We start from the raw sequence: 72,089 nt of genomic DNA, 5'->3' as shown, positions 1-72,089 counted from the left end.
GTGATCGTGTGGATAACATATATTTGGTTAATAACGGCACTATGAGAGTCGTGATAGTTAATTGCGCTCATTGAATTTCATAGAATTAATTACCCATTTTTAGAGTGGTTGTTATATATATCCTAGGAAGTCTTGGATCCAGGCTCCGTGTGGCAAGAAATACCCCAATATAGACAGTTCATGAAGGAACCAATACAAGTTGCCTATGAGGGACATGACAATGTTCAAACGAAGTGGAAATCCCACTGAAAGCTCCACTCCTTGGATGATCATCGAGAGCATATATGACGAGGGGTCCTATATATGCATAACATCCCCAACTGTTAGCTCCCAAGGAGAAAAAAAAGGGATAAATGATCATCTTACTTATGCCCCCTCTAAATATTGACTTCCACTGTTACACAACACTTCACTAAAATAGACAAACTTCCAAAAAAAAGGCACATGTCCTATTCCAAGTCTTCCATTCACCATCAAAACCAACTATCCTTAACATATGATCTAGAAATTACGAGCTAATTGAATTTTAGGCTTTCTCGAAATACACTTTTAAAATAAAACACTTATGCTTCGATAAACTAACAAGATTAACCACATTATTTAGAGCCATCATCCCATTACCCAACCCTCTACTCCTAATAAAAACAGATTGCTCTGAAGCAACTAACTTCCATATCTCCTTTGTCAACATAGCAGCTAAAACTTTAACAACCAATAGAGATCCTAAGATGGAGATATGTTTGAACTCACCCATCTCTAAAGGGGACTCGGCCTTCGAGATGAGAGCTGCAAAGAAGGATGAGGAACTCTTATGAAGAATCTTATCATCAAAGAACTAATTAAACATAACATACACATCTCCTTTAATAAGCTCCTAGAACTTATAAAACTCAAAATTAAAAACCATGTGGACCAGAGCTCTTACTCCCGTCCATCTACATCAAAAGGATCAAACCTAGCAGACATGAAACTAACTTCCTCTTCCAAGATACCTATAAAATAGACCAATTCAAGATAAGGTCTAAAATCATCCCTCTAATGAAATTGCTCTTTGAAATACTTGGTAACCTTTGACCTAATCTCATCCACCTTCTGAAGCCAATCTCCCCCTCCTTAAAAGCCAACAAACTATTTCTCCAGATCCTTTATTTAACACATAAGTGAAAGAAATTCATTAGAATCCCCTATATGAGCCAAGCTATCCTCAATCGTTGATATAGAAGCGAGAAATAACATATAAGAAGTTCTCCCAACTCTAGAGAAACTTGTTGTGTCTCTTCCAGCTCCACCAAGAACAAAACTTCAACCTCTGCTCTAAGATCCCAACTCCCAATCTTTATCAACACACCTCTTAATCTTAAAATTCGGGTTATCGTACTCCTCTATATTCTACACTTTAATCCAAATTTTAAGGGCTTTAAGCTTAGCCCGAAGAGTCTAGCGTCACAATACATCCATTCAGAGTACTAGATAATAAGATAAAGAAAATTATATATTAGACTCATGTGTGTGTGTGTGTGTATATATATATATATATATATATATATATATATATATATATATATATATATATATCACTAGTGCAGAAAATACTTTTTACATCGGGCGAAAAGTATTTTTTACGTCGGGTCTGGGCCCGATGTAAAGCCAGACGATGTAATAAGTCGGATACATTTTACATCGGGTCAAGGCCCGATGTGAAAAATTAACATACCACATCGGTTGAATTCAGACGTCTGATGTGAAAAATAATGCAATTTTTTAATAAAAAAATATATACGCCATATTTTACATCGGTTTTCCTGTCCGCCCGATGTAATAGACATTTTTTACATCGGTTTTCCAAATTACCCGATGTAATAGATATGTTCTTACATCGGTTTTCATTTTTGTCCGATGTAATATGTTTTCTACTTTTAAGCATATAATAGTTATTTTTCCTATTTTAACCTTAAATTTTTTTGTACCTAATTTTCCATATAACTTTCAAATACCACACATACCAAAGTTAGGTCGCTATTTTGCACATTTCCCCACAGCATACAGACCACATTTTGGTCACTATTTTCATATTTTTCTAACCAATGAAAGATATAATATCATTACACCAAATAGCTAAGATTCATATATATATATATATATATATATATATATATATATATATATATATATATATATATATATATATATATATATATTCTTCAAAATTTACAAAAGTATTAATCTAGGATACACAAGTGTACAAAATTATAAGAAGGTTTACACACGGTGTACTACTACAAAATAACAAAACAATAAATATCCAACCATTTAAGTTATTTCATGCACTTGAACTACCAACATGCATCCCCGAGAAAATGAGTTGTAGCTTCTGATCACACCAAAATTACATTTGCTGAGAATAAATAATAACACAACACCAAAGTCAAGAAACTAGCTCGAATCAGAAATATAGACAATTCCATTTAACTCACTAGATAAAGCTTAATCATACAAATCATCTTGTGTTAATTATGTAGGATCACCAAATACCTACAATACGTAAATAACAATATAGAGTTATTCTTTGAAAATTCACATTAAGTTGTAAAACGCAAGATTCGGTTATATTATTTGAAAATAACAAATTAACAAGTTAAAGTTATTTGAAATGCAAGAAACAAAAGCACTAATTCAGAAAAAAAAAATCCATATAAAGTCACATAAAATATGAAATTATTTTTGTAACAATTTATGTATATACCTTGGATGGAAATGCAATACCTTGACTGAATCTTGGACTGCTCTTGGATATGGAGTTAAATCATCCTTAATAGCAATGAGGAGGCAAGGAACTCTATAACCAGTTAGATCACCTTGCCTAAAAACAAGTGAATATGAGTCTTGTATTCGTTCTTTAAACTAGTATAAGATTAAATTAGGCCAGGGCTGGGCCATTTTATTGGGCCAGTGCCCAATAGAAGGTTTACTAACATATCCATAAATAAAATGCTGGTGAACGCAACAAAAAGAATGAAAAAAACCACTGCAACAGCTTAAATGTAACAAAGCAAGAACACACAAATTCATTTGCACTATACCTTTCATACACAGAAACGGCTACATCACATGCTGCCAAATAATCCTGATTTGAAAGAACTTTGAATACTTCACTCTCAAGTATCTCCCGTAGTACAATAGTTTTCCTAGTTCCCTACAATAGTAATGAACAACAGGATTATAAATCTATAAAAACTGCACATTATATTAACTTAACTTCTTCCATAACATCAATGTGACTTTTCGATTTACTAGCACTAGAGTATGTGGCATCAATGCAGAGCATGAAAGAAAGAATTCTTAATTTAAAAATTTATATAAGTAATAATAATGTCCATATCAATGCCTTAAGGATAATATATTGTTATGAATCTGATAGTCTTTTAGTTGCAAGTGAAATTCTACTAGTAAAAAAATAAATCAAAATAAATATTCATAGAAATTCAAAATGGAGTAGAATATTCAGGAACCTGATTAAAAAAACTTTGAAAAGATAATTAATTGAAAAAAGTATTCATATCATCTCCTGTGTTTGTGAATTTTGATGTTTTAAAATTTCATTGCTTCTTTCTCACACTTCCCAAAAGGATGTTTTCTACACATTAAGAATGTTTTCTTTAAAACATATGCATAATCTATACAAGACTTTAACTTTCAAAAAAGCATGTTTTGAATGCATTAATCTAAGAAACCATATACCAATGAATTAGAAATTAAACTTAAAGTAAAAAATCAAAGTCACATTCTGTTAAACAATGATGTGCTAGTCCATGCTTTGGACCCCATTGGAACCAAGCAATTATGTATGTTTTTTGTTGTTTACATGCCAAAGAAGAGAAGGAACTAAAAGAAAACGATAGGAATATGAAGTTTCCTTTTCCTATTCAATGTTGGTTTTGGACTTATTCTAAAGCTAGGAGCTATATCTTCATCAGAGAAATAATGAAAATAAAGTACATAGTTAAAAGCCATAGTTATTATTATAACCATAGTCACAGAATTCGCAGGTATGGGTGAAGAACCGCGAATTGGTTCGTGAGTACCGGTTCGCGGTACTTTTGCGAATTGGTACGCTGAAATTCGCATAGAATTCACATCATTCAAAGAACCAGACGTACCAAAACAAACTTGAACTTCCTTAGATTTTTCTATATTTTAACTAATAAATTGATTAAACTAAAGACCCACCAACTCTCAGCTATTTTGCAAGCTGTATTGGACTTAGGGGCCCCACTAATTCATTAGTCTTAGGCAAGCTCTATCTTATGCTGCAACTGCAAGTCTTTTTATAGCTATATTGTATTTTGAAACCAAACAAAGTAGCGATGTGGGACTTTGTTATATTTTACCCAAAGTATGATAGTGTCTACATATACATCTTCATCTCTTAACCATATTTTCCTACAAAAATAATTATTTTATAACTAAAAAAATTAGGAATTAATTTTTTTAATCAAATAAATTGAGAACTTATTTTAATTAAATAATTTTTTATTCATAGCGTACCGATTATTTTATTTTAACGTACCGCGAACCCAAATAGCGTACCGACTCTGTATACCCCCTAACGTACCTAATTCTTTAAGCGTTGCGAACCGCGAACCCGAATTCGTACCACGTACCGAAGCGAATTACGAATTATGTGACTATGATTATAACCACAAACCAGGCTGAATGATAGAAAGAGTAAAGTATCTCAAGTTAAAACAAAAAAGTGTATATCATTGTGTTGAAGAGAAGTGCCACAGTGTCAGAGTCATAGTTGAAAATCCATTGTTTTTGTACCAAAATAGTTAGTGTCAAGATATCTACATAGCATAAAATATTTAAGAGGCTCTCTCTGTGACAATGATCATTTTAATTTTTAAAAACCGGGCTAGAATTGGTTTAACCGACTCAACCGTAGTTGAATCGGAGGACGATTAAATAAGTATTAAAATCAAGAAAGGAAACTAAACCAAAAAACATATCTAAGAGTTCAATACAGTGAGATAAGAACCCAATAAAATTATAATTTCAGAACATGCATAGCCTGTACCTTCGTGGCAACAAAAAATATGAATTTAGATGAAAATACAACACAGAAAAGGAAAACGAAGGCATATATAGACTCGCCTGTATCATCCCCTTTCACCATTAAAGCTTGTGACTTTTCTAAATAACTTCTCTTAGAGCAACAGAAAAAGAAAAAAAAAACAACAACAATGAATGAATGAAATTACCTTGAATAGTGAATTGAATTTGATCATCTTCAAAAAGAGGTTTAACTTGTTCAGCAAAAATCTTCATAGCAGATTTCTTCCCACCAAACGGATTCACAAAAACAAGCAACCTCTTAGGTCGACCTATATCATCAAAATTCATAGTTCAATTCAATCCATAATACTATAACAGAATTTCACAGTAATAAATCATAATTCAAAAATCTCTAAATTACCAAGAGAATCAATAAATTTGCGAAGCTTCTGACACCAGGGCCTATGAGTTTCACCCGATGAGGGTTTAAAAACAACATCATTAGGAACGAGTCTGCCTGCGGCACCGGCGGTGCAGCAACTGTCACGAGCCCCCACGAGTGTCTAGAGTTTGATGTAGGTTCCACTAGTAACAAATCCGAGGACCTCTTTTTCGACGGAGAGGCAGTGTTGGATCCCTTCTGACCACCAGAGCCTACCGTCGGCGAGAAGAGCGAGTGGTGTGACGGTGCCGTTGATGGTTACTCGGTCGGAAAATAAAAGACGCTGGTGAGCAGGGTGGTGACGGCGCTCGAAGAAGAACAGAGAAATGAAAAAAAAAATTGTTGCAACAGTAAAGAAGTATTAGGGTTATTGGAAAATTTTATGTTAACTTTTTCCATCGGTTTTTATATTGGTCCGATGTAAAGGCCACACTGTGCATGATATTTTTCCTATCGGTTTATATGTATAAATGATGTAAAATCTCTTATAAAAGAATTTCGTTTTATTTACAATTCTGCCACCGCCTATTTTTATCATTTTATTTACAATGCTGCCATTGTGTTATACATTTTTCATTTTTCCATATATTTTTTCTATCATTGGAAATAAATACCTGATGTAAAATTATTTGACAAATATTTTTCACATCATATATTTCAATACCTGATGTAAAATCCTTTATGCAAATGTCATATTTTTAGTAGTGTATATATATATATATATATATATATATATATATATATATATATATATATATATATATATATATATATATATATAGAGAGAGAGAGAGAGAGAGAGAGAGAGAGAGAGAGAGAGAGAGAGAGAGAGAGAGAGAGGGAACATATACTATGAGAATGAGTAAGTTATATGAGAATGTGAGAATGAATCTGAACCATTAGATTTAAAATAAATGGTGAGATTATGTCTCATTATTTTTTTTTCTCTCCTCCATTATTAAAATAAATGATGGAGGAAAGAGAAAAAACAATGACATATAATTTCCACCATTTATTTTAAATCTAATGGTTCAAATTTATTCTCATATAACTTACTCATTATCATAGTATATGTCCTCTCTCTCTCTCTCTCTCTCTCTCTATATATATATATATATATATATATATATATATATATATATATATATATATATATATATATATATATATATATATATATATATATGAGGACGTATCATATGAGAATGACATTTTTATATGAGAATGAATATGAACCATTAGATTTTAAAATAAATGGTGCAGATTATTTGTTAATGTTTTTTTTTCTCTCTTCCATTATTAAAATAAATGATAGAGGAAAGAAAAAAATTGACACATAATCTCCACCATTTATTTTAAAATCTAATGGTTTATATTCTTTCTCATGTTCTCACATAAAAATGTCATTCTCATATAATACGACATGAAACTAACTTCCTCTTTCAAGATACCTACAAAATAGACTCATTCAAGAGAAGGTCTAAAATCATCTCTCTCATAAAAGTGCTCTTTGAAATACTTGGTAACCTCTGACCTAATCTCCTCCACCTTCTCTAGCCAATCGCCCCCCTCCTTAAAAGCCAACAAACTATTCCTCCAGATCCTTTATTTAACGCACGAGTGAAATAAATTCATTAGAATCCCCTCTATGAGCTAAGCTATCCTTGATCACTGATATAGAAGCGAAAAGCGACATCTAAGAGGTTCTCCCAACTCTAGAGAAACCTGTTGTCTCTCTGCCAGCTCCACCAAGGACAAAACTTCAACTTCTGCTCTAAGCTCCCAACTCTCAATCTTTATCAACACACCTCTGAATCTTAAGATTCTGGTTATCGTAATCCTTTGTATTCTACACTTTAAGCCAAATTTTAAGGGCCTTAAGCTTAGCCCAAATTATATTTATTGTACTCTTCTGAATTCTACACTTTAAAACATTAACATATAAAAGTGATTATACATTACATTTTTATTTTGATTACAAAATTATTAATTAAATGGTTAACATAAACTAAAAATTAAGTTAAAATATTTCGTTTCTCTTAAATATATTTATATTTAAGTAACATAATATTTTTGTCATGTAAGTAATATTTATATCCAAGTAAAATTTCTATATAAAACCTTACTAGTCGGATAAAAGGATACATCAACCTTATCCATCAAAAGAAAAAATTACTAATACTAGTGAGGAGCAGTGAGCAACACAAAATACATAAGCATGCCATGTTTAAGGAAAAAAATTAAGAACTATAATATTCTAATATAAAAAATGGATTTGGTCCCCAATACAAGCCAAGACAAAATAGACATTATGTAGTACTACATAACATGTGCTATGGGAATCTACTTTTCCTTTTCTTTTCCTTTGTTCCTTACATTTCCAGCAAATAGGTTGGAAAGAAGATCAACACTAGTTTGTCCAATGAAAGCTATGTTTATTAATTCCTAATAATGAACCTTATAGATATCTACATCATTAGTTGGACCCTATTACATTAATCCAACTATAATAATACACGTCCCATGACAAAGATGTTTAATTATGTCCAAATGACACTTTTTAATAATTTGATGATAATTTTTAATATCTCTTTTTCTCATATGAGTTGAGACTTTTAGAAAAAACAATCATACACTGTTTTGAAAACTGCATTACTTATAAAGAATATTATCAACTTTTCAATGTTGATGTCACTTTGGTTAGGTGATCTGTTTGTGTTGCAAAGTTGCGTTTTTAAACATTCTATGTTGGATTGTTTGGTACATAGATTATGTCTCATTGAAGTTTCACCTGCCACAAGATAACAAAATTTATAGGTAGTTTTATTTTTCCTTTCATAATAAAGGTGGGTTACTATTAAGAGTCTTGCCTAATTGCATGTGAATTTTAATCATTCGAAATCCTTAAAAGTTAAAGAACTCGTTATTAAGAGTCTTGATTTGTATCAATTCTTTTGGTTGGTTAAATTTCTAGTTATCGAGAAAGCATAGTCTAACCTCTAACTTTATTTTTGGAAGACTTGCAAGATCCTAAATTATGAATTGGCATTCCTAAAACTTCAATTTTCATTCTACTCCTTATTGATGACCCTTAATAATAAATACAAGTATACTACGTAATACAAGTAAAATTTTAAGCAGATAGCATTTTGTTTTATGTTTTAAAATTTTTTAAAATTAAAATGAATTGTTATTGAGTTTTTTAAAAAAAAAATCAATTATAATTTTGAATAGTGAAATTTACAACAACAAAAAAAACTAATTTTGTTTTGGAATGAAATGAGAGATCGGTGATGTGGAGGGAGAGAGTTCTTCCGATGCGGTGTCACGAGTCTCCGACACAGTGATGTAGGATGAATCTCCAAAGTTAGTATCCTAATGCTTAAGTTAATGAGATCAAAGATGTGTAACTTCCAAGAGTGAGAATGAGAGAATACGAGTTATGAGGCGTGCCAAAATTTATATATGGAAGACAGTTAATTAAGTCGTCACCTCTTAATCTGACACGAGTTACGAGAGATTGTCCAATCAAATCTGGCTGTGATCAACGAACCAATAACTTAGATTAGGTGTGAGACCTTCTGACGAGGTGTTTACGGTGATTTCCGGTAAACAACCGCTAGTCTTCCAAACTATAATAAATATGATTTGGTTACTTGCAGGATCGACTAGATTGATCCTAGGACACATAGTCAAGAAGATTGTTATCAATGTTCATTTGAATCATATTCGTAATTTGTCCTCTTCGATGAGTATTGTTCGATTCAAGGATCTTGGTGATTGTTTCGTTATATGTAATTATAACTTCAACAAGAAAGATAAATAACATAACACATGAAACTTAAAAATTGTTAAAACATAAAGGATCTTAAACTGCAGAAACGTTAAGGACTTTAAAAGTAAATGATCATGAAAGTAAATTCGAAAGTAAAATAAAGATACAGGAATGTAAATGACAAGAAATAAATGGAATGCAGTAATTCAGAAATGTATTCGAAAATGAAATACAATACACATGTATTAAAATGGTGGTGTCATACGTACATTTTCTCAGCGAACTCTTTCTCGTAACACTTGATACTTGAGTAAATATGTGAGTGATTTGTACAAAATGAACACACGGAATCCTAACATTAAAACTCCTATTTATACTAGTTTCGACCTTAACGGTCCTACACTAATCTGCTGCCACGTTTCTCATCAGAACTTCCAGCGAAGCCATCTGTTATTGAACGGTTACGAAACCGTCTTCGAATTTCAAATCTTCCCGCCTGAGTCCGTATTCGACGCGTGGCAGTGTATTAAACAAACACTACTAAAAAACACGCTAAGTATTAATACTTGAATACATATTCTATGAATTTTGTCTAAGTCCCGAAGACATATGCTTTCATTAGTCTTTCAGTGTCCACTATCTTCAACGAACTTAGAAGTCTTTATTTTCGAAGCATGACCATCAGTAGCCATTTTTTTCACTTTCTTAAGGGATGGCCATCAGTAACCATCTTTCCTTCGATTCTCAACTCCTTCGAAGGACAAACAATATAAAACGAAATCTTCAGCTAACAAATTGCCCCCAATAAATGCCTGTTTCGAGAATCAACAGAAATAGGCGTTTCTTGTCATTATAAGATTTCGTTTTTATGATCTTTGAAAGTTCCAAGACTGCTGACTAACGTCATAATCACTGATAACACTGTTTCCGAAACGTCTTGTCATTTTCAAAGATGTCTTCTCATAACTTACATTCCCACGTTTTAACCTTACTTCCTGATCATTACTCCTACATACTAGGAGTGAAGCTAACTCATTCGACCGCCGTTGGATTAAATCACCAGCCGCCACGTGTCTCTCGGGTTTTACCCAAAAGATTAAAAGGGTTTCCGTTAAACCTTTAAATATTTGACCTTGTGCCTTTATACCGCCTTTCATTCATCTTCTTCACCGAAAAATTGAAACATCTTCACTCTCTTTAGAATCTTGTCCTTTTTAGCAAAAACTCTTCCATGGCTTCATCTTCAAATGTTCTTCAACCCGCTTTGAAGCTCCAATCAACAACACGCTCTGGGGAACGAGAGTTCGTTCCAAACCCTAACACTGAAGAAATACGCGCAATCTACGCTTCCCAGGTAATCATACCTTTTGATCTTTCTGGAAAAACTCTTGCTTTTATGGGTCCGTTACCGAGTGAAAGTATCCAATCTGTGAATAAATTCTTCCCTGCTTATTACAAGACTAGACCATTAGTTAGCAAAGTTAGGATAGATGAAGACGGTCGTTCTCCTTTAGGCAAATCTGCTAATGTAGAGAAAACTTCAACTGCAACCCCTTTAGCTTTAGCCAAAATTAGGTTAAACTATATGACCAATTCTGTAAAAGTGTTTAGGTCATTTCCTTTAGCCAAAGATCCTGATTTGTATTATGCTTGGCTAGGAAAGGTAGAGAAACAAAAAGGATCCTTTTGGAAATCGTTAGGGATATACGATTTGATCCAACTGTCAAAAACAGGTTTAGAATACAACCAGCCCATGTTAGTAGCAGCGGTTCATTTCTGGGATGCTTCTCACAATACCTTCCATCTCCCATGTGGAATGGTTACCCCCACACTTTTTGATGTGGCTGCTATTACGGGACTTCGACCAACTAGTGAAACCTTTGATCCCAACGACATGGATAATGACACTATAGGTTTCAACGATTCGCAAGTTACTTACACGGCATTCATCCAGAAACACCATATTACCACCGAAGCGACAGTATCTGACGAAGAGCATATTGCTTTTCTAGCATTATGGCTCTCACGGTGCGCCTTCTGCTCAAGATCTATCCAGGTTGCAAAGAGGTACCTTTGCATGGCTAATCAGTTGCATGCTGGTAAAAAACTCAACCTCAGCCAACTACTTCTAGGGTCTCTTTACGAAAACCTTAGTGAAGCTGCGAATCTTACCAAGAATTTCAAATCTGGCAATTTACTTTATGCTGGTCCTTTTTGGTTATTGCAACTGTGGCTCAATGCCACATTCGAAACTTATCTTCCCTTTCGAGGAGATGTCAATGAGGAAGATAGCACAATCAAAAATCGAACTATAGAAGGGACCAGGTTAGCTTACCTTACTCCAAAAGAGGAAATGGGAAAGCTTCATGAACATTTATTGGCGTATTCAATGATGTTTGCTCGGCGTGATCAGTTCGATCCTTCCATGGCCCCATTTGTACACAGAATAATAGGTCCTGAATGGTTTACTCGAAAATTTCCACCAACATCTCAAGATCAGCAAACTGAATCCATGGAAATTTGGGAAGCCTTTCTGACTCCAAGATTATTTTCCCACCGTCTTCGACCATCAAAGGGTCAATGTATCCTCATGTGTTATCAACCAAATTTGGTCTCGAGGCAGTTTGGGCTAACTCAAATAACACCCAAGTGCTTATATGAGAAAAGGAACCATATGTGTTTCCACACTTTGTATCTGACTGAAGAAGAATGTGAACGAAAAATCAACAAATATACTGGCGTTGCCAACCTTTCCCTTATTCCTTTCGAACCTTCTTTTTACTCTACACCAGATTTCCATCAATGGTGGACAGAGTATTATAGCTCTCAAATTTTTGATGCTGATAGCCTTGCTCAAGAACTAACCGCAGCTTTCACTGATGTGCAGGAGAACTTCAAAAAAGGTACTTCAACTCATATTAAAGAAATCCAAGCTTTTCAAAAATTCTTTGAAACTATCTATAGGCCTGATGATCTTAGTCGGACCGTTCGTGAGGCTGCAGTCACTTTGCGCGAAAAGTTTTCCGCCAAACTGAGTAAGTTGAAATTGCCCTCGTATGTTCGACCAGAACTACGTTATGAAGTGGCTTTCAAACTTCATCCTCCAAAATTCCCTCCACTACCAAGTGCTGATTTTGGTGTGGCTCTAAGTCCTCCTTTCCCAGACTGGTTCGTGTGTGGGAATGCTCTCAAAATTCTTCAAGAGAGTGCCAAAAAACGCGCCGAACGAGTGGTTCCGACTAAGCATACCTTGGATACTTTCAAAGGACATCTTCATATAGATCTTAAACACGTTTGTGTCCTGACTCCAATACCTGAAGGTTTGGATTAAGGCAATCTTTTTCTACTGACTTTTCTTTTCTTTTACTGATATACTGATTTCAGTCTCAACTACAGCTGTTGCACGAAGGAGGAAGATTAAAGAAGCTTCTGCCCCAAAAGAGTCTGAGGCATCTAAAAGCGACAAACCAAACGAAAGTGATTCGATCGTCACGGACAAGAAGCCCACGGTAAATACTTATCTCATACTCTAAATCTTGTACAACTCCGTGATTGGTACTCATCTTTCTCATTTTTCACTTGCCAGAGCTCGAAACCCCCAACGGGTTCGAAGCGTAAAGCTTCTTCGACCAATGCCTCAGATGGTGAAGACAAATCTCCTCCTCAAACTAGACAAGGACAGAAAAAGAAACACAAAGCTGTTACCCCTTCAAGAAAAGGGAAAAAAGCAAGTCCCTCCAAAGCTGCTTCTCCTGGCAATAAAGCGTCTTCTGAAGAGTCTCCTTTGAAGACTGCCAGCAATGCTCTTGTTTTGGAAAGTCATAACTCAAGCCCAGACAATAATCCACCCAAGGTATCTTGCGTTTGCCTTACATATTATCTTGTAATTTTTATTTAACTAATTGCACTGGCATTTTACCATGTTATTGCAGGATGATGCTGGCACTGCTACTTCTGGTTTCAAAGACCCTGGCCTCACCATTGATGTTGATAAACTTTATGGTAATTGTTAAATTTCAACTTTCGTCAATTAAAACTTTCGAAGGCTTAACCCCATGATTATCTTGGCTTCGTTCGAAACAGATACTTCTCAAGCTAGAACCCATGTTCTCTCACCAGTCTTCGAAGACGTTAGGCCAATTGCCACTATATTGCCTAATGAGCCAATCGAAGAAAGCCAATCTACTGACGAATCCCCACCTACTCATCAAGGCAAAGATTTGGAAGAGGATCATCCATTCTCCGGCAGCGACAATGTGAACCAGCAATCTCATGGCAACGAAGATTCTGCATCGGAAAAAGATGCCATGGAGGAGATTTCTCAACCAGAAAAACCAATTTCTCAGGGAACTTCGACTCCCGATGTAAAAACTATTCCTGAGACAACTTCGATGCCTGCTCCTACGAAGCCTACTCCTTCGGAGCTTGAACAACTTAAACAAACTGATCCTCTAGGGTTCCTAAGGGCTATCATGAATGTGAATACTTCTTCACTTTCGGAGCCTGATGTTTCTCCAGCTGTAACTGCAGATTCTAGTGACAAGGAAGATACTCCTAATCTTCTTCGACAGATAAAAGAGAGATTCTTTGGGGTCAATCTTGTAGATGTTCTCAACCGGGACCCTGTTAAAAGCTACAACTTAAATCAACTTTTAAAGAAAGTAGATTTGCTTCAAGTTTCCCCAGAAGTCTCAGAGATGATTGTTCTGCTAGGCTCTCTCCTTGAACAACTCCAAGCCGACATTCTTCGAAAGCAAAACGTCGAGAAAGCATTATCTGAGATAGTGGCCTCTCATGACTCGTCATGGAATTCTGCTGTGGAAGCCACAAAACAAGGTGAAGCCCTCAAGCTTAAACATTCGGCGAATCAGAAAGCCATTGATGAATATGAGAAGAAAATCAGCTCCTGGAGACAAGAAATAAAAATGCTCGAAGGCAAGATAAAGGAAGCTGAAAGTAGCCAAGCAGCCCTCCAAGAATCTAACCAACAAGATTTGCTCGAAGTGGTGCAGTCAGGAATCAAACATTTCGAGACTGCACAGAAGTTAGTGCCAGAGATCGAAAAGTTGAAGAAACAAAGGGCACTAATTGAACTTCGAATGTCCTCATGGGAAACTCAATATCTGAAGATCAAAAGGGATCTCCCTGAGGACTTTAGCTAGATGTCTTCAATCTTGTTTCATTTGTTGGATTTTTGTTTTGTAATCGAGACATATAATATTTGTACGCCTGACTCCCATTTCTATCTATAATATTTGCTTGCACTAATTTTAACAAATCTTTCAATTTTCTGCCAAATATATCTTTAGATTTCCTACAGTGCTTTTATTAAATACAACATGTAGAACCTGAACATCCTTCGCAGCACTCTTGCCTCTAGACTTGACGTTTCCACTTCTTCTAGCCATAATCATTATTAAAAGTGACGTCACTTTCTCCAAAACGTCGGTTTTCAGACGTGCGTGCATCAGTTTAATGATTACTTTTCAACTTCCAAGGGCGGGAAACGGCGGAGGCCATAACTTCTTACTTTGAAAAACGAACTGCAGTCTAATCACTCATTAAAACGTAAAACCAACCCTCAGTATTCTCCTTCTATATAAAGGGTTCCATATCACTTTTATTTCTTCATTCAAGTATTTCTTCCCCAAACCAAAACACAGAAAAAAGAGAAAACACAACTCTTTCCTTTCAAACACCATTTTTCCCTGAAATGGCTGGAATTCTTTCCTTTAACGATCTCAAAGCTCTCATCAAGGGTGAGTTCAGACTTGATGAGGATGAACTCCTTCGTCATTTCATTAACATTGAAAATCTCTTTGCTAATCAAGAACTGAACTTCTACTTTGAGGAAGTCCTGGAGGGTGCCATCTACCCTAATATGGTGGCAGAGTTTTGGATGAATGCGTCTTTACGCATGGACCCTGAAGGTAGAGCCACCATTGATTCATCCGTTCGACATGCTCACCTTAGCATTACCCCCACCACTATTGCCAATCTCATAAGATGCAATAACACCGGAGCAACTTTTGATGATAATGTTCTCAGCATGACTACTCATATCATGTTGAGAACACTCATGGATAGTGATCGCTACAGCGCACAAACCATCAGGATTTGGCACCAAATGCTCGTAGGCAACTTTCAACCTCGGGTGATTGATGAGAATAACATCATGGTTGAAGATCTGGAGTTTATTCTCTGTGGTATTCGGGGAAGAAAGATTAACATACCTTTGATGATCTTCAAAGGTCTTGTCAAAGCTGTTGCTATCGGCGTGGACCGTCGAGAAAGTGTAACTTGTCTTCCATACGGGAGACTCCTTAGTTACATTTTTCTCAAGAAAGGCGTAGTGAGAAGAATGCGTGATTCTGGGGCTAGGGACATGTTCGAAGCTGAACCTGTTCCTGTGCTATCTCTGAACAGTCTAGACGCCAGAATTGACTAGCGAGTCTAGGTTTAATCTTTTTATATGTCTATGCCTTCCTCTCTTTTGTAATCTCAGATCCTATTTCTGGATCTTTTTGTAATGAAATACATTTCCATGCTTGCAATGAAAAAAATATTTTGGTGTTTTGATTTTTCTTTCCATAATTCTTTCTGATTCTAAAGCCATTTTGATCAATGTGAAGTATATTTTGACACATGCCTGACCATTTTGGCTTTTCGTAGTACTTTGAGTGTCTACGTCTTTGCAATCTTTACTTCATGCATGATAGGTTTATATCTCTTCAAGTATTTCCCGTTTACTCTTAAGATCCTGCGATCTTCTGCTAACTCTTCTATTTCGTAGGCATTGTTTGAGAATACTTTTAAGATTCGAAAGGGTCCTTCCCAATGCGGGGACCATTTACCAAGTGCCTGATTCTTTCGATCTATAGGTAGAATAACTTTCCAAACTAGATCATTATTAACAAAAGTTTTACCTTTCACCTTTTTGTTATATGCTCTGGACACTCTTTCCTTTTGCCTCTTTATCATTTCCAATGCTCGAAGCCTGTCTTCGTCCAAATCTACTAACTCGTTCATCATTAATTCCCAGTATACGTTGGGAGGAATGTCTGCTTGCCTTTGTATTCTTACTGATTGCAAACATATCTCAATTGGAAGTACTGCGTCGTGTCCAAACGTTAACTGAAAAGGAGTTGTGTTTGTGGCTTCTTTTGGAGATGTTCGACAAGCCCAAAGTGCCTGATCTAAAGTCTTATGCCAATTCTTGGGTTTCTTTCCTACATGTTTCTTAATAAGGCCAATTATTACTTTATTTGCTGCTTCAACCTGGCCATTTGCTTGAGCATAATAAGGTGTAGAAGTAAATAACTTGAAACCTATTTCTCTGGCAAAGTCTTGCATTTTTCGTCCAGTAAAGACTGATCCCTGATCCGTTGTTATGCTTTCTGGGATTCCAAACCTATATATAATATGTTTTTGAATAAACTCAATCACAGCCTCTTGATCCACATTTGCCAGCGGTATTGCTTCGACCCATTTTGTGAAATAGTCTATTCCCACCAAAATGTATCTTTGACCTTTAGAGGACTTGGGGTGAATTTCTCCAATCAAATCTAGTGCCCATCCCCTAAAAGGCCATGGTTTTACTATCGTACTTAGTTCGTTTGCTGGGGCGTGTTGGATACCTGCGTGTTCTTGGCATTCTTGGCACCCTTTTGCAAATTCTATGCAATCTTTTAACATCGAAGGCCAATACATCCCATATCGAAACAAAAGCCATTTCATTTTGTGCCCTGCTTGATGTGCATCACATGCCCCACTATGTACGTTCGACAGAGCCAAGTATGCTTCTGCTTCTCCCAAGCATTTTAACAATACCCCTTCAGGAGTTTTCTTGAACAATTCATTTCCCATCAGATAATATGACAAGGCTCTATACTTGATTTTTCTGTCTGTATCCGTCGAAGGATTTTTCAGATAGTTAATAATTGGACTCCTCCAATCTGTGTCTGTTAATGAATCTATATTCAGTACCTCGAATTGTTCTTTGTTGGCATAACCCAATCGTGAGTTCTCCAGATCACTTGGCGAAAGTTTAGTAAACATTGCTCTTCCTCTCACTTCAATCAATTCTTCCAACTTTTCTTTTGATACTTTATATCCTGAGGCTAATTGTGCCAAGTCGTTTGCTTCCTGGTTATTCACTCTTGATACGTGTTTTAATTCCACATATTCAAATTTCTTGAGTAGCCTATTTGCAATAACAAAATACATGATCAAATTCTCTTTGATACACTTGTACTCTTTTGTCAATTGCTTGATGACCAATTCGGAGTCCCCTTTAATTTCGACTCTGGTTGCCCCCAATTCTAACAAAGCCTCAAGTCCAGCAATCAATGCTTCATATTCAGCTTCATTATTGGAGCATAATGGACCTTCAATTTTATACTTGAGCTTTGTTGGAATTCCATCAGGAGAAATTATCAATATTCCAACACCAGTACCCTCTCTATGTGTTGAACCATCGAAATATAACTTCCAAGGTTTCAAATCCACATAATGCTGATGATTCTCAACCACCGCATGGTCAACAATGAAATCTGACACAATTTGACCTTTCATTGCCTTGAGAGGCTGAAATATTAATGAATATTCTGTAAGGGCTAAAGCCCACTTGCCAATCCGACTGTGTAGTATTGGCTTAGATAACATGTGTTTAATAACATAACAATGAGATGAAACGTAGACGTCAACTGGCTTTATATAATACTTAAGTTTGATACAAGAGAAATACAAACAAAGGCAGAGTTTTTCTATATCAGTATATCTAGTCTCTGCATCATTGAGTACTCTACTTAAGTAATAAATGGCTCTTTCGATGCCGTTCTCATCTTCTTGGGCTAACATGCTGCCTATTGTTTTATCTGATGCTGAGATATACAGACGCATGTGCTTCTTCCCATTCGGGGGAATGAGAATTGGTGGACACGTCAAGTATTGCTTTATTTGATCGAAAGCTTCTTGATGTTCTGCACTCCATTCGAACTTTCCTTGCTTAAGCCGTAATAGGGGCGAGAAAGCTTGGGTGCGTCCACTTAAGTTAGAGATAAATCTTCTCAAGAAATTTATCTTACCCAATAAAGACTGCAATTCTTTCTTCGTGGATGGAGACTTGGTTTCCATAATGGCTTTTGTCTTGTTTTGGTTGATTTCTATCCCTTTTTTGTGGACTACGAAACCCAAGAAATCACCTGCCTGCACAAAGAAAGCACATTTAAGGGGATTCATCTTCAAGCCATATTTCCTCATTCTTTCGAATGATTGGCTTGGATGATCGAGATGACTCATACCCGAGGTAGATTTTACCACGATGTCATCTATATACACTTGCATGAATGTTTCTATAAAGTCATGAAATATATAATTCATTGCTCTTTGATAAGTTGCCCCAGCGTTTTTCAAACCAAAAGGCATCACAATCCATTCGTAAGTGCCTATTGCTCCTGGGCAACGAAATGCTGTCTTGGATACATCATCTTCTGCTATAAAAATTTGATTGTATCCTGAATATCCATCTAACATGCTTAAGTACTCAAAACCTGCGGCTGAGTCTACTAGCATTTCTGCTACAGGCATAGGATACTCATCTTTAGGAGTAGCTGCATTAAGGTCACGAAAGTCTATGCATACTCTTAATGAGCCATTCTTTTTAATTACAGGTACTATATTAGCAATCCACTCGACATACCTTGTAGTTCGGATAAATTTGCAACGCAAGAGTCTTTCGACTTCTGTCTTAATCTTCGAGTGAATCTCTGGCGCGAACCTTCTGGGAGTTTGCTTTATTGGCTTCTTCCCTTCTTTTATTGGTAATTTCAATTCGACTAAGTCTCTTCCGAGACCAGGCATCTCATCATAATCCCAAGCAAAACAATCTCTGTTGTCTTTCAACAATTTGATGATCGTTGCTTTCAACTCAGGCTCTAGTTTCGCACTGATATATGTTATTCTCTTTTGATCATTGTCTCCAAGATTTACTTCTTCAAGAGGATCTTGGGCCAACATCTTTATGTTAGACGCCATTGGGTCTTTCTCGAATCCCAAAGGTTCTTCGTCGTATATTGCATCTAACCTCTGACTTGGTTCTTCTCTTATGATCTCTTCAACTGGAGCCGTGTCTTCAGGGAATTCGAAACTCGTAGGTATCTCCAATTCTGTTGTTCCTTCCTTGATTGGAACCGTGTCTATCTTTGTACTTGATAGTTCGGCTTTGAGAGCCGTCTTTCTTTTGTTCTCGGCCACATAGGCCGAAATCTTTTCGAAGAACACAGACTCAGACATTATTACCGTCATCATCCCAGCCTGTTGGCCGTACTGTCTGATGATTCTCCAATGTTGCTGGATCTGGTGGACCATCCATGATCTCTCTATCCCATTGGAATCCATTTGGATGCAAAGTCAAATAGTACAATGCATTTCTATTTGGAGCATACATCTCTTCAGCAGCATGACAAGGACCTATGTTTGCCAGGTTCCTATCGAAGTTGGTTCTGTTTACCTGGTTGACTTCAGCCATGTAGTAACTCTGATCACCTTCGATATTCTCCACTATACCATCTTCTCTCCAAATCGTCACCCTCTGATGCATTGTTGAGGGTACAGCTGCTACACCATGAATCCATTCTCTACCAAGCAAAAGGTTGTAGTTTGCTTTTGCTGGAATAACCATAAACATGGTTGGCCTCGTAACTGAGCCTACTGTCAAATTGACTTGAACAACTCCCAATGTTTGTCCTATTTTACCTTCATAATTAGATAAGACCATGTTATGTGGCCTTATATCTGTATCGAACATACCAATTCTTTTCAGCATATATTGAGGCATTAGATTCACTGCTGCTCCTCCATCAACTAAGACTTTATTAATACCAACATTCTCAATCTTCGCCCTGATGTAAAGTGGCTTCAAGTGGTTTCGCATACCCTCATCTGGTCTTTCGAAGAAAGCATTCTGTTCTTCTACTGCACCTTTATTCAGCACATAGTAACACACAGGTCTGTGTTTTGTCATCTCTTCGATATCAGCCTCTTCACAGTCTTCTACTTCAACTTCCTGGTTAAACTCGTGAGGGAGTACAGATACTACATTACAATTAAGATTTATGGATGACACTCCATCGGAATCAAAATCATTTGTCATTCTATCCTCTTCTTTCCAGGAATTTGAACGCATCTTCTCTTCTTCATCTAAGAGTTTCTCAGCTTCGAACAACCTGCGTTCCACCGGAGGTTTGTTTAACTTTGCCCCCTGGTATGAGACTTGGTTGCTACTAGATTCTCCAACTTCTCTTGGCCTGTATTCCTTCTGAGACTTTTTTATCCTTTGATGCCTTCTCCACTGGGATCGAGACATAGGATTTTTTCCCTTATAATTCTCCAATCGATTCGCCTCTCGATTTGGTCTTTGAAATTGTTTCCTATATGCCATTGCAGTTCTTCCTCCTTGGTCCCAGCTTCGCCATTTGTTGGTTCTTGCATCAGCTTGTATCCACCTATCTCTGGGTGCATTCGCAGGGACTTTGAAAGTCACTCTTCGAGCTCTAGGGTGTGGACTATCAGGCCTCTTTGTCGGAGTCCATATGTCGAAACCATAAAGGTTAGGACGCAACCCTTGAGTTTCCCTATTCATATGGCAGTATATGCGTTCGAATGATCGTGCGAGTCTTTCATCATAGACTGCCCCACATCTGGGACACAGAGCAACTTCAGTGTTTCCTTTGTGGCATCTGACCAAAAATCCTACCAAGCTCTCATCCATCTTTGGATATAGTTGTAGCAGGGGATTTGGCTCTCTTCCTGGATGTTCCCATCTTTCGCGCCGAGCCCTCTCGAAGTTGGCTTCGACTCTTCGATTCAGCATGATCGAGCACCTTGGACACATCCATTGCTTACCACCGCTTCTCTCGTGACATTTCCAAAGATATTCTTTGAGGCTTTCAGTTTTTTGTGGAGCTTCGATGTCCCCATTTTGCCTTGTTAACCAAGTCTCTAATTCGCCAAACTCAGACACTGGGCGTCTGGCACTAACCATGTTAACTGCTACTGGAGGAACTTCAGAGATTTGTATTTTCTGGAGTTTCATCCTGAGGTCTTCAGTGGCCTCGCTGCTTTCTTCCTTCGAGGCTTCAGTTATCTCTGCCTTGGAAGATTCTTCAACATTAGTATTGAAGATTATGTCACCATTTAGGCTTTCAGTAGCCTGCTTTCCATTGAACTTTGATTTAGTTTCTAGAACTTCGGCTTCAGACGCCTCCACCATGTTGATATCTTCTACCTCACAGAGGCTGGCGTCAGCAATGTTCAGAGGATTTGAATCTACCCTCATTTGATTCTTGGCTTTGTCAGCAAACTTCAACCTTCCATCATTGAGAGCATTTTGAATTAGATCCCTGAAAAGAAAACATTGAGAAGTTTTATGGCCTAAAAAACCATGATATTTACAAAAACCTCTTTTCTTCCGTTGTTCCAACGGAGGAATTTTGGAATTTGGGGGTAGTATCATTTGGCCATCTTTTACCAGTAAATCAAATATTTCATCACATTTGGTAATGTCAAACGTATAAGTTTTCTTAGGGAACCTATCATTCTTATCATTTTCTACTGGGTTTTTTCCATTTGCTGGATTTAACAATTTGCAAGCATAAGGTGGCGCTTCTTTTAATTCAGCCAAGTCTATTTCGACTTCTTCAGGGCTATATGAGTCATTGAAAGACTCCTCATCAACATTCTCGGCTTCGACGTACGCCACTCTTTCTTTCTTATAGCTTTTATTTGCCCTAGCTTTCTCTGCCTTCACGCGTTCGACCTGTCGAGCCCTATCTGCTAATTGGGCCATGTCCCTGAGGTATTGGGTATCTAGTTTCTTTCTTATTGAATAATCCAAACCACCCGCAGCCATTTCGACGAGTTCATGTTCCGGAACCGTTGTAAAACATCTAGATTTCAACAGGCGGAACCTATTTAAGTAGTCATCAATTGTCTCTGCGAATTTTCTTTTAACACTGGCCAATTCCTTCAGACTTATCTTAGTTTGACCCATGTAGAATTGCTCGTGGAACAACCTTTCTAAGTATGCCCATGCGTCTATCGAATTTGGTGGTAAAGTAGTGAACCAAATAAACGCATTTTTCGTCAGCGAACTAGGGAAATATTTAATCCTTAGATCTTCGTTTCCCGCTAAGTCTCCTGCTTCTGTTAAATATCTAGCAATATGTTCCACAGTTGACTCATTAGTTTCGCCAGAAAATTTTGTGAATTTAGGAACCTTAGTTCCCCTAGGCAATTCTGTTTGCATGATATAATCTGATATAGGGGATGTATAATTTGGACGTCTGAGTCCAGTACTAAGGCCATTATTGGCCATAACCCTTTCTATCATGGCAGTTAAATTATTTTCTGTGGCCAGATTTTCTCTTCTAACTCTTTGGACAATCTCATCTGGATGATCGTCCCTACCCAAAATCCTCAATCTGGGTCGTTCTTCCTCCATTTCTTGTCGAAAGGGGACGGTCCTTTGACTTGAATCCTCCAAGTTAATTACCGGAGTCTTTTCGAACGACTCCGTCATTCGTGAGGGGCCTGTATCCCTAGGAACCGTCCTAGGTGGGGGAACCATATCTTGCACACGTTCCAAAATAGGCCTCTCTTCTTGGTTCACAGGCTGCTTGTCTTTCCTTTTAGGCGGTGGTACTCCCATGAATTCTGCCATTCGATTCATTTGCGATGATATCTTTTGGAAAATTTCCACGTTTTCTCTATTTGTCGTAGTAACATTTGCCATCAGTGGGTTCAAGACTGAAGTTAGTTCTCTGGCCAAAACCCCCACCATATCATGGTTGCTTGCATCCATTTCTTGTCGAAATGCTGCTTGGTTATTTGTGGTAAAGTGAGGCATCTGGGTAGAGAAACCAGTGTTATGTGCACTTCGACCCACTGAACTAACATTTGGTGAAAATGCCGCATTGTTAGTTGGGGGATATATATGTCCTGCCCCTCGTACGCCTGTTCCATGTGGGTATGGCATTCCGTATGGATTATTTGGTCTCCATTCGAAAGCGGAGTTTGTACCTTGACCAAATAAATTGTTTGCAGCATTTGTCGAGGCAAACAATACGTCCTCTGCACTTGTGGATGAGGGTGCGGTTGTCGACACTGAAACTGGAACAGTCCCTGAGGGTGCTGTATTATTTTCAGGCATAGTCTGGGAATTATCTGCAGGTCTCGATCCATTTGGACCCGTTGCATCTCGTGCTTCTTGAGTAGAAGTCGAATTTGCCGCTCCTGATCCCGAACCTTGTGGGGGATCTTGATTACCCCCTGCACTGGCCGTAACAGCCATTTTCCTGTTGTACCTTCGTTTGGGAATCGGTTGAGCACTGTCTTTTAATTTACCGTTCCTAAGGTTCATACAAGGTCTTGATATTGTCTAGACAAAAACAAAACAATTGATTAAAACAATCCGCGTGACACTGTCCCACTGGGCGTGCCAATTTGTTTACGGTGATTTCCGGTAAACAACCGCTAGTCTTCCAAACTATAATAAATATGATTTGGTTACTTGCAGGATCGACTAGATTGATCCTAGGACACATAGTCAAGAAGATTGTTATCAATGTTCATTTGAATCATATTCGTAATTTGTCCTCTTCGATGAGTATTGTTCGATTCAAGGATCTTGGTGATTGTTTCGTTATATGTAATTATAACTTCAACAAGAAAGATAAATAACATAACACATGAAACTTAAAAATTGTTAAAACATAAAGGATCTTAAACTGCAGAAACGTTAAGGACTTTAAAAGTAAATGATCATGAAAGTAAATTCGAAAGTAAAATAAAGATACAGGAATGTAAATGACAAGAAATAAATGGAATGCAGTAATTCAGAAATGTATTCGAAAATGAAATACAATACACATGTATTAAAATGGTGGTGTCATACGTACATTTTCTCAGCGAACTCTTTCTCGTAACACTTGATACTTGAGTAAATATGTGAGTGATTTGTACAAAATGAACACACGGAATCCTAACATTAAAACTCCTATTTATACTAGTTTCGACCTTAACGGTCCTACACTAATCTGCTGCCACGTTTCTCATCAGAACTTCCAGCGAAGCCATCTGTTATTGAACGGTTACGAAACCGTCTTCGAATTTCAAATCTTCCCGCCTGAGTCCGTCTTCGACGCGTGGCAGTGTATTAAACAAACACTACTAAAAAACACGCTAAGTAGTAATACTTGAATACATATTCTATGAATTTTGTCTAAGTCCCGAAGACATATGCTTTCATTAGTCTTTCAGTGTCCACTATCTTCAACGAACTTAGAAGTCTTTATTTTCGAAGCATGACCATCAGTAGCCATTTTTTTCACTTTCTTAAGGGATGGCCATCAGTAACCATCTTTCCTTCGATTCTCAACTCCTTCGAAGGACAAACAATATAAAACGAAATCTTCAGCTAACACGAGGCCCCACATGTTTATCGTCCTTTAATGGATGTACTTTGGGTTGGGCCATTGATATCGAGTCATTCTTAGAGGGTCTTTGCTGATTTGGAACACATTTCAAATATGAAAATAAACTTTCAATATTTTTTGATTTAAATACATACTATTAAATTTGTAAAATAATTAAAATATTATTAATATATAATGAATTTATTAGCAAGAATTTTAATAATAATAATAATAATACTAATAATAATGGTGTTTGTCGATAAATATTTTACAAAGTAATAATTAATGGTGGTCAAAGTGTGGTTGGTGGTTGTTAAAGTGAGAATCAATAGTTTGATTTTTTTTTTGTTGATTATCTCGACATCTTGGCGAATTGTTTTCTTTTTGGTGAGGTGCCTTTTCTTTGGCATCTCTACTTATCTCGTAGACATTAATTTCCTTTCCCTTTATGTAACATTCAAACACTTCCTGATTTTCTACATGCCAGTTGCAGATTTATAAGCTAGAGATTTGAAGTGTGTGATCTTGAGTTTGTTATAGATTGCTCCTATGAATATTTTTTGGTTTGGAATGACCATCGTTATAATGGTTTCCTTGAAGTAAGCAGGTAGTGTTTGAAGATCTCGAAGTGACCTTAACGAACTTTGATTAGGCTCGTCAGAAACACTTTTTGGTTCTTGCTTCCAGAGATACTGATGAACCAATTTTCAATGAAAATTAACTTATCCTATGATGGAGTGGAATGCTTAATTCATATACCACCAAAGCGAATCATGATTTAGAGTGCTTGAAAAAATCTTACACTCCAATTTAAGATGTCCATCAATGTATTGATTACGGTCAAGTGTTTTTGGATCCATTGAAGGTAACCAATTAATGAGGCTTGAATTTCTCTAGAACACGAGAATCCTAGATTTCCTAGCATAGAGGCAGAGATTCATCTAACTCTTTGTCCATGGTGGATCATATTTCTAATAAGACCTTGTTATCTTCATGTTCGAGTTGAGTTATTTCCATCTTTTTAATTATAATGTAGTCGAGGAACTATTTTTAATTTGTCCTATGGTGGGGCAAATGTTCTTTTTGAGTTAGATGACATGAGCTTGCTATAAATATGTTATCAACAAGACCTTATGGTATACAAGTAAGTGGTAGGTGAGTTATGTTAGCAATTGTTATAATTAGAATTCTGAATGTTTAGTGTTACTAATGGGTAATTAGGATTTATGTTTAGTATCCTATTTATAGTGGTGAGAGAAAGCTTACCCACCTTGATCATGGCCTCTAATGTATCCATAGATCACGAAGAGTAATTTGTTATGTTTCCTCCTGTGATGGGAAATGGCCTTGAGGCAACGAGTGCTATGGATATGTTTTTTCTATGGCATCTATATTAAGAGATTTTATCCTGCCATCCTCCACCTTGACTTGACACCTCCACATATTTAATAATGACAAAAATATCCTTCACATTATTTACCTTAAAAAAGTCACATTCTAAAAAAAGTCTACTCTGTAAAAATGGTATAAAAAATCGGTACGAAAACTTTTGCAAGAGGGGAAATTTATGTGTTTTTAACGAAATTTTTAAAAACTGGTGTGAGTTTTTACATGTTTTTAAATAAAAAATCGGTATTTTATTGCACTTTTACAAAAAAAATTTAAAGTCCGACATTTTCTTATAGTTTTACTAGAATTTTTGGAAAAATTCGGCATTTTTTAGTAGTAATTGTGTTCAGTACATTTCTACCAGACATTTCAAAATATCCGGGAAACATTGTTCCAGGTTGTTTTTGAAAAATTTGTATACCATATTTTTCTCATAAGCCAAAAAATTTGGTAGTTTAGAATGTTTCATTGGTGCAATTCATGTTCTGATGGGTTCCATGCTGATTTTACTCAATTTTTCACCATTGACGTGGTATGTTTTACTTACATTTTTAATTTTTAACTTTTTCAAAAATTAATAGGCTTATGATATCTCGCACATAGATAACTTATTTTGTATATGTTGTAAATGACAGATATTTCCCTCCCGATCTGACATTTTGGCATGGGCACGGTTCGTTGGTAAACAATATGGTATTATTATTACTATTAGTTCTGATACCACAAATAAGATCTGAGGGAGGAAAGATAAATTGATTATGGATTGTGAGAGATGAGGAAACTACCAAAGGAAGAATGTGACTGAAGGTAGTTATAGTATGAAAGTGAAATGTCCATTTATGCTGAGATTTGTGCCAAGTGGAAGCGGTTGGAAGGTTACAGTTAGGTGTGAGTTTCACGATCATATACTAGCTAAGGACTTAGATAACCATGACGTATTAGGTCATTTAAAAGATAATGAGAAAAAGTTTGTGAATGACATGACTAATTACAATATGGCTTATATATACATGATTGCTTATTTGAAAGATAGAGATCCAAAAAACCTGATGAGTGTTACACATGTGTAGAAGGTAAGATATACATACAAGACGAGCAAGAGAAGTCTGTTGACTGAAGTAAAACATCTAGTGAGTCTTGTTCATGAAGAGAAATACATGTACTGGACCAGAAACAGGGACTCTTCAAATGTTTTTGCTGATATCTTTTGGACGCATCCTGATTCAGTGAAGTTGTTTAACATGTTTCATTTGGTGTTGATTTTTTATTGTACATACAAAACAAACAGGTACTGCATGCTCTAATTGCTTCTATTTTCATTTATTTGATTCTAGGTTGGAAGGTGTTGATTATTTATTGTACATAAATAAAAAATAGGCACCGACTACCACTACTTGAGATTGTTGGTGTTACATCCACGAAGATGACATTTTCAGTTGGATTTGCCTATAAACATGAAAGGGAGGAAAACTTCACATGGGTACTATAGAAGGTAAACGATTTGTTCACTTGTGAGAAGTTGCTACCGAAGGATTTAGTTACAGACCGTGAACTGATGTTGATGAATGTTTTGGAAGTTGTGTTTTCAAACTTAACTCATTGAGGAGCATGAGGTCACTCAAGAAGATAATGGGACACAGTTGGATTTAGAAGAAGAGTGTGAAGAGTTGAAGAGATATTTTAGTACACTGGATATTGTTGGCCATATGGTGATGAAGAATTTTTTTTGAGAATTAACACAATCATCCACAACTTTCACGTGTCTATCACCAGTGAAGTACAAGCCTAAGAGGGAAAATAAGAAGAGTTTAAAGGGTGAAGAGAGAGATGTGCATCGTAATCCTTCGCAATGAAAATATGCCGAGAGCTCGCAGGGAAGTCAAACTGCGAAGAGATCATGTGCAAAACTAATTAAAAGTCAACCGTGTAAAGATGAAAATTATGGTTTTCGTGCTATTACAAGTTTACTTGAATGGGGCAAAGAGTCATGGTCTTTGGTTCGTAGTTATATACTGAAGTTTATCAACGTCATCAAATGTATTCCAACGTATTATATGACACAATACCAAAAGTTAGGAGTGCGTTGCAGGTAGCTATCTTGGATGTGCAAGGTCGTGAGAAGTGGATGACGATTCTTGATATGGGTTAACCTATTGCTTCTAGATATAGTGTCATATTATTCTCGTTGTCAATGGACCTGAACATCACATTCTTCTTATTAGTGATAGCTTCATGCATAACTTCGAGTAGACACAAAATTATTGCACTTAGTTTTGTTGACAATAGTCATTGGGTTTATGTGAAGTTGAAAGGAATTGTCCTTTGCCTCTTGTCACAGATCCATGGAGACAAAACTACACTGAAGGTGCAAGAGAATGAGAAACATGATATGTGAAACGTACTAGGCATTTGAAGGATAGAAAAACACTTAGAAAGGGGGGGTTTGAATAAGTGTAGCTTTAAAAACTTGACAGATAAAAATAAATTTGCACAGTTATTTTTATCCTGGTTCGTTGTTAACTAAACTACTCCAGTCCACCCCCGCAGAGATGATTTACCTCAACTGAGGATTTAATCCACTAATCGCACGGATTACAATGGTTTTCCACTTAGTCCACGACTAAGTCTTCTAGAGTATCCTGATCACAACCTGATCACTCCAGGAACAACTGCTTAGACACAAGCTAAGACTTTCTTAGAGTATCCTGACCACCACGTGATCACTCTAATTACAACTGCTTAGACACAAGCTAAGACTTCCTAGAGTATTCTGATCAACACGATCACTCTAGTTACTTACAACTTAATGTAATCTTTCTAAGAGTATTACAATGCTTCTTAAAAGCTATAATCACAAACTGTGATATTTCTCTTAACGTTTAAGCTTAATCTCACTAATGTATTACAACAGCAATGTAGTGAGCTTTGATGAAGATGAAGATTCTGAGCTTTGATTTGAACAGCGTTTCAGCAAGTCTTTCAGAATAATTTCGTTCAGAATTGGTTAATCTTGCTTCTCATCAGAACTTCATATATATAGGCGTTTGAGAAGATGACCGTTGAATGTATTAAATGCTTTGCGTGTTCCGTACAGCTTTGCATTTAATGTTATACGCTTTTGTCAACTACCTCGAGCCTTGTTCACGCTGTGTCTACTGACGTTGCCTTTAATAGCTTCTAACGTTCCTTTTGTCAGTCAGCGTAGCCTGCCACTTGTACTTTCTTCTGATCTGATGTTTGTAAATACAACGTTTGATTATCATCAGAGTCAAACAGCTTGGTGCATAGCATCTTCTGATCTTCTGACCTTGAAGTGCTTCTGAGCGTGATACCATCAGAACTTCAGTGCTTCTGATCTCATATTCTTCTGATGCTTTCATAGACCCATGTTCTGATTCTGCTTCGACCATCTTCTGATGTCTTGCCAGACCATGTTCTGATGTTGCATGCTGAACCTTCTGAGTCAAAGCTTCTGAGCGCTGATTTATGCATACTCTTCATATATTTCCTGAAAAGGAAATTACATTGGATTAGAGTACCATATTATCTTAAGCAAAATTCATATTATTGTTATCATCAAAACTAAGATAATTGATCAGAACAAATCTTGTTCTAACAGCATTGAAAAGGGAAGTCAATATAATTTGTTATGTATGGGTATTGTAGCACATTTTGCATTTTATGTATATATTTTATCGGGTATAGTTTGTTAAAAAAGTTAAAATGTTGTGTTTTTTTCTAAATCTCACTACCACTATTTCGGTAGAGACAATCACATAAGCTTCTGTCTTCAGAGAATTCATAGCTTCTGACTTCTGCTTCCATTGGACAGCTTCAGAACTTGAATTTCTTTAGATCCCTAGAACACTCACAGCTTCTGATTCCTGCTTCCATCTAGGACAGCTTCAGAACTTGAATTTCTTTGATCTTCAGAACATTCCCAGCTTCTGATTCCTGCTTCCATCTAGGACAGCTTCAGAACTTGAATTTCTTTGATCTTCAGAACATTCACAGCTTCTGATTTCTGCTTCCATTTAGGACAGCTTCAGAACTTGAGTTTTCTGGATCTTTAGAACATTCACAGCTTCTGATTTCTGCTTCCCTCGGATAGCTTCAGAGCTTTGAATTTCTACTAACATCACTTCATGCTAGATTTGTATTAGAACATTGTTGAATGTACCAGAGCATCATCAGAGCATCTCTACATCCTGAAATGTTACAGAACAAAAAACTAAACGACAAAAGTCAGCATGAACGAGTCAGAACATAAAATGTATATTAGAACACATGATATGTATCAGAGCCATATAGGCTAAAATAATGTATCAGAGCAAATAGAATTTTGTCAAAGCAAATAGACAAGTTTTGGATCAAATTCTATTATCGGTGCTTCTGATTCTGAAGCTTGACAGCACTCAGCTTGCTTCAGTTTCCATAAGCTTCTTATGGTTTTGCTTCTTGTGTTTGCTTTGAAGATTTTCTTCACTTCTTTATACCTGCAAAACACTTAAACCAAATAGAACTTGCAGTTCTTGTTAGTGAATGTGTGGGAGCTTTACCCAGCAACTGATAGATTAATCAAATCATTTATCATTTATCTTCTCCCCCTTTTTGTCATAACATCAAAAAGAATAATCAAAAAGATTCAGATGTAAAAAAAACGACAAATAAAATCACTGGAATGTAAAACAAAGAAACTTTTCATTTATAGTCAAAAAAAGATTACAAGAGAGGAATGCAGGAAAACAGATGCAACAAGGAAAGAAAACTACAAAGACCAAAGGACTAAGATCCTAGCCTACGCAAAATCCGCGCCAGAACATCATGAATCCCGTCAGTGCTTGTAGCTTGCCTTGCCAAGAAAGAGCGAAACTCAGCATTGGCTACTTCTTGCGCGTCCAAACGAGAAGCCATCATAGCTTGATTCTGATGAAGAGCTTCCAAGGTCTCCATCAGAGCTGAGGTTTCACCAGAAGAAGAGGCACCTGAATTTCTGCCAAAAGAGACAGCAATCTCAGTAGGGTGATCTTCTGGGAGATCTTCAGCTTGTGCATCTTCCATTTCCTCATCTGAGTCTGACTCAGAAGTAGCCTTAGCATATTCTGGTTCAGGCAGCTCAGAAGTTCCATCTTCCAACGCTTGAAGAATAGCTGCTAGGTTTGTTGGAGGAGTAGGACCAGCAACTTCAGCAGGATAAACCACTACTGGAAAGACCATGTGAGGTGCGTTGTCAGAGGGGTTCATTCTGAACCAGTTAAACAACCACTGAAAATCTCCAGTCAGCACAGGAAACCATGGTTTCCATACCACGATGTCTTTGCAGAGATTTTCTTCTTCCAACTCATCTGCAGGTATCTTCTTCTCAAGAACACTTCTGTTCCTGATGAGATGGTGATAGCTGCTTTCACCAGCTTCCAACCGAAGACCACGAATACCAGGAGCTTCAGACATGATCCTTCTCTGAGTGTTTGTAGCCCTAACCAGAAAATCCTGACGAAAGGTATCCCAAAGGTTGCTTGTAGCATACTCATCCAGATGGTTAAGGTGAGCAGCACCCAGAATCTCCAACCAGCCATTTACATCAGAATGTAAAAGCTCCAGATATGATTGAGTGGTAGGGGTTGGAGGGTTGACAGTGAACCTGGAGTCGGGAAGAACAACACTATAGGGATTAGGTGTTCTGGTGGGAAAAGGGTGTGAGAGAGATGAAGAAATATCTGATGGATGGGTTGAAGGAGAGGAGATATCAGATGGTGAAGAAGGTGGTTCCGAGAGGATGAATGAGGAGGAAGAGGTGGTGGAGGTCTTTGAAGAGGGAGGTGATTGAGGGGTACCGTCAAGGGGTTGATACACACGTCTAGAGTAATTTCCAGACATCATAGCTTCAAACGGGTTCACTTTGAGAGGGTCATAGGTGATCCTTACTCTTTTTGGTTTGGTTTTTGGTTCAGCAGTTGCCTTTCTCTTTTGTTTCCGATCATTATCTTGATTCCCAGAGCTTGACGATGGATTCATGATGAAGTTGCAGATATTGGAAACTGCTAGGGTTTATGATATGAATGCAAAGAGAGAGAACGAAAAAGAAACTGAATGCAAAGTGAGAGAAATATAAGAGGGAAAAGAAACGTTTGAAGAATATAAAAAGAAAACTGAAAGAGAGTAAATGATGAAGAGCATTTAATGTTACGTGACGTGAGGAGAGATAATAATGACAAAAGACGTGATTTGCACAGTTACCTAAGTAGACGTCCCTTCAACTGCACGCGCGCTTATCCATGAACAGTGAACACGTGTTTACCATCTGGATAGCTAGTTACAGCCTTTTTGCTTTTAAAGAGATTCTGAATCAACTTAGACAATGAAACGTTAGTAATAACTGAATCACAATTTCTAATTGATTTCAATCAGAACTTCTTATAAAAGAAATTTCATTCCAGAAGATACTCATACATAAGAACTTCTCATCTTCTCATTCTGGGCTTGTTTCTGAGGACCCATTTTGTACCTATTATATTGAATCCATCTGGTCTAGGAACAAGATCCCAAACATCATTCCTTGTAAACTGATTCAGTTCTTCTTGCATAGCAATTATCCAGTCTGGATCTTCTAGAGCATGATCAACAGAAGTTGGCTCGATCAAAGATACAAGACCTAATTGACAGTCTACATTGTTCTTAAGGAACGCTCTTGTTCTGATTGGATCATCCTTCTTTCCAAGAATGACATCTTCTGAATGACCAGAAATGAGTCTGGATGATCTTCTGACAGATGGTTCTTCAGAAATGCTTAGATTCTCCAGAGAAGCTGATACTTGATCTTCAGATTCTTTGCTTCTGAGAAGCTCTGCTTCTGATGCGTTGCTCCTTGGCTCAACAACTTCTGATACATCAATATCACAATCTGCAAAATTATCAAACTGCTTTGGTTTTTCAGAACCAAGCTTATCATCAAACCTGATATTGATTGATTCTTCTACAACCAATGTTTCAGTATTGTATACTCTGTAGCCTTTTGAGCGTTCAGAATATCCAAGAAGGAAACATTTTTGTGCTTTGGAATCAAACTTACCAAGATGATCTTTAGTGTTCAGAATAAAACATACACATCCAAAATGATGGAAATATGAAATGTTGGGCTTTCTGTTCTTCCACAATTCATAAGGAGTCTTATTTAGAATAGGTCTTATAGAGATTCTATTCTGAATATAGCATGCAGTGTTTATTGCTTCTGCCCAGAAATGCTTAGCCATATTGGTTTCATTGATCATGGTTCTGGCCATTTCTTGCAGAGTCCTATTCTTTCGTTCTACAACTCCATTTTGCTGTGGAGTTCTAGGACAAGAGAAATCATGGGCAATACCATTTTCTTTGAAGAACTTTTCAAAGAATCTGTTCTCAAATTCACCACCATGATCACTTCTGACCTTTATGATTTTACACTCTTTCTCAGATTGAATCTGAGTGCAGAATTCAAAGAACACTGAATGAGACTCATCCTTGTGTTTCAAGAACTTTACCCATGTCCAGCGGCTATAATCATCAACGATGACTAATCCATATTTCTTCCCTCTGACAGATGCTGTTTTTACTGGGCCAAACAGATCGATGTGCAAGAGTTCTAGTGGCCTTGAGGTAGAAACAACATTCTTGGACTTGAATGCAGGTTTGGAGAACTTGCCCTTCTGACATGCTTCACAAAGAGCATCTGATTTAAATTTCAGATTAGGGAGTCCTCTGACAAGATCCAGTTTGTTAATCTGAGAAATCTTTCTCAAACTAGCATGACCTAATCTTCTGTGCCAGGCCCACTGCTCTTCAGAAACAGACATAAGACAAGTCACCTTCTGACTCATAAGATCTTGCAGATCTGTCTTATAAATGTTGTTCTTCCTCTTGCCGGTAAATAGGATTGAGCCATCCTTCTGATTTACAGCCTTGCAAGACTTTTGATTGAAGATTATATCATAACCATTGTCACTCAATTGACTGATAGATAAGAGGTTATGTGTTAATCCTTCTACAAGAAGAACATTTGAAATGGAAGGAGAGTTACCAGACTTTATAGTTCCAGAGCCAATTATCTTGCCCTTCTGATCTCCTCCAAACTTGACTTCTCCAGCAGATTTAAGTATCAGGACTTAGAAAACAGTCCTTCTTCTCTTCAAGTGTTGAGAACATCTTGAGTCTAGGTGACATGACATGTTGTATGTTATCTTCTTTGTCACCAAGAGAATCTGCAAAAGAAATAATCTTTTTCTTTGGTACCCACATCTTCTTGGGTCCTTTCTTGTTAGTTCTCTTCAAGTTCTGGTGGAACTTGGGTTTAGCAAAATATTTAACAGGAGGAACAGAATGATACTTCTTATTCTGAGTTTCATGATATTTCCTAGGTTGTGTCACATGCTTCTTAGTGTGTGTTATGTGAAAGCTTTGTGCATGTGATGTGTGCCTAATATCATGGGAGTGGCCAAATTTGAATTGGTTATACAGAGGCTTGTATGATATTTTCATATCATCCACAGATTCAAGCTTGTATGGGATTTCACTCTCATAACCAATGCCTACCCTATTATTTCCAGACACATCATATATCATAGAAGCAAGTTGACTTCTGCCTATGCTTCTAGATAAGAATTTTCTGAAGCTCAAGTCATATTCTTTCAGAATATGATTCATGCTAGGAATGGCTTTTTCTGTTTCAGAAGGAGATCCACTGTTTTTGGATAAATTTAAAACTTTTTCCTTCAGTTCAGAATTTTCCAATTCCAGCTTCTTAGTTTCAAATTCAAATTGCTTCTTCAGCTTTTTGTATTTGATACTAAGATGAGCTTTGAGTTCCAGAAGTTCTGTTAGACTGGAAACTAACTCTTTTCTAGATAGTTCAGAAAATACCTCTTCAGAATCTGATTCTGATGTAGATTCTGATCCATCATCTTCTGTCGCCATCAGCGCACAGTTAGCCTGCTCATCTTCAGAATCTGAATCATCTTCTGACTCATCCCAGGTTGCCATAAGACCTTTCTTCTTATGAAACTTCTTCTTGGGATTTTCTTTCTGAAGTTTCGGACACTCATTCTTGTAATGTCCAGGCTCATTGCACTCATAGCAGACAGCCTTCTTCTTGTCAGATCTTCTGTCATCAGAAGATTCTCCACGTTCAAATTTCTTTGAACTTCTGACGCCTCTGAACTTCCTATGCTTGTTCTTCCAGAGTTGATTTAGCCTTCTGGAGATCAAGGACAGTTCATCTTCTTCTTCAGATTCTGATTCTTCAGGATCTTCTTCTCTAGCCTGAAAAGCGTTAGTGCATTTTTTTATATTTGATTTTAATGCAATAGACTTACCTTTCTTCTGAGGCTCGTTTGCGTCCAGCTCAATTTCGTGGCTTCTCAAGGCACTGATAAGTTCTTCCAAAGAAACTTCATTCAGATTCTTTGCAATCTTGAATGCAGTCACCATTGGGCCCCATCTTCTGGGCAAACTTCTGATGATCTTCTTTACATGATCAGCCTTGGTGTAGCCTTTGTCAAGAACTCTCAATCCAGCAGTCAAAGTTTGAAATCTTGAAAACATCTTTTCAATGTCTTCATCATCCTCCATCTTGAAGGCTTCATACTTCTGGATTAGTACAAGAGCTTTGGTCTCCTTGACTTGAGCATTTCCTTCATGAGTCATTTTCAAGGACTCATATATGTCATAGGCCGTTTCCCTGTTAGATATCTTCTCATACTCAGCATGAGAGATAGCATTCAGCAAAACAGTTCTGCATTTATGATGATTCCTGAAAAGCTTCTTCTGATCATCGCTCATTTCTTGCCTTGTCAGCTTTACGCCTCTGGCATTTACTGGATGTTTGTAACCATCCATCAGAAGATCCCATAGATCACCATCTATACCAAGAAAGTAACTTTCCAGTTTATCTTTCCAGTATTCAAAGTTTTCACCATCAAATACTGGTGGTCTAGTATAACCATTGTTTCCATTGTGTTGCTCAGCAGAGCCAGATGTAGATGGAGTTGGATTTGCTTGAGGTTCACCAGCCATCTTTTAATGAAGCGTTTTTCTCTTCCTGAATCTTTTCTAAACACGGTTAAGTGCTTGCACCTTAGAACCAGGCTCTGATACCAATTGAAGGATAGAAAAACACTTAGAAAGGGGGGGGGGGGTTTGAATAAGTGTAGCTTTAAAAACTTGACAGATAAAAATAAATTTGCACAGTTATTTTTATCCTGGTTCGTTGTTAACTAAACTACTCCAGTCCACCCCCGCAGAGATGATTTACCTCAACTGAGGATTTAATCCACTAATCGCACGGATTACAATGGTTTTCCACTTAGTCCACGACTAAGTCTTCTAGAGTATCCTGATCACAACCTGATCACTCCAGGAACAACTGCTTAGACACAAGCTAAGACTTTCTTAGAGTATCCTGACCACCACGTGATCACTCTAATTACAACTGCTTAGACACAAGCTAAGACTTCCTAGAGTATTCTGATCAACACGATCACTCTAGTTACTTACAACTTAATGTAATCTTTCTAAGAGTATTGCAATGCTTCTTAAAAGCTATAATCACAAACTGTGATATTTCTCTTAACGTTTAAGCTTAATCTCACTAATGTATTACAACAGCAATGTAGTGAGCTTTGATGAAGATGAAGATTCTGAGCTTTGATTTGAACAGCGTTTCAGCAAGTCTTTCAGAATAATTTCGTTCAGAATTGGTTAACCTTGCTTCTCATCAGAACTTCATATATATAGGCGTTTGAGAAGATGACCGTTGAATATATTAAATGCTTTGCGTGTTCCGTACAGCTTTGCATTTAATGTTATACGCTTTTGTCAACTACCTCGAGCCTTGTTCGCGCTGTGTCTACTGACGTTGCCTTTAATAGCTTCTAACGTTCCTTTTGTCAGTCAGCGTAGCCTGCCACTTGTACTTTCTTCTGATCTGATGTTTGTAAATACAACGTTTGATTATCATCAGAGTCAAACAGCTTGGTGCATAGCATCTTCTGATCTTCTGACCTTGAAGTGCTTCTGAGCGTGATACCATCAGAACTTCAGTGCTTCTGATCTCATGTTCTTCTGATGCTTTCATAGACCCATGTTCTGATTCTGCTTCGACCATCTTCTGATGTCTTGCCAGACCATGTTCTGATGTTGCATGCTGAACCTTCTGAGTCAAAGCTTCTGAGCGCTGATTTATGCATACTCTTTATATATTTCCTGAAAAGGAAATTACATTGGATTAGAGTACCATATTATCTTAAGCAAAATTCATATTATTGTTATCATCAAAACTAAGATAATTGATCAGAACAAATCTTGTTCTAACAGCATTGAAAAGGGAAGTCAATATAATTTGTTATGTATGGGTATTGTAGCACATTTTGCATTTTATGTATATATTTTATCGGGTATAGTTTGTTAAAAAAGTTAAAATGTTGTGTTTTTTTCTAAATCTCACTACCACTATTTTTCCAATTTTTTGGAAAATTTGGTTTGTACCAGATTTTTCAAAATATCCGATAGATCTTATAGGTAATTGGATTTTTCAAAATTTTCCGTATAACTGCATAGGATTTCTCAAAAAACTGGTATATGTGCAACAATTTTTAAAAAAAACTAGTATTCCTGTGATTTTTAGCGGCAATTTCAAAAAGTATCTGGTAATTCTGAATTTTGCAAAATATCAGTATTTTTTTCAAAAGGTCCAGTATTTCTTCATACAAACAAAAAAATTGGCAAAAAGAAATTCGGTACTTCAACTAAAAATTCGGTAATGGCATAAACTTTCCAAGTATCTGAAATTTTTAAAAAAGGATATAACAGTAATTGCAGCTCTCATGTGGAGGTGCCAGGTAAAACTGGAGTCTCATGATAAAATCTTCTATGTTAAGATTTGTAGATAACAGTGTGCCCGAGGTTTAAGACTTGAAATAGGTCATAGGCCCATATTGGATTTTAGAATTGAAAAACAATGACGCTACTTCAAAATGCGTCTAGGAAAGCCCAAAAGTCTCTTTATGAAATATGAGAACACAATAATCTACAATATAAGAAAGTTTTATGTTCTGGAAAGTACTTAATTGCCCCTTTGTGTTCTGCCTCAGCCACGTGGATGCATTGGTTGTGTTTCTATGCTCACTTCATATTTCCTTTTCTCACTCACTTCACGTTTCCTTTGTCTTCAACCTTCTCTCTCTCTCTCTTTTCTCTTTCTATCATGACTATTGTCTTTCTCCTTCCTCTTCATTAACCTTCTTCCTCTTCCTCAAGCTTCATTCTAACACAACATCGTCACCATGATCTGGTATGGTTTGTTTGCTCAACCTATGGAATTTGTGACTTCTATGTTGTTTATTAACATGATTATTTTTTTCAGATCTAATGCTTCCATGGTAGGGTTTTGATTTCGTTGTCTGTGTGGTCGGAGTTGAATCACATACGACGAAGAAGACGCTGATTTTCCTCAGATTTTAGAGGTCGGATTTTTACTTTATTATTTTATTTTCATTTCAAAATCTCCATATCTTTCAGTTTTACCCTTTTTAGATCTGTAAGCGTTCAATCGCAGATATCCAGAGCGGTTCGTTGATCGAACCTTTTCAGATCCCCTTTTCATATGGTCACTACTATCCATACCATTGGTAACTTTTTGTTACTATGCTTTATGTTTCTGCAGCAAAGTATGTTGTTCTTTTCATCTTGCTAACAAAAATATGAATAAGGTTTTCACCAGTTACTTTTATGTTTTGACATTCAGATCTGTAGCGGCATCAACGGGTTACCGACGATTAGTGTGGTGGGGGTGGAAATGGGTTTCCGACGACGAGTGTGGTGGTGGTCCGATTCGAAAAGGTTTATGTATGACATTTTCAAATTAGGTTTCGTTATTAACTTTCTTTTGTAGAAAGTGTAGGATTTGAACTAATTATTATAGATCTGATATTATTATTATAAATCTCAAAACTCGCTCATTTGGTGATGGATTTATCTTATGTGTTCGATCACGGTGGCCGCCGGTGATTAATTAGAAGTAAGTTAGATTTCAACCTTATTTTTTTTCTAATTTGCTCTGTTAATATGATTGCTTTGTTAATATGGTTGATACAATAATTTTATTTTTGTCGGTCTTTATGATACAATATTTCTCAACTTTGATAGTTCTTTTTGGAATGGTCAGAGATGAGTGGTTGGAGCAACTGTTGCAAAACAATCTATCCTCTCGCTGTTTGTTTTTACTTCGTCTACTTCTTCTCTGTTCCATGTGTATTTTAGTTGTGCAGGTTGTCGTAATTGTCGGTGAAAATGTGTATAGGGAACGGGTGATGGAAACATTTGAGAAGGATCTTCATTTACCGGTTGTTTGTGTTGTTGTTTGTGTTGATGCTGTAAATTCAACCGGTTGTCTGGATATTAGTATAACTCTTTCGCATTTTCGTACAGTCTCACAATTGCTTATTACATAATTTCTTTGAATGAATATGCTATGAACGAAGCTTCTAAATCAATCAACATTGGTTTTATAATGGTAAATATTATTCTTTTGCAAGGACAGTCAAGACAGCAGGCTATCAGGAATAAATTTAAGTCGACTCCAGATAAACAAGCACCAAGTATTAGAGAGGGTTCCTCGTGCTGAATTGGACGATGCCAGACACTGGAGGACAGTTACCTTTGGGCGGCATGGTAGACGATCCGGTTGATCGTAACTAATACAGGAAAAGGTTTGCAGAGTTTTTGAATGGTGAGACTTGCTTCTTTTTTCTAAAACAGTGGCTGGAGCTATTTACTTCAGGTATTAAAATTTTGAACATCTAAGGCTTAGAGTCCGAGTTTTGGAATTCGAGAGAGCATTCCAACGCGTTTTGGAAAGGTATTAATTGATATAAGGCTTAGAGTCCGAGTTTTGGAATTCGAGAGAGCAATCCAACGCGTTGCGACTGTGCAGAAAACAATTTTTGTTGTACAATCACAACGAATTCTATCCATCTTAAAGTTGTGGTTTTTCTAATGGTTTTGATCTCAATGGATTTACATTTGCTTATGGTTTATGGTCTATTTTGTGTTTTGTTGGGTTTTGCAGAATGTTCAACGAGATTGTTCCGGCGAGATTTCGATTATTGTGGTTCATTCTATCGTCGGTGGTGCGATGGGGAAAAAAGGGGTGACTCTGATGTGCACAGTGGTGGTATATAGAATGATATTGAAAATGATATTGTAGTTCAAAACTATTGTTAATGAAAATGATATTGAAGGTATTGTCTTTGTTGGTTTGTTATATTATTGTATTTTTTGTGTTGAAGGTGATTGCTGTTTGTTGATTTGTTGTTGGTGTGGTTACAGGTTGATGAAGGAGATGGTTATGTAGGTTTGAATGGTGACCATATGTTAAACATGGTGAGTTATTACTACTATCATATGTTTCTGATGGATATGTTTTTTTTACGACGTGTGCAGTTTTGCGATGGTATATCTATGGTGGCGGCTAAACGTTTCAGGCGACGAGAGTGGCTGTGGATGGATTCGAAATGGTTGAAGTGTTTTATCAACTAAAATTACAATGGTATAAGTTATAATTTTCAATAATGAGTTATGAGAAAATTTCAATTCTGTTTAATGTTTTAGAGTTTTAGTCATTTAAAAATTTCAATTCTGTTTAATGTACCATGTGAGGGTCTGTGGATATTGCCCTGAAATTCATGTTGGTCCCAACGGAACCAAAGCTCAAAACTGTGGGGCACACAAACACCAACAACGCAATGGGCAGCATGGTTGGCAATCTGCAGTGCTCAATGACTTAATACCGCCGAGATTTGTGTGGCATGTTCCCGATGTAAACGGACCACCGCTGGAACGAGAGCTTAGGAATTTCTATGGACAGGCTCCAGCTGTAGTTGAAATATGCATTCAGGCTGGTGCTGAGTTACCAGAACAATATAAATCAACCATGCGCCTTGATGTTGGGATCCCTTCAACTCTTCAAGAAGCTGAAATGGTAGTTTGAGATTTAGTGTGTAAATTGCATGTTGTATGTAGAAGGTCAAAAGAATAGCCATTATGTGGTTGCTGGGGTATTTTTTCCAGTTCAACTGAACACACTTTTTATGTGGTCAACTGTTAGTATATGGCAGAAGATCCATGTGTTGTAAAAGAAGGACATGGTTTTGATGTAATAGAGAAGAAGAAAATAGAGGATATAAGATTGTTTTTTATGAATGGAGTAAGGAATTAAGGAATGGAGTGTGATAAAAAGTAGATGGTTCCATCTATATTCCCAACATAATGTTAGCAATTAATAATAATATGAACATTGGCCTTTAATAAAATTGTATAATGTATAGAATTAAAAAACAATTTCATTTATATGAGTAGATGCAACAATTTCATTTATATGAGTAGATGCCTTCAATTCAATGATTAAGTTGGGAATGACTCATATGTTGTTATCATCAACTATAACAGATTTATTTAATGGGGACAACTTCATTACCCTCCATAAATAGTTGGGTAACTTTACCCATATGAGTTGTCTTATTTATATTGGCTTAAGAATATACAATTTGCCATGTCATTAAGACAGTCAACATTTTTTAATTATGGCAACATATTTTTTATAATTATGAATTTACCCCTATATCATTAACGAGGTAATAGTTCCCAATGCACCATGTCCCAATGTTTGCAGCTTTTATCTAGAAGAGCTTCATGAATAATGACATTAAAAAATGCAATAAATTGAGATGAACTTATTTTTGTCTCTCCACTTGCTGTTAAAAGAGAATATTTAGCTTGTACTCTTTTTTTTTTTTAATTTTAAAATTGTGAAATTCTAATATATGTTGTACGTACTACTGTGATATTAAAAAAACAAAATACTTATAATACTTTAAATTGTGTCAAAATAGTTCACATAAATGAGTTTAAATTATAAATTCTGATACAAATAATTTAATATTAATATATAGAAGTAGAAATTAAATTAAAGCTAAAGTAACATTACTATTTAATAGTAAATACTATTTTTTTAATAAATATTTAATATGTGAACATATATAACTATATAAACATAAAGTGCAATATATAAATTATATAATTAATAATTTAATTACTTAATTAATCTTAAATTTTAAAATAAGTAAAAATATGAAAATTTTAGTAATACACTATGGTCAAAATTAATTTTATAAGTAAATATCTACTATATAGTAGTATTCGGGAGAAAAAAAAACTATAAATTTTTTTTCCTAATCAACTTATTATCTTTATCTTATTATGTATATGTACTTGCGGTAAATACAATGTTATATATCCTGCCTAATTTGTTTTTTAAGAAAAAAAATTAAAAAATTTAAAAAAAATCTTTTTATTTTAAAAATTAAAAATCAATTTATATTACAAAATAGTTGGTTTTTTTTCAAAAAATTTAATTTAGTAGGTAAATTCTTTTCTGATATTAGTTATAAAAACAATTTAATAACATTTTCTATTTTAATTTATTTGTAAATTTTGTTTTTTAAGTACATTTAGCATTTTAATGTAGTTCTTAATCTAGGATTGTTTGTAATTGAAGATTGAGGGAAAATGTCGTCAATATCAGTAATTGGGATTGTTATTGTGAGACATCACCACGGTGATTGGAAGTGAGAGGGGTTTCTCATATCTAGGAGGTTTCTAGGTAGAAGTTGCATTGGGTAGGGATTAAGTGAGAAGTTGTAAACCGGAGGTTCTTTAGCTTCAAATTGATACTACTTATTCCGGACTAGCCCAATTGTTCAAATTGGCCCAATCCACTCTTTGGCATAAATAGGCCCAATAAGCGTTGGCCCAACCCACAAAAGCCAACGGGGAAGACATCTCCCCTCGACCGAGCATGACGAAAGATTAGCAGAACACGCTGGGACCCTGTCCCCGACAACTGCTAGTATCCCGAGCACGAGTAGTCAAGACCTAGTCAAAAGTCCCTTATATTTTGGACCGTAAATCACGCCTAGACCCATGAAAACAGGAGATCCACTCCAACGAGAACACTATAAATAGCCCTCTACCTCTAGAGGGCAAGGTAATCCAAACTTTGCCCAAAATCTCATAATTTCTGTGGTACCTTGTTGTTCTCTTACTTTGCCATCGGACAGTAGAATGATCGAATCGGAGCACTAGAACAGAAACACCGCGCCAAGACTCCCCCTCGCAAACACCCACGTTCCGAGCAGGATACCTTGGCAGCCAAGAAACGTCAACATTCTCCTCCGCCAAGAAGAGTAAGGAAGATCACTGCTCTCGTCAACACTCACCTTCTCCAGGCCAAAGACTACAAGGGCCTGGTAGGGAAGTTCCGGGAATATACCCCTCTAAACGCGTCTCGGGAACGTATCTTGACCGAGTGCGCCAATGCCGAGTTCCAAACAGGCAAGGTTCGCTTCCCAAAATCGATGCCCGCTCGACCGAATGTGGACAAGTCAAAGTATTATCGTTTCCACAAAGGTCACATACACAACACCGAGGACTGCATCCATCTAAAGACGCAATCGAAATACTTATCAGGGAAGGACACCTCAAACAATATGCGAAAAAGCAAGAGACTCCGCAAGAAGCGAAGACAGTGGCCGAAGAGAAGCCCACCGAGGATACGTCCGCACTCTAGGTCGCTATGAGCGTTACCCGCCCAGAAGATTTCTACGTCCCGAATTGGGCCAGTGTCCCGACGTTCTTTTCCTCACACAGCCCGTGGGATTCATTTCCATCCACGATGGTCATATCCGGAGGAGGCTTCAGCAAACTAACTGTGGGTTCTGTCAAACGAAAGTTCGAAGAGCTCATATTGGCGAGTTCGGGAAAGACAGCCACACTGGACCTTACTAGAGGGAGTTCCGCACCCATCACGTTCTACAAAGAAGAGCTCCCTGGTGGTGCTCCCAATTCCACGATTCCACTGCTCATTCGCGCCATAACGACCAACTTTGATATCTGACGCATTCTAGTCAATTTTGACACCTGCTGAACCAATAATGTAACTGTCGAAAGAATCAGATGGAGATGATGTCGACCTAACCCAATATAGAAGACTTATTGGGTCATTGAGATACCTTTGTCACACAAGGCCTGACTTAGTATACAATGTGGGTATGGTGAGTAAATTCATTCAGAAGCCAAAGGTATCACATCTAGCAGCGACGAAGAGGATACTAAGGTATCTAAAAGGAACTCTCGACTATGGCATTTTGTTTCCTGCAACTGATGAGGGAAAAGAATGCAACCTAGTGGGTTACACTGATTCAAGTTGGTGTAGTGATGCTGAGGATCGAAAATCCACGATTGGTTATGTGTTTATGCTAGGTGGGGCACCAGTTGCTTGGAGTTTCATAAAAGAACCTGTAGTGGCACTATCGTCGTGTGAAGCAGAATACATAGATGCTTCCCTTTGTGCATGTCAAGCAACATGGGTGGTGAATCTGGTCGAAGAGATTACATCAGAAGATCATGGAAAAATTACCATAAAGATCGATAGCATGTTAGCTATCAATTATTTTATAATAATAATAATAATAATAATAATTATTATTATTATTATTATTATTTTAAGTATAAATTATTTTATAATAATAATAATAATAATAATTATTATTATTATTATTATTATTATTAAGTGTAATGTAAGATTTCTTTTAAAAAAATTCTCATTTGGCCAACTATTTATAAAGTTAGATTTTATATAATTGTAAATAAATTTAATTTACCTTGTAATAAATAAATATATTATATTAAAATTTATCTAATCACATAATTAATTATTATAGATACTATTACTATTATATATATATATATATATATATATATATATATATATATATATATATATATATATATATATATATATATATATATATATTGCAAATGTTTTAACAAGAATTGCTAAAATTCTTCAAAAATTAATATATGAAAATAATTGTGTAAGGAAGCTTGATAAAAAAAAAATTGTGTAAGTTAATTTAAAATTATTTTTTCCTGAACATTATCAAATCATCACTCATTTTAAATACAAAAATGATTAATCACCAATTATTCTAAAAGCAAAAATGATTTGTTGATCGCTTTTAGTCCATGAATTCAATTCCAACCAATTTCTTCATATTCTCATAAAATATAACTACTTTATTTAAATAATATTATGTAAAGTAGAAAGCAAGGTGAAATGCAGAGAAACAATGTACTTTGGAACTAACGTGAAATAGAATGTATTATGGGACTTTTAAAAAATAATAACTTAAAATTAAATAAGGTACTAAATGTAACCATTAATGCAAAGGGACTGTATTGCAAATACATAAAATAAATCACTAATATTAAAAACTAAAATTTTTAATGACATTAACAAATAGGATACAAATGGACCGATGAACTTTTAACAATTTAGAAGGGTAACTTTACCCAACATTTTTCAATGGGTAGATAAGAATCCACCTTATTTAATTCTTTTAAAATTTAGAGTGTAATGATGAAATTCACACTGAGTGATGAGGCTTCAATCTGTGCAAGAAATGTCTCCATGATATATACAAAAATTAAATAATTTTGAGCTACAAATCCTGTTTCATCTCAGATTTTCTTGATAAACTAATTTATGATTTTCTTGATAAACTAATTTATGATTTTAATTTATGATTTTATTAATAGTGAATCTCAGTATTTATGATTTCTTTTTTTAGTTAGTTTTTATATCATTAATACTAAAAAAAATCTAAAAATAATTTGTTAATGTATTAAAAAATAAAATAAATAATTTTAACAGGAGAACATTCGTATCTTATTCATGTTGAACTATATATTATTCATATAAAACTATTTTGATAATAAATAGAAAATATCTTGATTTTAGTTTATAAATTCTAAGGCATGACATTATATGAAAAGAGAAAATATCTTGATCTAAATGTTTTCACGGATACTAGACATTTTTCTATACATTCAATTATTATTTGTTCACGGGTACCAGACATTTTTTTATACATTTAATTATTATTTTTTCACGGATACTAGACATTTTTCTATACATTCAATTATTATTTGTTCACGGGTACCAGACATTTTTTTATACATTTAATTATTATTTTTTCACGGGTACCAGACACTTTTCTATACATTCAATTATTATTTTTTCACGGGTACCAGACATATTTCTATACATTCAATTATTATTTTTTAACGGGTACCAGACATTTTTCTATTAAAAAATATATATCTGAAACAAATGCGCGTCACATACCAGAACCCGTGCACACGCACGGGTTACTTACTAGTATAGATTATGTTTTTAAGGTGATATCCTTTACAATGGAGAAATATGCTAAGAACAACATCCTAGAAATTGATAGTGACAAGGATTATCTAAAATTTGTTGGTGCAAATTGTGTCTTGAAAAAGTTTAGAAATGTGTGTATCTCTCTTTGTTCGACAAGACCAAGAATGATAGTGTTAGTGGCTTGCGAATTCACATGATGATTTTGGTTCACTTCAATGATAAGTTACGTTGAAGGCTCATAAAGATGAAATTGGTACCAGCAAATTGATTCAGAGGGTCTTTGTATCGTCTCCTTAGTTTTAACTAGGGGTGACAAAACGGATTCAATGCGTTGGACATATCTATATTACTCGCACAGGACAGGTCAAGAATTTAGGTCTACACCCTCTAATGTGCTCTGCCCTGTTTTACCCGCACTTATGTGCAGTGCGGGTGAAAGATTTCTTGTAGTTTCCTCTTTGTGCCACAACTATCTGGCCTATAACTATAACTATGTATCCTACAACGTTTTTCTAAGCTCGTTAGTGTTTCAAATGGTCTACATGCTAGAGTTAAAAAGATTCTTAAACGGTTTAATGTGCATTCTTCTCCCATGTGTAGTGTGCTAGTTCAAATGTTGAAATGTACAAGTTTTTCTATACATGCAGTTATTAATATTTTCTATGATGCACCAAAACGGAAAACAAGTTCTTAAGAATAAGAAAACTAATGCTCAAGAGAAGATCAAGAGTCACATATTATGATATTACACACAACACAGAGTTCATGTCTGAATTCATTATACAGATAAATATGACAATGAGAGAAATACTAAAATACCCCTTGCCGGGACTGAAAATCTTCTCAGCCTCGCTTGACAGGATCGAAATTGGAAACACCGATAACAGCCCCAAGAATGGCAGTAACCACAACTCCACCAGAGACAATACTGAGCAAGAAATTCTTCAAAGAAGGTGAAACGGTAGCAGCTTCGGCCACATCAGGAATCACCATTTGAGCTGTCAATGCAGCTGCTGTCAGCCCTGTCACAACTTTCTCCTTCAGCGAAGCTTTCACTTGGAACCTTCCGTTTGACTTTGATGATGGCCTTAGAGTCAATGGTGCCTTCAAGAATGCGTGAGAGGTTGGTGACTCTAACTTCTTGGTGGAGGTACAGGTTACTGGCACGGCCATTGAGATTATTGAAGTTGAAGCCATTGGAATTGGTTACTCAGGTGAAAATTCTTTGGAGAGTAGGGAAATGGGTGTGGTGTATGTTTTGAGAGAGGTAATGGTGGAGACTATGGAGAATTTGAGGTGGGGAATATTTAGGATATTTGGTTGTGTCTGACGTGGCAGGTTCTCAGTTGTAAATGAAGAGATAAGGTTATCTTTTTTGTGTAATCATCATCAACTTTTGATTCTTATGAGTGAATATGATCTGAATAGATTGGGTTTCTTGGGTTGAGACTCAAGTCAGTCAAGTGTTGATTACCTACCTTATATTTGGGCTCACTAGAATACTGTTTTATTCAGCCCAAAAATAGGCTTCTCATAGCATTATATGTGTTAGAGCAATCCTATTTGTACACCACTTTTTTTGACACCGTATCCTCTACATTGTAGCTTTAAAACTCATTTTGATTGTAGCACATTATCCCATCAATGTAAAAAAATAGTAAAATATAGGAAGAAGTAGATTGTACCGAATATACATACGGTGTAATTGTCATTTGGGATCTCGATGTATCATTTCTCTATGTGTTATTCACACATCTTAGTGAATTTTTTTTAATATTTTCATGAAACACGACATAGTCAATGTTAAAAAAATTGGGATTTTAAAATTCGGATTCTTCCTTGATACTACTACTTAAACACACCACAAACTTATTCATGAGGCAGAGTCATCTCAAATTTTTGGAGGCTCAGTGTAGGTCTGGAGTTTAATCATGAAAAAGAAAATATAGGCCCTATTTAAGTACAAAATTATGAAAAAAGTTGGGCTCTGTGTAGTAGTCTGTCTTGCACGACCTCAAAAATATCCCTTCCGCGAGAGTATCTGAATTATACAATCGGAAATATACCATGTTATCAGATAAATCAGAAAAACATAATAGATTTTAGACAAGAATACAAAATCATTACATGACATTTTCCGGAATGTAAAATCGGGATTATACCCTATTATCAGAAACACAAAAGCAATTTCAAACAATAGATGAAAAAAAACACAAATTAACATAAATATATGTAATCACGTACACAAAATATGTAACATTACATAGATAATTGTTAGCATAAAATATAACATCACATTTCATGATCTAGAGATGGTTGAGGACGTTTAAATGTTTTTAAAATATTGCTGACTAATCTCGCCACTATCGCATCCACTTCGATAAAACCCTTTTTTCATCGTTTTGGTGTCATCGGTTTCATCTTTCGAATACGTGAGTTGTACTTTCCCCTTCTTTCACATCTTATTATCACAAATGTAGGCCTTCTAATAGAAACCAGAATTTGATCTCCCAATTTCAATTTCGAACACTAATTTTGCAACTTCCGTGCCAACCCATTTAAGCATATGGTCACGTATAGCAAACTCCTGCTTATTTGAAAATTGTTTTCCAACATCTACTTGCACATCACCCGGTTTAACATCCACATATAGCGAAGTGTCGGAGACAACATCAGGAACAATATCAAGATGCACCATAACTACAACCAATCATAACAGAAGCGTATTAAAATTCCATAACAGAATCATCCGAATTTCACTTTCCCAAAAAAGTATGAACATAATCTGGATTTTAAAATCCGGACGCAACGCTCACTTATCAGCTCATAAGACCAAATTATGTAAAGCAATGACCAAAAAATACATGTACATTGTCTAAAATTCCAACTTCTTTTGCTCATTTTGATGCCAAAACACATAACATGTTATTTTAAAGTAAAATTTTTTATGGAAGGGAATTTTTATAGGGTTTTGAAAAAAAATGGTGTTATGGTCATGAAGAGCATGAATAAAGTATACCTGTAAGGTGACATCCAAATTCATTTTCCCCCTCGCAATTTTGGAGTTTGGAATCCATAATATATTCAGAGAATACAATCCTAACTAATTTTTGAAAAAAATGGGGTGTCTCTGTCATAAGGTCATTTTGTTATAGAATGGGAGCGTTCGGAAATTGGAATCCGGAATATATGAAGCACAATTTAGGGTTTCCATAAGGTGCATGATCACTACATGAGGTGTAGTGAACACCATCCTCGAAAAAGTAGAGACAATGACTAAAATACTATATTGGGTTGCTTGTTGTTGTTGTTGTTTTGTTGATTTCATTACATGTTGATTAGCTCAAATTACATATTATTGATATTATTAATTATATTTTTATTTACTCAAAATAATAAATGAAAGTCATATTACCCTTAAATGTACATCATGGAAGTACAATGCTTTGTTAAAATGGATGGGCAAGTCTGCAAGTTGAAGGCGAAGGGTTTTATGCATATTTGTACCACTATCCATTCATGGGTTATGCTGATGTCGTATTTTGCATCTCTAATTTTAAGTTTCACATTGCTTGGAATGGGCGTGGTTGAATACCTTATGAGTGAGAAAACTCATATATCTAATGTCTTAAGGTTTTAAATGAAGATATGGTATTTTCTCACTTGTGTAGATGCTTCTATCATAACTCAATTTGGATGTTTCTTTCATGACAAAAGAAAATACGAAAGATGTTAATAACCCAATGTCAGCATTTGATGCTTTAGGTGACACTATGAAGCTTTCATGAAACACGAAAGCTAACTCACAATGGCAAAGATCTGTGATACCTAATTTGAAGACACCCTCACCTCCACCATCAAATGAAGTTATTGTAATACAAATCAACCTAGAGTTAGTTTTTGAAAAGAAAAGAAATAAAATCCCATTGGATTTGATTATTGTTTCCAAGGAAAAAAAGGAAGGAATAAAATATAATCAAGAAGAAACAAGACAAGATTGGGACCCAAAAAAGATGCTCACAAATTTTGAAAATTGTGAAGTGACTCCCAATCCACGGTTCGAAAAAAATTAAAATGAGGATTAGAAGATTCAACCTCCCCAAAACCCCAAAATTTTAAATGTTACAATATTAAAAAGATATTTTTATTAAATGCTTTTATTTTCAAATTTTGAGCAAAAGAAAGATATTGTTTAAGTTGATAGTTTTTAGTTAGTTTTTTTTTTGTTTCGTATCTACAACTCCCAATCACAAACTTTAAATTAGAATGTGTTTACACAATTGAAATCTAATTTTATGATAGAGAATATAGTTGTAGTCTTTTAAATTTTTAATATGCATTTGTCTGTTTTAGCATTGAGACTAATTAATATAAAGCTTTGCTTTAATTTAAGTGGGGGCCAAAGAATTTTCTTATGGGGTGGGGGTGAAGAATCTAAAAAGGTGTGTTAGGTTAGTTGGGATTCTATTTGTTTACCTAAGGGGATGGTGGTTTAGGGGTTAAACATTGTGGGTTGTTCAATCTTGCTTTATTAAGCAAGCGGAAGTGACAGATCTTAAATGATGATTCTTGTTTGTGGTCCGAGCTTATTTCTTTTGTAGGTACGGTGATGTGAAAAGGGTGCTTTTCGGTGGTCCTTATTTGAGTAGAAGGGCTTATTTGGGGTGGAAGGATTTATGTTCCACGACAAATTCATCTCTTATTAATTGGTTTTCTTATTCCATTTCTTGAAATCTTGGAAGTGGGAAGTATTTAGATTTTTGAGACACCATTAGCTTGGATCCTCATCTTTGGACGTCTTATTTCCTTCTTTGTTTCGGTTAACCGGTTTGTGTGATCTTAAAGTGGGTGATGTGGAGGTTTGGATTAATGATTCTTGGGAGTGGGATCTTGGTTTTAATGAAGCGATTTTGGGTGTTGAGGATGCTTTGTAGTTATATGTTTTATTGTAGGTTTTGCATGTGTTGAAGCCTAAGTCTTGCGAAGAGGACCATTTTATGTGGTGAAGGGATAAAAATGGTTTTACGGTAAAAATAGTTTTACGATAAAAATGGATTTTTGACTCGTACACTTCGGTTCCTTATTTGGATCCTTTAATGATTCAAGATTTAACTTGTTTATGAAAATCTAAAGCTCCTAGCAAAATCCTTATTTTTGGTTGACGGTTAATTTTTAACAAGTTGCCTACTAGAATGAAGATGTCTAAGCGAGGAATTATTGAACGAGTTCACAATATGGTTTGACCCATTTGTTTCTTGGAAGAGGAAGGTGTGGATCATTTGTTTGGTTCTTGTTCTTTTTCTAATCATATTTGGAACAATTTTTGCCCGTGGGTTGGAGTGAGTACTCCCTCTATTGCAGGCTCTTTGTTGGATAGACTTCAGGGTTTAAATTCTTCCATCTCTTTTTAGTTTTTTTATTTTGTTTTTTGTTGGTCCATCCGGTCTTATAGAGTTTCTATCCTTTTTAAAGGAAGCATTCTTAGAATTTGGATGTTTTGAGTTTGATTAAATTACTAGTTTGGGAGTGGTTCAATATTTTTTTTTTTTGGAAAAGGGATGATCATCTCTTAGTCGGATTTGTATATTAATCTCGGAGCTTGTCGGATTGGTAATTCAAGTTCTCATTTACTATTTTACTTTGAATAATTAGTGTCAAGTATTATTGGCTACTTTTCATTTATATTTCATTTGATGCACATTTGAATTTCATTCCAACGGGTAGAGAATTAAATGTGTATAACTAACACTTGTAATTCAGTTAAAGAATCAATACAAGTGTGAGCTTTCATTTTTCTTCACCATTTTCATCTTCTCTTTCTTTCTGTTAATTGTGTGTATGCATCAATGGAGTTTTACAATTGACTTCAACGCCAATGTTTTTCAAATCCCTACAATTCACCCACATTTATGTGTGGAGTTACATGTTCAACAACCTTAACTAACAACTTAAGGAAAGACAGAAGGAAGATAGAAATAACATTCAGAACAAAATTGAGAAGTGTCACCCTACTTCCTAGGCTAACAAACATATGTTTCCAAGACAACATGCGGCTAGACAAGGTGGAGATTAGAGGTTTCCAAGTTATCTCTTAATAGGGATTAGCCTAACTCTAAAACGCTAAATACTTTAAAGGGAGTCTTCTAGGAGCACATAATATTTGTCGTTCATAAAATTTACATATTGTATGAGAAATGCCTACCATCTAAAATTTACAAATCATTAATAAGACATTAGTTACCATATACAAATAATATAAAGATACAAAATCATTATTTATCCACCATATACAAATAATATAAAGATACAAAATCATTATTTATCTTTTTTTTTACTTTGAGTATTATTTATATGTTTAACTCGTGGCTGTTAATATTGGACCGCACTTGTCAACTCAACTAGTTAAAGTGGGAATCGAGTTTATATCCAATCAAAATAAACCTTAAACCCGGCATATAAAAAACCTGAATACAAACAAAAAAAAATTGATAAAAATTTGAATAAATGGAATAAAATTGATGGTTTGATCTATTTACTACATGTGATGTCTCTAGTTTAATAGAAAAATTAAGGGTGTAGTTTGCCATAATAAATTACTTCATTTCATTGTCCATTTTTTATATTACTTCATTTCATTGTCCATTTTTTATATTCCACGTTAGTAAAAAAATTAAAAAAATAACATACATATCTTTTCATTTTTTTCCTCATGGTTCATGCTTTATTCTTTTACTCTCTCATGTGATTAGAAAGTTGAAAAAATAGATGAAGCGGGAAAGTTGAAAAAACAGACAAAGGTTTAGTGCATTGAAAAGAAATAGAACAGAGTAACGCATATAACTGATTTAAGGAAATCTTATGTATATAACTTATTTAAGGAAATCTTATTGGAATGCATAATTAATAAAATTAAGTTAATTTTCAATTGAAACAATTGGATCTACGACCTACCGAAATAGTTATAAGTTGATGTGATCTATTTCTTTATTTTAAATTATATTTAGCATGCAGTTCCTCCTACCGCTCATAAATCAGTTCGATATTTTGTTTTTCATATAACAAATAAAAGTTTTAAAATACATTAAAATAAATCTATTGATATTTAATTATATCATATTATAATTTGTTGTGGAATATAATATTATTTACTTTTGAATGTATTATTACTTAATATAAAAGTAAAAAATAATTATTTTTAATATTATTGGTCTGATATTGACCCAACCTCATGTTTACATTTTAAATCAGCCAAGTACAAATTTTCTAATCTTAACTATATATATATCATTACGTTTATGGTAAGAAATTTATTCATTTATTTGAAATTAAATAACTACATGAAAAGTTATAGAATACATTAAATTAAATTGCATTTATTTTCTTTCTTTAATTATATTAATTTGAAATCGTAAATTACATTGATGTATATATATTAACTAATAATAATTTAAGTTGATGTACATCTTTTATCGTAAAGGAAATTCATAAAATGATTAAATTAAAAGATTTTAAACAACAGAAGTGTTTTCATAAGAATCAAATGTTATGATATTATGTAAAATTTCTAATAAATTTAAGGTAGTGATTTATTTTATATTTTGAAAAATATTCTAATTGTATTTAGAGTGAGTCAAAATAAAAATCTACATCAAAAGTCTTAATATATTTAAATAAAAAATGAACAAAATCTAGATTTAACACCCCTAAAATAAAATTATCAGAAAAAAAGCAAAAGATAAGCTCATATATATATATATATATATATATATATATATATATATATATATATATATATATATATATATATATATATATATATATATATATATATATATATATATATATTCAAATGAAAATTGAAAGAATAAATATGAATAGGGGAAAATAGTAAAAATTAAATAGAAAACAAAATTTTTAATTATAAAAGAATTAATTGACATATAATCAGTTAATCCTCTAAAAAAACAATTAATTACCCATCTAAACAAGTTGCGAACTATATTTTATTTTATAGTTCAACATGGAAAATTAAACATGACTACCAAAGTCATGAGAAAGTAAAACATATAAATAAGCTAACTACAACTATTTTTTTCACACGCATATCGAATGGATAATATATTTAGAATGATCAAAAGCTAGGTAAAATCAAACATGCGTGTATGCCTTAATTTTTTAAATAAAATTTGCTTGAACATTATTAAATATCACAGTTTTTTATAACCAAAATTAATAAACTAAGTGTAATAATAAAAAAAAAACATTACATTTACAACCTTTAAAGTTTGAACAAGTAAAGCATGCATATATGCACAAATAATTTTAATAATTAGATTTTTTTTTTATCACAAAAATAAGTTATTCATAAATAGGTTGTAAAAGTTATTCAATTTATAAATTTATATGTACAAAAAAAATTGAATAACATTTTATGATTTTAGAAAGTATTTATAAACTTTTTATATTTTATATCTTAAAAATAACAATATTAGTTATTATTAACTTTAATACACTGCATCATAAGACTAGACAGCTAATGTATCCGTTGTACTATACCAACTAATTATCAAATTATTTAGCACCTATTAAGGAAGAAATAGGTGAAACACTAGAGGGAACCAAAGAAGTGTACCTTTTGGATTAGAGCTAAGAAAAATTTGGGCTTTTATTTGACGGGGTGAGGTATAAAAGCAAGCCCAAATAAGTGTGAGTGGATCATCTGGTTGATGGCACCAATGACGTAGAAGGAGGTGATGAAACTGAATGAAGTATTGACGATAGGTTTATCTCGAAGTCGGCTCATCACGCCCTACCGTTTTACAAATTGTTGAAGAAAAAAGAACACTTTGAATGGACCCTCATAATGCGAGTAAACATTTTTATCCTTGAAAATGGCCATGTCAACTCCGCCAGTACCATCTTGACAGCCTTGGTAGAGAAGAGTCAGTTCATATTCCATGATAGAAGGAACCTATGAACATGGGGAGGAGATAAATTGTAAAATATTTCACTAACAAGACAATCACTTAATGCTTATATTCTTGAGGCTTGCTCGCACTCTGAATAACCCCAACCATAACTCCAAGATAGGGACCAACTCGGGCGCATCGAGATAGCTAGGAAAGTCAGTATATAGGACCGATTTCAAATGTTCATTGTAATCCTAGCATCATGAATGATATCAAATACCCGGGGGGACTGTTATGGACCTGCCAAATGGCCCAAAAAAGACCAGCCAAATTCCAACGATCCAATCCAGAATATCCTCATAGTAGAGCACAAACTCTAGAAGATCACTCACTAAATCCAGCATGTCTACCCATCATTGATCATCAGATCTGTTCTGGGTCGGCCAAATGCTCAGATAAAGAACAGTGGGAAATTTGAAGAGAGCATGTGGGACTTCAACACCAAGTATAACAAGTCTGGTATGAGGAGGATCAGACAACTAGAGTTTTTCATCTGAGTTTCCGTTTTTGAAAGTATCCAAATCTATACCTTTCTTGATATTATCAACAATTGCCAAAGCCCAATCATCATTTCATTTATTTGTCCTGATGAGAGAAGTATAATCTTGGCCAGAGTAAGCTAGAGAAGATTGGGACGCATGTGGGGCCCCAATGCCCACCGGAAGTTTCTGCACCATCAAAGGCTGGAAATTGTATTTGAAAGGAATTTGAGCCCAAGAGACGAAGGCAAGCAATGGAAATGAAAGATGGATGACAACTCAAAGAACACACCGGTCTGACACAATAAAGGGCACCATAAGTAGATATTACCGAATGTTTGAAGAATGAATGCTGGTTCTTAAAGTTAAATTGTACTTAAATTAGTAATGAAAACGAAAGTTCATTCAGAAAGCCAAACGACCCATATATAGAAAAGGTTAAACCAAGCAAGCAAGAAAATAAAAGAAAATAAAATAGGGAGACATAAAGCAACGACCATATCATACCTTGGGAACATTATGAAACTCAAGTGCACTCAAGCACCATAGAAGGAAGCCTACCAGCTTGGAACCACATGTTTAAAATTCACATGAAACATCTCAGCAATGCAAAAGGCATATTAAGCGTATGTTCCCCAGGACTCCCTAGTGGTTACGAGTACATTATCTCAATGCACACATGATTTAGGTTCCTATCCGAAACAAGATCCGATCAGGCGGTTCCTCGCACCTTATGCAGGGCCAAGGAGAAGTGGTTTTAACCACCATCACATATAAGCTCCACCATGCGTCATAACAAATACTTCTCATTTATTCTTACAAAGTTACATGTCTCTGACCTCACCAAATTAAGCTTTGGAATTCTAACCTTGCAGGTACATCCTCATTCCACCGCATTGGAGGCTTATATCGTCATATCACAAGAACTCTTTATCCACACATCACCCTCATATTTTGCACTGAAATAAGAATCAATGTTATATGATTTAAACTCTTTACCACACTATTGTATTGTTTCTTTTTTATGTATATGGTCATTTAGAGTTGAAATTTATCCAATCGAAATCTTTGGTATAAAAAAGTATGATATTTGACAAGTTACCTAGTATGGACTTCTATTTTGTATAATAAGTCACGAGAATCAGAGTTATGTGATTTAGATTCTCTATCACATTGATGTATTTTTTTTACAATGTATATGGTCATTTAAAGTTGGAATTTCTTTGATTGGATTCTCCAAGTTTGTGTATGTACACTTAGATTCTCTATCACATCCTTGAATTGTTTTCTTGTGACATAACTCGTTGTCTAGTGAAATTAGTATGATTATAATGTTAAGTTTAGGGGTGTAAGCGGATCAGAAAAAACCAATTAAACCGACAATCCAAATCAAATTAAACTGAAATAAAATTGATTGTTTATGGTTTAGTTCTAAAATCGAACGAACCATAAAAATCGATGTGGTTTGGTTTGATTCTCGATTTAAGTATTTAGGAACCGCCAAACCGATGAACCAAACCAATGGATATAATTACACTCTAAATCTTTTATTCCACACATCATTAAGTCTAAATTTTATATCGGTCCAACTATTCTCCATCTTTGTTTACACTTCGTTCTTTTCAACAAAACACACATTTAGAATCAAACTCCAAAACATAGAAACTAGAAATCATAAGTCACAAAAACTTGCTTTTACTGAACAAAATTCTTTTTTTTGTTTCATCTTCAAAAAATTCTTTCTTCTCTTGTTACAAAATAGTTTTTATATGTGTTTCAGGTGTGAAATATGTTAATTGTTGTATTTTTTTGTGTGTGTTCTATTTGTTAAGTTTTGAAATCGCTTCTCAACCTCCTGATGTCAAGTGTCACCTTTTATATTTAATAGTAAACTTATTTTATGATGTAATGAAATTGAAAATGTTATTGTTTTGTATGAATCAAGAACAATTTGTAATTGCTTGAAAAAATAGAGTAAGAAATAAATTACATAAAATGTAATATTTTAAAAAATAATAGCATAAAATACACCTAAAAAACACGACAGTGAAAATTAAATTGATGAATGTAGTGTTTGTAAAAAAACATTGTAAATCGATCAACTGAATCAAACAAAACCGAAACAAACCAGTTAGTTTGGTTCTGTTATATTTTTAAAAAATGTTAGAAACTCAATCAAATCAAATCGATGAAAATATCATCAGTTCGAATATTTTTTTATCAAATACTAATCCAAACCAATTACACCCCTAATTTTTTGTTTTGACAGAAACAAGTTTAACTGCTTTCATTAATCAGATAAAGAGTAATACAAGGAGGAATTACATCAAACATACAGCGTCGAGACCAAGAATTGGCCGTCTTAGCTAAGGTATGGGCAACCATATTCGCTTGACGCTTGATAAACTTAACCTCAAAGTAGGGGAAATCTAATAGCAACAACTTAATAGAATTAATAATAGAGAAAAACTCAGAGCTACCCGGCGTATTAGAGCTAAGGGCTTGGACCACCTGTTGAGAATCACTTTCAAAAGTTGTCAGAGCATTATGAAGCATAATAACAGAACTAATTGCTTCCTTAAGATCTAAGGCCTCCGCTTCCAGCACCGAAAAAGTACTACCATCCCAAGCCGTACCCGCGACAACAAAGTTACCATGGTCGTTACGCATACACCACCCTCGATTTGTAGTCCCTACACGCTTGTTGAAAGCGGCATCCACATTACATTTGAAGCTACCAATAGGAGCCGGGTTCCATGAAACCACTTCTCCGTTATCTAACTGCGGCTCCCGAATATTTTGGGCCATAAACCAATCTTGCCACTTATGGAATGCTAGCCAACCAAGTTTGGAAGCATCTTCCTTTTCATTATGCCACACGAAGTCGTTCCTATTCTTCCATAACCCTTCCAACATAACCGCCACTCTTCCTACGGTATACCTATCCTCCTTCATGCAAATATCAAAGATAAAGGACCTAAGATCCTGGAATTTATGGAGACGAGGAGAGATGATATCAGTAAGACCAGCCGACTGCCAACAAGAGAAAGTTTCCGAACAACCAACAAAAACATGCCAATCGTCCTCATAATTATGACCACAAAGCTGACAAATGGGACTACATGGTACATGATGTTGAATAAGACCCACCTTAGATGGGAGACAATCACTACAAATCCTCCAAAGAAGATGTTTCACTCCAGACGGAGCTGTTATACTCCAGAGATCACTCCAGTTTACTCCTTCCTTAACCAAGCCACCACTTTCTTGATGCTTCCTCCAACTTCTATATCCCGATCGAACAATATAGTTACCACTTACATCATCCTTCCAGACCATACGGTCTTCGACCACTTCTTCTGTCAACGGAACTTGTAAAATATCACGAACCACTGAGTAATCAAACAAATCACATAAAACTCCCATATTCTATTGTTTAACATTAGGCAGCAATAGATCATTAATTATTAAAGTATACACACCTTGATTTTGAGGACCCATCAAACAACTGATAAGTGCCAAAATGTTGTTATTTTGAGTATATAATTGTGGCACTAATCGATTCTATTCATTCCGTTTTTGTAATAAAATACCCACTTTTGTGTATATATTCACATTATTTAGTTTTCATATGTTTTATATACCGTTTAATAGTTTTTCCTTTGTTTTTATAGGTATTCATGCTTATTGGAGCCTCGAGGAATAAAGTGTCGAAGGCACGGCTCCAATTGCGCGATTTTGGATCAAATAAGCAAGATTTGTGCAGAGAGGTCCGCTTAGCGGCGTCTAAGCGCGCTTTCCAGGGGCGAACCAATTTTCCTGGCCGCTAAGCGGCAGCTCTGGCCGCTAAGCGGAGCCCTGTTTACTGTTCTATATATTTTTGTAATACGTGTAGTCCGCTCAGCGAGGTTTGGCCGCTAAGCGGCCGTAGCAGAAATTGTGTTTATATTTCTTCATTTGTGACATTTCTAGGGTATGGTTTTGGAGAGTTTTTGGTTCCAACTCCATCATTTTCATTCTTAGATCAAGATTAGCTTAGAAAACAACACCGGGTCATGCACTTGGAAGATCGGAGGTGGATTTCTCATCAACCGAAGCTGAAAACCCGCGAGATGTTTGGTTTATCTCTTCTATTCTTTGTGTATTTCTTTGTGTTGGGTTTGTTTGTATAGTTACTCGAATCTTATGTATATTTACCGATTATAATGTTATGTTTAACTTGCTTTATAAGTATGTGTTGATGTTATCTTGGATTTTTGCTCTATGCTGGGGATTTAGGTTGCTTTAGAGATAAACTGCTTGAATCCTTATCTAGGATGATAATCTGTTGGTTCTGAACTCTAGAGATAGATTTAGAGCTAGCATTCACTGTTTGTATCTGTTCGTAATGCTTTCGTGTTTGAGCGGTGCGCGAGAGATCGCCGACGCGAGAATACGGATGTTCTCGTGACTTCGCGTTAGAGATAACCTTAGTTGTGAGATGATCTCGTTTGTGCTCCAGAGATGGACGCTTATGTGAGAGATACGTGATGACATAGATGAGTATCGTAGGTTGAGTATAACGGGTTGGTAAGTGTATGTTTGTGAAGAGTGAATATATTTACATTCCTGATAAGTTATTTCTCTTCTAAGAATGTGTTTATTCTTTTCCTGTCTATATCTTTGTTTACTTTTTGCTCATTCAAACCCAAGCTCGAAACCGTAGAAACTGTTGAATGGCATCTCTCCATCTCTGTGGACGATAATTCCCGGATCAATATTTCCAAATCTTTTTTGTTGCTTGCCCTATACTGCATTCAACAAAATGGCGCCGTTGCCGGGGATGGTTGTGATTGCATCACAATAGTTTTCGTGGTTTTGAGCTTTGTATATATCGTATATATTGTATAGTTTCACTTGTATATATATTTACTTGTACATGTTTACTTGTTTATGTTCACCATATAAGTTTGCTTGTATATGTTACATATAAGTATACTTTTATTGGTGAATGTTGGTGAAACATGTTGATCTCGGATGAGCTCTTTAATAACAAATCTTCACTTTTCAACTTGTGAATCCAACATTCACCAACTTTCTCTTTGTGTATGTTAATAGTTATATGTATTTCATGTTTGTATTTATGTGTTTGTTCATGTACATATTTGTATACTTGTGTTTTCCTTTATGTTCGTTTAATCATTGTATATATTTGTACCCGTAACGTTTGTTGAGTGCTTTGGTTAGGACACTTTCTTTAGGCTTGTGCGGTGAGACGTCACCATGGCATGACGAGAGGAGGCTACTTTCCAAACACCGAAACAATAAAGGCGTCGAGCTAACAACGTAAAACAAGCGCTTGTTGGGAGGCACCCGAACGTTTGTAAATGTTGTTTATATTTCTGTTTATGAGGTATTTAGGTGATGTGGTGAGTGATTGGAACAGCTGTTGGTGTTCTGATTTTTCTGTCAGCCGCTAAGCGAGCCCAACTCCGCTTAGCGAACACCAGAAAATTTTGTTTTCCTGCTTTGTACTAGTGGAGCATTCATTCCACTTGGTTCACTCATTTTTCCCACTCTCACCAAGGCTATTTAGTAGTAGATACTAGTTTTATTTTTCTAATTCTTTTATTGGTTGTTTGTACTCGAATTTTGTCGGTAATTCGAAGATTTTTGAGGTGATTTTACAAAGCTTGAGTGTTTCAACTTGCGGATGTTTGGTAGGATATTGTTTTTGAAGTGTATAATTCAAGGTACTCATTTATCGCTTTCTATAGCATAGCATGTTTAGGAAACTTTTCATTTGTACAATTACCATACCATTCATTCTTTTGCATTACTTGCTTGTTGATTGAATCACTTTAGTTCCCAAACCATAACTGTGAGGAAGCTTTCCATTGTTCATATATGGTGGAGGCCACAATCTTTGTTTTAACTGTATTTTATTATGCTTAATCTTTTGTTTATGTTGATTTTATGAAAGCATGAAAAGGATCAAGGCATTTTATTTCATTTTGAGCACAACCACCACAACCAAATAGTCAATTCACCTTGTGAGTGTGTGATCATTTGTTAACCCTTTTGAGCTTTTTGTCAATGTCCATGTTGTTTTTTCTAAATGCTTATCTTTGAGTGTTTAGTTCTCATTTTTGCATGGATGGTTGATTCTTTGTTTTCTTGAACCCTCAACCATGATTTTTGGTATGAATTTTTACCTTGCCTTAGAAAGTAGGGAGTATTCATATGATGGTGTGGTTGAATTCAAGTTGGGGAGAGAAATGGTTGCTACTTATTTGGTTGTTGCTATGAGGTTAAAAAGAAAAGAAAAGAAAAAAACGTGAAAAGAAAAGAAAAGAAAAAGAAAGAAAAAAAAAAAAGAGAAAAAGTTTTGAAAAACAAAAAGAAAAGAGAAGCGAATAATTGTGCTAATAAGTATTGTGATTGGTTTGAGAAACTTGTGATTATGGAAGAAGTTTAATCGAGGTTTTGTTGTTTGAATCTTTGGTGGATTGATCACTCCCTTAGGTTTAGGCAAGTTTTTGTTTCGATTAGCCTTAGGACATATCCCTTGTTTGTTAACCAAGCCACATTACAACCTTGAAAAGTCCTTGTGATTCTTGCTTTTATATCTTCAATGTGATTTTTGGATGAATGCATAATTTAATCTTTTGTATGCAAGATTGTTGGATGAGTGTTAAAATTCCCTCACCTCTGTGTGTTCTTCATCCATTGATGAAATTTTGCTAGGTGTGATTCATGAGATAGCATGTATTGTGTTAGAATGTTTTGCATGATTTTTGTACTTAGGATTAGTTTCATTTACATGTTGTCGTTGTAGTATAGTGGTAAGTATTTACTTTGTTTATACGTTTTTGTATTGAGCCATACATTTGTTTTTGGTTTTCAAAACTTGTTGATTCACGATTCTTTGGTTTATTACTTTTGATTCTTTGATTTATTTGACATTGTTTGAGGACAAACAAAGTTTTAAGTTGGGGAGAGTTTGATAAGTGCCAAAATGTTGTTATTTTGAGTATATAATTGTGGCACTTATCGATTCTATTCATTCCGTTTTTGTAATAAAATACCCACTTTTGTGTATATATTCACATTATTTAGTTTTCATATGTTTTATATACCGTTTAATAGTTTTTCCTTTGTTTTTATAGGTATTCATACTTATTGGAGCCTCGAGGAATAAAGTGTCGAAGGCAAGGCTCCGATTGCGCGATTTTGGATCAAATAAGCAAGATTTGTGCAGAGAGGTCCGCTTAGCGGCGTCTAAGCGCGCTTTCCAGGGGCGAACCAATTTTCCTGGCCGCTAAGCGGAGCCCTGTTTACTGTTCTAGATATTTTTGTAATACGTGTAGTCCGCTCAGCGAGGTTTGGCCGCTAAGCGGCCGTAGCAGAAATTGTGTTTATATTTCTTCATTTGTGACATTTCTAGGGTATGGTTTTGGAGAGTTTTTGGTTCCAACTCCATCATTTTCATTCTTAGATCAAGATTAGCTTAGAAAACAACATCGGGTCATGCACTTGGAAGATCGGAGGTGGATTTCTCATCAACCGGAGCTGACAACCCGCGAGATGTTTGGTTTATCTCTTCTATTCTTTGTGTATTTCTTTGTGTTGGGTTTGTTTGTATAGTTACTCGAATCTTATGTATATTTACCGATTATAATGTTATGTTTAACTTGCTTTATAAATCTGTGTTGATGTTATCTTGGATTTTTGCTCTATGCTGGGGATTTAGGTTGCTTTAGAGATAAACTGCTTGAATCCTTATCTAGGATGATAATCTGTTGGTTCTGAACTCTAGAGATAGATTTAGAGCTAGCATTCACTGTTTGTATCTGTTCGTAATGCTTTCGTGTTTGAGCGGTGCGCGAGAGATCGCCGACGCGAGAATACGGATGTTCTCGTGACTTCGCGTTAGAGATAACCTTAGTTATGAGATGATCTCGTTTGTGCTCCAGAGATGGACGCTTATGTGAGAGATACGTGATGACATAGATGAGTATCGTAGGTTGAGTATAACGGGTTGGTAAGTGTATGTTTGTGAAGAGTGAATATATTTACATTCCTGATAAGTTATTTCTCTTCTAAGAATGTGTTTATTCTTTTCCTGTCTATATCTTTGTTTACTTTTTGCTCATTCAAACCCAAGCTCGAAACCGTAGAAACTGTTGAATGGCATCTCTCCATCTCTGTGGACGATAATTCCCGGATCAATATTTCCAAATCTTTTTTGTTGCTTGCCCTATACTGCATTCAACAACAACCTTCTCTAGTCCCTCTTAGCCATGGTTCATTCATAATTCTTATGTTTCTACCATCACCAATCCGCCATCTACAACCAAGGGTAAGGACATCTCTAGCCTTCCAAATATTCCGCCAAACGAAACTAGGATTATAGCCCAACTTAGCATCAAAGAAACTAGATCTCAGAAAGTACCTCGCTTTGAAGATTCTGGACACTAAGGCATTCAGATTAGTCATGAGGAACCAACCTTGCTTAGCCACCATAGCCAAGTTAAACGCCTTAAAATCCCGAAAACCCAAGCCTCCCTCAGCTTTTGAACAAGTCAATTTATCCCATGCCTTCCATCTTATCCCCTTGTTGCTGGAACCTCCGCCCCACCAAAAAAAATTTAGCATTTTTTCAATCTTATTAACAACCACATCCGGAAGAATGAAGATGCTCATGATGTAAGTTGGAATAGCTTGCAGAACTAACTTGATCATAATTTCTTTACCTGCTCTAAATAAGATCGCCCTTTCCAAGAGTTTATACGATTCCAAATGCGATCCTTAATAAAAGAAAAAATAGACCTCTTGCTCCTTCCTATCATAGATGGCAATCCCAAATATTTTCCTGTTCCCAGCACATGTCGAACTCCCATAATATTTGCAAGATCCTCTTGCGTCGGCACACTTAAATTGCGGCTAAAGAACACTTCTAATTTTGGCAAATTAATCTCCTGACCAGCTGCATCTGCATAGATGTCGAGTAAACTCATCAGGTGACTAACTTCAGTAAGATTTTCCCTGCAAAATAGAAAACAATCGTCAGCAAAAAGTAGATGGGACACAATAGGTGCCCCTCTACAAATTTGAATCTCGTGAATATTTCCGCTAGCCACCGATTTTTTAATCAGGGTAGATAACCCTTCAGAGATCAGAATGGAAAGATAGGGTGACAAAGGGTCCCCTTGTCTCAATCCTCTTCCTGGTTCAACAGGTCCAATGGCATCCAAATTAACAAGAACAGAATAGTGAACTGAAGTAACGCACATCATCATCCAATGTATCCATTTCTCTGCAAAACCCATCCTGTTTAGAACTCCTCTTAAAAAACCCCAATCCACCCGATCATAAGCCTTACTTATATCAATTTTAAGGGCCAGGTGCGCTTTATTGCCTTTCGTCATTCTTTTGAGGGTATGTATAATTTCTGTAGCAATCATAGCATTATTAAGAATGGATCTGCCCTCCACGAACGCGGATTGTTACTCTGACACACATTTATCAAGAAGCACTTTCAGTCTATTAGCGAGAGCTTTTGAAACAATTTTATAAACCACATTGCACAATGAAATGGGTCTAAAATCCTTCATAGACACGGGATTGGCCCCTTTAGGGATAAGGCAGATATTAGTGTCATTGATGGAAGGAGGAAAAAACCCACGCTCCGACCACGAAGTCACCGCGTCAAAAATGTCATTCCCACAAACAGCCCAAAAGTTCTGGAAGATGGAAGTTTAATTAAGAACTACGATCACCGTCATCTCATCCGCTAGCATTTCTTAATTCTTCTCTGTTGTTATTTTAATTAAGAAAATTGATATTAAACTCTCATCAAAACTCGCCAATTGATGTCGACAAATCAAAGATTACCATCAGTGCAACGATGATTGAAGGGGCAAGGTATGAGGAAGATGGAAGTTTGAAGGAGATGTGATGATGATGGAAGGTGGAAGGAGGTGCATAGGCGGTGGAATATGGAAGGATGCAAATACAGCTTTTTTTTGGTACACGTGAAGAAAGATGCAGGATATAGGTGAAGTTAAAATATTTAATTTTTTTTCTACGTGGCATGTTTTAGTACACAAGATTGATCTGACGAATAATAATGGTTGAAAGTCACCCTGACTTTCCCGGTTCAAAGTCAGTGGATCTGCATCCAATACGGACAAGGATTCACTGACGTTAGCGCGCGAAAGTCAAGCTAACTTTCAACTTCTGTGGGCCATTAGATTGATCTTGTGAGTGTTATATTGACATGTGCCTTTGTTTTTTATTTTTAAAAAGCTAGCAAAGCATCATTCTTGACGTGTCGCATAATTCTTCCTTTAACCACTGCTTTTAAAGCCGCCGACCGTCGCGTCTCCATCTTTCCCGCCGCTTCATGTTTCCATCTTTCTTCAAGTTGTTTTTCAAATAGTTTTTTTTTGCAAGGCTTCATTAATGAAATTGAATGAAGAGCAACGACATGTAACAAACATACAAAATTAAAGAACAAGAAGCAGCTTGTTAAAAAGAAAAAGAAGAAGAAACTAAAAGAGATGATAATGGCAAGTGATTTTGTCTTTTAGATCAATCCAATTATTAACAAAAACTTGAGAACAAAGAGAAATCAATTCCCCCTTATGTTAACATCTCTCTACAAGCAGCCATGGCCACCGCTTCCGTTTCCGCTATCCAGCTCCACTACGATCACCGTCATCTCATCCGCTAGCATTTTTTAATTCTTCTCTGTTGTCATTTTAATTAAGAAAATTGATATTAAACTCTCATTAAAACTCGCCAATTGATGTCGACAAATCAAAGATTACCATCGGTGCAACGATGATTGAAGGGGCAAGGTATGAGGAAGATGGAAGTTTGAAGGAGGTGTGATGATGATGGAAGGTGGAAGGAGGTGCATAGTCGGTGGAAAATGGAAGGATGCAAATACAGCTTTTTTTTTGTTACACATGAAGAAAGATGGAGGATATAGGTGAAGTTAAAATATTTAAGTTTTTTTCTACGTGGCATGATTTAGAACACAAGACTGATCTGACGAATAATAATGGTTGAAAGTCACCCTGACTTTCCTGGTTCAAAGTCAGTGGATCTGCATCCAATACGGACAAGGATTCACTAACGTTAGCGCGCGAAAGTCACGCTAACTTTCAACTTCTGTGGGCCATTAGATTGATCTTTTAGGTGTTATATTGACATGTGCCTTTGTTTTTTATTTTTAAAAAGCTAGCAAAGCATCATTCTTGACGTGTCGCAAAATTCTTCCTTTAACCACTGCTTTTAAAGCCGCCGACCGCCGCGTCTCCATCTTTCCCGCCGCTTCATGTTTCCATCTTTCTTCAAGTTGTCGTTCAAATAGTTTTTTTTTGCAAGGCTTCATTAATGAAATTGAATGAAGAGCAACGACATGTAACAAACATAAAAAATTAAAGAACAAGAAGCAGCTTGTTAAAAAGAAAAAGAAGAAGAAACTAAAAGAGATGATAATGGCAAGTGATTTTGTCTTTTAGATCAATCCAATTGTTAACAAAAACTTGAGAACAAAGAGAAATCAATTCCCCCTTATGTTAACATCTCTGTACTAGCAGCCATGACCACCGCTTCCGTTGCCGCTATCCAGCTCCACTACGATCACCGTCATCTCATCCGCTAGCATTTCTTAATTCTTCTCTGTTGTTATTTTAATTAAGAAAATTGATATTAAACTCTCATTAAAACTCGCAAATTGATGTCGACAAATCAAAGATTACCATCGGTGCAACGATGATTGAAGGGGCAAGGTATGAGGAAGATGGAAGTTTGAAGGAGGTGTGATGATGATGGAAAGTGGAAGGAGGTGCATAGGCGGTGGAAAATTGAAGGATGCAAATACAGCTTTTTTTTGTTACACGTGAAGAAAGATGCATGATATAGGTGAAGTTAAAATATTTATGTTTTTTTCTACGTGGCATGATTTAGTACACAAGATTGATCTGACGAATAATAATGGTTGAAAGTCACCCTGACTTTCCCGGTTCAAAGTCAGTGGATCTGCATCCAATACGGACAAGGATTCACTGACGTTAGCGCGCGAAAGTCACGCTAACTTTCAACTTCTGTGGGCCATTAGATTGATCTTGTGGGTGTAATATTGACATGTGCCTTTGTTTTTTATTTTTAAAAAGCTAGCAAAGCATCATTCTTGACGTGTCCCATAATTCTTCCTTTAACCACTGCTTTTAAAGTCGCCGACCGCCGCGTCTCCATCCTTCCCGCCGCTTCATGTTTCCATCTTTCTTCAAGTTGTCGTTCATATAGTTTTTTTTTGCAAGGCTTCATTAATGAAAATGAATGAAGAGCAACGACATGTAACAAACATACAAAATAAAAGAACAAGAAGCAGCCTGTTAAAAAGAAAAAGAAGAAGAAACTAAAAGAGATGATAATGGCAAGTGATTTTGTCTTTTAGATTAATCCAATTGTTAACAAAAACTTGAGAATAAAGAGAAATCAATTCCCCCTTATGTTTTCATCTCTCTACTAGCAGCCATGACCACCGCTTCCGTTGCCGCTATCCAGCTCCACTACGATCACCGTCATCTCATCCACTAGCATTTCTTAATTTTTCTCTGTTGTTATTTTAATTAAGAAAATTGATATTAAACTCTCATTAAAACTCGCCAATTGTTGTAGACAAATCAAAGATTACCATCGGTGCAACGATGATTGAAGGGCCAAGGTATGAGGAAGATGGAAGTTTGAAGGAGGTGTGATGATGATGGAAAGTGGAAGGAGGTGCATAGGTGGTGGAAAATGGAGGGATGCAAATACAGCTTTTTTTTGTTACACGTGAAGAAAGATGCAGGATATAGGTGAAGTTAAAATATTTAAGTTTTTTTCTACGTGGCATGATTTAGTACACAAGATTGATCTGACGAATAATAATGGTTGAAAGTCACCCTGACTTTCCCGGTTCAAAGTCAGTGGATCTGCATCCAATACGGACAAGGATTCACTGACGTTAGCGCGCGAAAGTCACGCTAACTTTCAACTTCTGTGGGCCATTAGATTGATCTTGTGGGTGTTATATTGACATGTGCCTTTGTTTTTTATTTTTAAAAAGCTAGCAAAGCATCATTCTTGACGTGTCGCATAATTCTTCCTTTAACCACTGCTTTTAAAGCCGCCGATCGCCGCGTCTCCATCCTTCCCGCCGCTTCATGTTTCCATCTTTCTTCAAGTTGTCGTTCAAATAGTTTTTTTTTGCAAGGCTTCATTAATGAAATTGAATGAAGAGCAACCACATGTAACAAACATACAAAATAAAAGAACAAGAAGCAGCTTGTTAAAAAGAAAAAGAAGAAGAAACTAAAAGAGATGATAATGGCAAGTGATTTTGTCTTTTAGATCAATCCAATTGTTAACAAAAACTTGAGAACAAAGAGAAATCAATTCCCTCTTATGTTAACATCTCTCTACTAGCAGCCATGACCACCGCTTCCGTTGCCGCTATCCAGCTCCACTACGATCACCGTCATCTCATCTGCTAGCATTTCTTAATTCTTCTCTGTTGTTATTTTAATTAAGAAAATTGATATTAAACTCTCATTAAAACTCGCCAATTGATGTCGACAAATCAAAGATTACCATCGGTGCAACGATGATTGAAGGGGCAAGGTATGAGGAAGATGGAAGTTTGAAGGAGGTGTGATGATGATGGAAGGTGGAAGGAGGTGCATAGGCGGTGGAAAATGGAAGGATGCAAATACAGCTTTTTTTTTGTTACACGTGAAGAAAGATGCAGGATATAGGTGAAGTTAAAATATTTATGTTTTTTTCTACGTGGCATGATTTAGTACACAAGATTGATCTGACGAATAATAATGGTTGAAAGTCACCCTGACTTTCCCGGTTCAAAGTCAGTGGATCTGCATCCAATACGGACAAGGATTCACTGACGTTAGCGCGCGAAAGTCACACTAACTTTCAACCTCTGTGGGCCATTAGATTGATCTTGTGGGTGTAATATTGACATGTGCCTTTGTTTTTTATTTTTAAAAAGCTAGCAAAGCATCATTCTTGACGTGTCCCATAATTCTTCCTTTAACCACTGCTTTTAAAGTCGCCGACCGCCGCGTCTCCATCCTTCCCGCCGCTTCATGTTTCCATCTTTCTTCAAGTTGTCGTTCATATAGTTTTTTTTTGCAAGGCTTCATTAATGAAAATGAATGAAGAGCAACGACATGTAACAAACATACAAAATAAAAGAACAAGAAGCAGCCTGTTAAAAAGAAAAAGAAGAAGAAACTAAAAGAGATGATAATGGCAAGTGATTTTGTCTTTTAGATTAATCCAATTGTTAACAAAAACTTGAGAATAAAGAGAAATCAATTCCCCCTTATGTTTACATCTCTCTACTAGCAGCCATGACCACCGCTTCCGTTGCCGCTATCCAGCTCCACTACGATCACCGTCATCTCATCCACTAGCATTTCTTAATTTTTCTCTGTTGTTATTTTAATTAAGAAAATTGATATTAAACTCTCATTAAAACTCGCCAATTGTTGTAGACAAATCAAAGATTACCATCGGTGCAACGATGATTGAAGGGCCAAGGTATGAGGAAGATGGAAGTTTGAAGGAGGTGTGATGATGATGGAAAGTGGAAGGAGGTGCATAGGCGGTGGAAAATGGAGGGATGCAAATACAGCTTTTTTTTGTTACACGTGAAGAAAGATGCAGGATATAGGTGAAGTTAAAATATTTAAGTTTTTTTCTACGTGGCATGATTTAGTACACAAGATTGATCTGACGAATAATAATGGTTGAAAGTCACCCTGACTTTCCCGGTTCAAAGTCAGTGGATCTGCATCCAATACGGACAAGGATTCACTGACGTTAGCGCGCGAAAGTCACGCTAACTTTCAACTTCTGTGGGCCATTAGATTGATCTTGTGGGTGTTATATTGACATGTGCCTTTGTTTTTTATTTTTAAAAAGCTAGCAAAGCATCATTCTTGACGTGTCGCATAATTCTTCCTTTAACCACTGCTTTTAAAGCCGCCGATCGCCGTGTCTCCATCCTTCCCGCCGCTTCATGTTTCCATCTTTCTTCAAGTTGTCGTTCAAATAGTTTTTTTTGCAAGGCTTCATTAATGAAATTGAATGAAGAGCAACCACATGTAACAAACATACAAAATAAAAGAACAAGAAGCAGCTTGTTAAAAAGAAAAAGAAGAAGAAACTAAAAGAGATGATAATGGCAAGTGATTTTGTCTTTTAGATCAATCCAATTGTTAACAAAAACTTGAGAACAAAGAGAAATCAATTCCCTCTTATGTTAACATCTCTCTACTAGCAGCCATGACCACCGCTTCCGTTGCCGCTATCCAACTCCACTACGATCACCGTCATCTCATCTGCTAGCATTTCTTAATTCTTCTCTGTTGTTATTTTAATTAAGAAAATTGATATTAAACTCTCATTAAAACTCGCCAATTGATGTCGACAAATCAAAGATTACCATCGGTGCAACGATGATTGAAGGGGCAAGGTATGAGGAAGATGGAAGTTTGAAGGAGGTGTGATGATGATGGAAGGTGGAAGGAGGTGCATAGGCGGTGGAAAATGGAAGGATGCAAATACAGCTTTTTTTTTGTTACACGTGAAGAAAGATGCAGGATATAGGTGAAGTTAAAATATTTATGTTTTTTTCTACGTGGCATGATTTAGTACACAAGATTGATCTGACGAATAATAATGGTTGAAAGTCACCCTGACTTTCCCGGTTCAAAGTCAGTGGATCTGCATCCAATACGGACAAGGATTCACTGACGTTAGCGCGCGAAAGTCACACTAACTTTCAACCTCTGTGGGCCATTAGATTGATCTTGTGGGTGTAATATTGACATGTGCCTTTGTTTTTTATTTTTAAAAAGCTAGCAAAGCATCATTCTTGACGTGTCCCATAATTCTTCCTTTAACCACTGCTTTTAAAGTCGCCGACCGCCGCGTCTCCATCCTTCCCGCCGCTTCATGTTTCCATCTTTCTTCAAGTTGTCGTTCATATAGTTTTTTTTTTGCAAGGCTTCATTAATGAAAATGAATGAAGAGCAACGACATGTAACAAACATACAAAATAAAAGAACAAGAAGCAGCCTGTTAAAAAGAAAAAGAAGAAGAAACTAAAAGAGATGATAATGGCAAGTGATTTTGTC

General features: G+C 35.8%; 3 protein-coding genes and 1 long non-coding RNA gene across 5 annotated transcripts; 2 read left to right on the top strand and 2 right to left on the bottom strand.

The window, feature by feature from the left end:
• Positions 1–38,216: 38,216 nt before the first annotated feature.
• LOC131601674 (uncharacterized) lies at positions 38,217–40,255 on the top strand. Of its 2 annotated transcripts, XR_009283788.1 has the most exons (4): positions 38,259–38,453; positions 38,526–38,790; positions 38,907–39,179; positions 39,702–40,254. It is a non-coding gene; the product is annotated as an uncharacterized LOC131601674 (long non-coding RNA). The 2 variants fall into 2 exon arrangements; XR_009283784.1 differs by having other exon boundaries at positions 38,217–38,790; positions 39,702–40,255.
• A 134-nt stretch (positions 40,256–40,389) lies between these two features.
• On the top strand, positions 40,390–41,150 carry LOC131653791 (APO protein 2, chloroplastic-like). Its single transcript, XM_058924114.1, has 4 exons — positions 40,390–40,401; positions 40,490–40,543; positions 40,645–40,709; positions 40,820–41,150. The coding sequence occupies exons 1-4, from the start codon at positions 40,390–40,392 to the stop codon at positions 41,148–41,150; spliced, it is 462 nt and encodes a 153-aa protein (XP_058780097.1).
• A 5,979-nt stretch (positions 41,151–47,129) lies between these two features.
• Positions 47,130–47,732, bottom strand: LOC131629720 (uncharacterized). Its single transcript, XM_058900502.1, has one exon. The coding sequence runs from the start codon at positions 47,637–47,639 to the stop codon at positions 47,286–47,288; it is 354 nt and encodes a 117-aa protein (XP_058756485.1). The 5' UTR covers positions 47,640–47,732; the 3' UTR covers positions 47,130–47,285.
• A 10,435-nt stretch (positions 47,733–58,167) lies between these two features.
• LOC131653706 (uncharacterized) lies at positions 58,168–65,300 on the bottom strand. Its single transcript, XM_058924004.1, has 3 exons — positions 65,038–65,300; positions 64,626–64,917; positions 58,168–59,319 (listed from the first exon to the last, which is right to left on the bottom strand). Exons 1-3 carry the CDS (start codon positions 65,298–65,300, stop codon positions 58,168–58,170), a joined length of 1,707 nt encoding a protein of 568 aa, XP_058779987.1.
• Positions 65,301–72,089: the final 6,789 nt, after the last annotated feature.

The sequence above is a fragment of the Vicia villosa genome, linkage group LG1, assembly GCF_029867415.1.
Source record: "Vicia villosa cultivar HV-30 ecotype Madison, WI linkage group LG1, Vvil1.0, whole genome shotgun sequence".
In the NCBI taxonomy this organism is placed as follows: Eukaryota; Viridiplantae; Streptophyta; class Magnoliopsida; order Fabales; family Fabaceae; genus Vicia; species Vicia villosa.
The sequence above is the reverse complement of the archived record's forward strand: the minus strand, read 5'-3'. Positions and strand labels throughout refer to the sequence as shown.

Excerpts from the sequence above, each read along its gene's own strand:
- LOC131629720 (XM_058900502.1), bottom strand. The coding sequence starts at position 47,639 with ATGGCTTCAACTTCAATAATCTCAATGGCCGTGCCAGTAACCTGTACC.
- LOC131653706 (XM_058924004.1), bottom strand. The coding sequence starts at position 65,300 with ATGACGAAAGGCAATAAAGCGCACCTGGCCCTTAAAATTGATATAAGT. Across the intron at positions 64,918-65,037 it reads TCCATTCTGATCTCTGAAGG|GGAAAATCTTACTGAAGTTA; the intron begins GTTATCTACCCT and ends TCTATTTTGCAG. Across the intron at positions 59,320-64,625 it reads GGCGATCTTATTTAGAGCAG|AATATGGGAGTTTTATGTGA; the intron begins GTAAAGAAATTA and ends GTTAAACAATAG.
- LOC131653791 (XM_058924114.1), top strand. Across the intron at positions 40,544-40,644 it reads GTGACCATATGTTAAACATG|GCGACGAGAGTGGCTGTGGA; the intron begins GTGAGTTATTAC and ends TAAACGTTTCAG. Across the intron at positions 40,710-40,819 it reads TATCAACTAAAATTACAATG|GGTCTGTGGATATTGCCCTG; the intron begins GTATAAGTTATA and ends GTACCATGTGAG.